Source organism: Chinchilla lanigera, unplaced genomic scaffold (genome assembly GCF_000276665.1).
Source record: "Chinchilla lanigera isolate Chin_1 unplaced genomic scaffold, ChiLan1.0 scaffold00023, whole genome shotgun sequence".
NCBI classification, from domain to species: domain Eukaryota; kingdom Metazoa; phylum Chordata; class Mammalia; order Rodentia; family Chinchillidae; genus Chinchilla; species Chinchilla lanigera.
Genome location: NW_004955424.1, coordinates 19453209 through 19517641, shown reverse-complemented (window position 1 = coordinate 19517641; position 64433 = coordinate 19453209). Strand labels below are relative to the sequence as shown.

The window sequence follows — 64433 nt, the reverse complement described above, 5'->3', positions numbered from 1 at the left end:
AGGCAGGAGGATCATTGCAAGTTCAAGGCCAGCCTGGGCTACAAAATGAGCTCAAGGCCAGCCTGAACTGCATAGTGAGACCCTGTCTCAAAAAGACAAAAAAAAAGAAAAGTGAATAGTGAAGTGGTAAGGGCAGAAGTGGCTCTGCAAAACAGACTTGGGCTGAACAGAAAACCAATAAAAGCAAAAATAAAAGTACACCCTGATCTAGAAGACACAGAATGGGATACTGTGAAGAGTCACAACAGTGGGCTTCCTGTGGCATCTGTGTCCTTGTATGTCGTCCTCATCTCATGGGAAACCTTGAGAAGTCCTACAGATGAGGTCGTGGGAAATATCTGGCACTGTCCTGAGATTGACTGGTCCTGCTTCTTTTCCCAGCCAGCTTCGCCATGCCCCACCTCCTATATCAAAGCTATGAGGGAACAAGCTTGAAAACAAGAGCCACTCACCGAATACAGCAGAGTAGAAAAATGGAGAGAACGTAGGTCCTTGATTATGTCATGGAACCTCTGAGCTAAACCCAGGACTCTCTTCACCTCCAGACTTTTTGCTAAGAGGACACTAATAACAACTCTCATCTTAAAGCAATCTGCAATGGGTGTTCTATTTCTCTCATGGTAAAAATGATCCTCACTGGTACATATTCAACTTCCCAAATGAAAGACGTCTTTCAAGGCTAACTCATTCTGCAAATGTTCTTGATATAATCATTTCCCCCAGAAATTTGGTTCATTCTCCTACCTTATGCCTCAGATTTAGGTAAAATCTGGGATTCCAGCAAGTTCCTGCCAAGTTTAAAGCCTGGAAACATCACTTGGAGATGCAGGATTAGCAACCCTTTGGTGGTGATATCTGCCTCCAACCTTGGGCTTCATGAGGATTCAACAGATGAAAGGAAACGTGCCCAGTGGCATTAAGCAGGAAGGCACAAAACAGCACAAAGAAGGGCGGCTGATGAGTAAGCAGCATGCTGAAACTTGAGACAGTGAAGCCAAGAGTTTGTTTATTTATGGGTTGATTTGCCTATTCAAAAATTGCCAGATTAGAAAATCTTAAAAGCAAAGAAAAAATGAGTCAAGGATGCTTATATAACTTTCCTTTTTAAATCAACAGGGAACAAGTCAACTGTCAAAAAGAATGAGCCAGGTTAATTTTTTAAACATATTAAAGCTGGGAATGGTGGTGCACACCTGTAACACGAGCTACTCAGGAACTGCGCAGGGGCTCACAAGTGGAGGCCAGCCCAGGCAACTTAGCAGGACTCTTTGTCAAAAAATAAAAAGGCCTATGGAGGTGTGGCTCAGGAGTGGAGCACTTGGTTAGCGCGTGCAAGGCCTTCAGTTCAATCCCCAGTACCAAAAAAAAAAAATTAATGGAATGACCCCAAACAAAGGTATTCTATGAACCCCCAAATAAATCACATATAAGTGTTTATATATATAAACATAGGAAGATATGCAAGCTATACTAAGTGAAAAAAATTGCAAAAATATCTGTAAATGCAGAGATAAGCAATGGTCCATATTTTCCAGGCCCAAAGAGATTCCTGGCATATGGGACTTTCAGTTTTAAGATCTGGAAAGCTCCATGCCAAGGGGGATGAAATGATCACTGTAAAACACTCCTTAGTTCCTTTCCTTGATTTTGCTGAGGATTGAGTATGATTTTAGTAAGCAAACTTTTTTTTCTCTTTTTCCTTAGTATTGTTTTTCTGTTCCCTCTTTTGCAACAGTGACAGTGCATGTTCTCAAAAATACAGGAAGGTCCAGAAATAAATAGTAATTTAAAGTTCCTGCTATATTAAAGAAAAAAATCACATGGCCCTCTCAATATTTGAGCTGCTGGCAATGAAAACTGTAGTTTTATTTTGTTCTTTTTTTAATCTCATAGAAATAAATATGACACTTTAATATGTAAATATAGTAATTAGCTAATGCTGTTATTTATATATCTTAAGTTATAGCTGTGTCACTGGAAATATTTAAAGGTACTTTCTTCACATTGCCTGGGTTAATGCTTTCTAAGGTTTATATACATCAGATGTATATTTTTGGTTGGCATAAGCTACTATTGTAATTTTTTTGTTCATAAGGAATTTTCTGATGGAATGGTAACTTCTCAAGTATTGCCAATAAATATATTTTTGTGTTTAAAAAAATGATCAATGTAGGTAATGAGATTCCATTTCTATGATAATAACAAAATATAGATTCTGTCAATGAAGATGTATTTAACTGCAAAACACAGGGAACCCTCATCTACTTAAGCAATGAGGATGTTTGCCATCACACCCTTGTAAGAAGCCTAGATTCAACAAGTCAGCTTGGTTTGACTCACTCCCACATAGAAGATGACGCTGTGGTTCTTGGTGGACAATTCAAATAATGCAACCACTAGCAGAGGAAGAGAGGCTACCTCTCTCTGGGGGTGGGACAGCTTTCCTACAGCCCCCAGCCAAATTTGTTCTTGAATCTCATTGGCCAGAACAGGATCATGTGACCTTTCCTAAACCAACCTGTGACACTGTTAACGGCAAAAACTCGGGCTGTATTCCACAAGAGATCAAAGAGAACAAAGTTTTTAATTTAGACCAGTCACCTCTCATCCGGACTTGCAAGTACAGGAAGTGGGCCTGTCTTTGTTCCCAGGTTATATACATTTTTGGTTTCCATGGTAACAGAAAGGAATGTTATAGCCCTGGCCACATGTTGTTTTCCCTGTGCCACGTAAGCGAGTCAGGCTCCGATCATGAGCCCAACCACAATGATATATACTTTCTGTACTGTGTTTTATATATCCCCCTTTAGATAACCACACATTTCCTTTATGGTTACAATGTTTACCTAGGGCCAGGAGACAGAACTGCCCAGGCAGGGTCACGGAGGGTCACCTAGGTCTAGGCGCCCCCTTATCTTGGGGAGACATTCCTGGGCAGTGTTGATCTAGAGAATTAGCTCTTACGCTGTCCTGGGAGGCTTCCCAAGGCACCATGTAGGCTTTTACCAAAACTATTTTCTCTAAAATAATATGCTAAGATTCATTGCCCCCTACAACACAAGAAATAGCTTGAGTTTCCTGACCAAAATGGGATTGTTTTGAAAGAACAGGAGTGTACATCGTCTTCTCCTCCTTCTTCATTTTATTTTTTGTCGTTGTCATTTTGTTTTTTTGAAACAGAGTCTCACTTTCTAGTCCAGCTGCCCTCAAACTCAATGATCCTCCTGTCTCAGCCACCTAAATGCTAGGCTTACAGATATGGTGGCCATTGCACCTATGTACACATTTTTATATATTAAAAATATATGTCCATTGCAGACCTGCAAGAATATAAACCAGGCCAACTGTTTTCAGTGAAAGTAAATGTGTGCTAATTAGGATATAAATGCTTGTGATTTTAAGAAAATATTTTACAATAAACTTCTACTACTTTTATAAGTAACAGGCTTTATTTTCACACTTAGAAGTGAAGACATGTACGATTTAGGGGAGGAAAAAAGAATTAATTTTACTCAGGATGGGAACCAGTGTTGATACAAGAGTGAAATCTTCGAGATTATGGCAGACAGAGGCCATCAGCTACAAACAAAAGCTCTACTGAGATAAAGAAAGATTTTGCAAGGTGTCTTTTTTGTTTTAGGGTCAGATCATGTGTTGTTAAAAATGATATGAAAATGCCAAAACAATGAAGAAGATACTAACATGATTCAGATGAATATGTTGTCATTATTATTTTTAGATATCTTATCCAGGAAGTGTAGAATGTGTTACTATTTATTCTTTTCGAACTTGGAAGTAAAAACTAGTAGTCCTAAGTAGGATGCAGTAGGTTTGGAACTGAACTACATAAATAGACATTTAAATTTAAAATTAATTTTCTTTTATCTAAGAGTGAATGTGTTTAAAACCTCGAAGTAAGTTTTAGGTTTTCTTACTGTAAAATATAGCTGTCACTTGGAAGAGTTTATTCCTGTGACATAGGACAGAGTTTCCTTAACCATACTCAGAAGAAATTTAATATGTGTTCCACAAAAATAATTGATGCCAATTCTGTTTTTCCTACCAATAATTATTATCTAAAAGAAGATATGTCAAAAAAGGCTCAATTCAATAAATATCACCATTTTAATCATTTAATACTCTATCTTTATCAGAAAGAGCTGAGACAGTTCCTGCAGGCAGAGGTGGCATTTTTCAGCAGAGTGGCCACAGCCCCGGACCACTGCCGACACCGCCCGCTCTCCCGCCTCCCTGACCGCGGCAACCACAGCTCTGTGCCGGATTCCCAAGGCACCACAGTAACAAGACTCGCGCTGTGCAGCTCCCTGCCATTGGACGTAAGGGGACAGTCACTAACTGCTTTCAGAAGGGTGTTCTTTTCCTTCTGTGTACCCTTTGCCTTTTCTCTTCTCCTCCCTCCTCCTGCCTGAGACACAGACTTGGTACCTGGAGGGATAGCAGCCAACTTGTGACCATAAGGACAAAAGCTGCATGCTAAGGACAGTGACAGGGATCTGAGGAAACTGGGGTCCTTAAAGACATCAGTGAGTCACCACAGCAGCCCTGGCCTGCTGACCTCGAAATTGTTTGCTATGGCAAAACAAATGTCCTAATTACATACGCCACTGTTGTCAGGTTCCACTGATAAGCGGGAAAGGCGATCCGAATGTACACCTGTGCACAACATCTGTCAACTGATTGCCACCTGTCACGTAGTTTCAGCACATATCCGTGATATTAAGCAGCACCTATGGAATATTAAATGACTATACAACACTAGCTGGCTTTCCTTAGCTGCATGGCTGAGATAAGAAAGCTTTAGGCCGCTGTGTTTTTCTTGCACCGCCGGCCCACCCTCATGCTGTAGGGCATGCTTTGTCTTCTACTTTTACTTAGCCCAAAGTCACTCTGCAGAGCCTGTTTCTTTTCCTACCTTCAATAAAATTTTGCTACTGTTTAAAAAAAGAAAAGGAAGCTTTAAATAAAGAGAAGGGGAAATTAATTAATTAAGAAAAGGGTCTTAGGGTCCAAAACGATATCTGAGCCAACCATAAATGTACAGCACTTTAAAATGAAGGTAGCCAGGCATGGTGGCACATGCCTATAATCCCAGCACTCAGGAGGCTGAGGCAGGAGGATCATCACGAGTTTGAGGCCATCTTGGGCTCCATGGTGAGTTCAAGGCCAGCCTGGACTACACAGCAAGACTCTGTCTCTAAATAAATAAATAAATAAAATGAAGATGAGCAATCTGAACTTTAACTTTGTAAAGAAAAAAAATCTAGATGTAAACTGCCCAAGATGAAACAATGTACATATTTAGAATAACTTAATTTAATTAAAAGGCACAAACATCACGAGATGTACAACTCCAATTCTTCCCATTTCAACAGTATAACTGGGAAAATATAGACCCCAGGCTCTGCCTGATAACCTCTCTGCTCTATGGTGCCATTTCCAACATAAAGACAGGTGATTTTAAAACATGCTAAATATTTGAAACATAAATATACAAAAGATACCAAGTATATTCTAGAAAATTTAAAATAAATACATAAAAAACCACAAAATATATTAAAACTATTTTTAAAGCCCTGTCAGTTCATTATTTCATCTTGGGCAACTTATAGCTGAAAGTTTTATGTGAAATAAAAGGTTTTACTTTAATTATTTCCCTTAAAGAAATTCATTTGTACGACCCCCTTCCCCCTGCTTCTTTAACACAAGCTTTCGTATTGTATACCTGTGTCTGCTGATGTCCCATCAACATTTTTTATTATTTTTAGTGTATTCCATGGTCAAGGTTAAGTAACTGTGGGAAATACCATCCTAAACTGGGAGACTTCTAGTCTAGACCAAAAAATGTTTTTAGCACAGCTCAAAAATATGGTTAGTATGTAGTAGGAAATCCAAGCTAATATTCATAAGGAAAACCTATTCTTTATCACTCCATTTGTCCTTCTGTTCTGGTTTTTTTTTTTAATTCATAAAAAAATCAGATTATGAAAGTAGGTCACGTTCATTGAGAAAAATTCAGACAATGTAGTTGTGGCTAAAGCCCTTCCCTGCTGGGCTGTAACCGCCTAAAAGGGTAAGCAGTGCCTGCCTGTTTGATCTGCCTCAGTCTCTTCAATTCCTGACTCTGCACACAGTAGCAGTACCCACCCCACCTCCTTAGAGATCAAGGTGCTGCACTGAGATCTCCCCTATGCAGTGTTAACAACAAACTTTTAAATTTTGGAATATTCGTGGATTTGCATAAAATTTGTCAAAATAATACAGTTCTCACATGGCCATGTCCACTTTCCTCTGTTGTTGACAGCTTATGATAGTTTGGTACATCTGCCACAGTTCATAAGCCAGTGCCCATATATTAGTAGTAGTAACTAAATTCCACACTTTATTCAGATTTCCTTAGTTCTTACTAATAGCCTTTTCTGTTCCAGCATCCTATCCAGGCTAACACTCTCTTTACAGCTGTCCTGCCTTCTTAGGCTCGTCTTACCTGAGACAGTTTCTCAGACTTTTCTTGTATTTGATGACTTTTACAGGTTTAGGTAGAGATTATATGTTATGTGGGATGCTCTTCCACTGGGATTTTTCTGCTGTTTCAATCATGACTAGACAAGAATTACAGGCTTGGGGGAGGAAAACAATAGAAGTGGCTTGCCATTCATGCCAGGTTGTATAAAGTTTGTACTATCACCATGACTCATTATTATTTGCGTTGCCCTTGCCTCCTGTGTAGATTTAGTCATTTCTTGTATACAGCTAAATGAGGCCCCTCTACTTTTCATGTCAAGATAAGGATCTGGCAAGGCCAAGAAATGTTACTCATTAGTAGAGTGCATGCTTAGCGTGCTTAAGGCCCTGAGTTTAATACCCAGCACCAAAAAGAACAGTAATAGTAATAATAATTAAATAAAGATCTGATTTTAGTTCATAATAGTCAGTGTCCCCAGTTAGCATGGACTTGGGCAGTCTAAACACAGAGATGATTAAAGAGAAAGCCATGTGACCTTCACACTGGCCAGAGGCACAGGAGGAGGGTGTAGGGAGAGAGGAGTCAGGAGAACCTGCCCACTTTGGCCTCCTGCCAAACCCAGAAGGGATGTTTGCCAAGGCCTAGCGTCAGCTGCCAAGCCGACTAAGTGCCTGGTCCCCTTCCTGCTGACTAGCGATGACTTTTCATGGCTTCATGGCGTAGCTTAGAGCGCTGCACTCCCTCTGGCCCGCACACGCCTTCCTGCCGGTAGTGACTCACTCCCCAGCCTGCAGCAGCAGCAACAGCAAGGGTCCAGGAAGGCTGGGCCAGAATACAAGGGAAGGAAAAAGAAAAGTAAGAATCAGATCTGAAAAAGTTCCCAGAAAATGTCTAACCTTCTCCCCATGACATGGCAAGATTTTGCTTGGATTCTTCCTTGTCATAAAACGAATTCAAATTCTCTCTCCTTGGATGAAATTCGGATTGGTATACATGCTGCCGAAGGGCCAGGGATATAGCTCAGCGGCATAAGTGCTTGCCAGGCAAGCCTGAGGTCATGAGTTTGATTCCCAGTACCAAAAAAAAAAAAAAAAAGTGCTGCCAAAGGGAGTACAGAATTAGGACTTCGAATAGTTTCCTTTTTCTTTATTAGCCAGTTTACAATCCTGAAATAGATCACACAAATAATGATAAAAGTGTACTGTATAATTATTATTTTAGTTAACATTTATTAAGTAGTTTGCAGTGTATCAGGAACTGTGCTAATTATTTTATGTCTCTAGCTCATTTGATTCTCCACATCCCTATGAAGCTGTTGGCCACCTTTTATGAAATATAAAATGAGGCACAGAAAACTGAAGCACCTTGCCCAAGGTCACGTAACTTGTAGCAGGATAGATGTAGATATAGTTAGATAGATACATGCAGACTCCTCACTCCAGGCAGACGCACATTCAACCAACCTCCACACAATACTACTACGTCACTGAACAGAACACTAAAGCAAACTGCAGCGCCAGTCACACTACCTCATACTGCTGTGCCAGTCAACAAACCACTATTCTCTACTGCTACACCACTCAAACATTAACCACACCATGGCTACACTGTTCAACAAACCACCACACCATACAGCTACTCATCAACCAACCAGTACAGCCAATACACTCCCCACAGGGCCACACAGTGCAGTAAACCACTACACCATACTGCTGTGCTGTTAACAAAGCTCTGAATCATATATCATATATCACACAGCACCCCTCACACCTATGTGGGAGCGGATATCCACAGTGTCCCCAGCAACTTGCAAAGGGCTGAGATAGAAACATGAATGAGATAGGGTCCCAGCAAAAAGGATCTCACTAATGTTTCCCTGATCCCCAGAAATGCAGAGGACCCACAAGTTGCCATATGGCCAGAAGTGGACTCAGTTGCTGGGCAAGCTTATTGTGTAGAAGAGGCTCCCACTAGGATAAGGAACTTCAGCCTTTAGAGACTTTGAGAATAAAAGAAATGGCACAGAACATGGTCATGATCCAAAATAGCCAACAATATTCTGTCCAAGCCCCTCAGAAAAGACATCCATCCATCAGGATGAAGGGTAGGCCAGTCAGAACAGCAATAGCTACAGACATCAGGAGGCTGGACATTAGCCATGAGATGGCCTTCACAGATAGAGGTGCCCAAGGACCCCTGCACTACCACAGGGTCACCAAGGCACCTGTTCTACACCATCATGAGGAAACCAGAGGGAGAAGGACCATTGGGTGGGTTTTCAGCATCCGTGGAATGCTATTACAGATAGACAAGAACGCTGGATACCCACATCTCCACTAATATTGAATTAGCTTATAAACCTATACACCTAATTCTTTTCTAAAGATGGTAAAATGCATTGATTTGATTTATTTATTAATAAATCTAGTAATTTCTTTTGTTAAAATAAAAACTGCACATTTTCACTGCTTATTTATTTGCAATAAGTTTATATAACTGATGGAGTAATTTCCCCCTAAACATTTTATGCATTTTAAAACTTGATTAATTAAATTCCTTTAGCAATTCCAAAACACAGAGACACATATAACATAACTGAATTCTTCTAAGAACTTCAAATACCAAAAGCAGACTTAAAAATCTAGCAAGTAAAATCTTCCTAATTATTCAAGCGGCTCATACACCTAGGAAAGCAGATTGATAAATTGATAAATTTAACAAATATGCCAGTTTATTTTGATCTCTTAAAGCATCCCAAAGAAACTGCCTGAGCAGCGCAAGAATTTAAAAGCTTGTTATTGTACTTAGATAAGCACAATTTACAGTAAGTTGTCAATGTTATTGATTCATTACTTTATCCTGAAGTTACAAGTTACCCGTGTAACCAAGGGGGACAGCACTGTCATCTTGGGTTTGTTTTAGCAACTGAGTTTATGAACACCAGACAATAAAGCTCCCCGGGGCTCAGTCTTTGAATTTGCGGCCATCTCTACATTCATTTTCTGGCTATTACATCCCATCCCGTGGCTTTAAACACCACCTCTGTACTGACAACTCCCCACTGTATATCCCCTGCTCCATTAAATGTCAGCATGGACCATCCATAGATCTGTCCTCTCTTTCCCAGGCACAGAGTCGAATTTTACTTTCTCACGCCCTTGAGATTAACTGTGGCTGTGTGACTGACTGGTCAAGGAATTGTGAGTGGAAGCTATGGGCTACATCAAAGTGCATCTTGTTGCTGGTATGAGACTCCAGCTCTTCCTCTTGCTATAGCAATCGTCTGGGCAGCAGAGCCTCTCTTAGTCTATATCGCAGAGAGGAATAAAATGATACAGAGCCCTATGCATCAGAAACATTTGAGTCAGTGCAGCGAGACTTTGCAGTTGTGTTTCTGCAGCCCAACCCCACCCATCCTCACAGACCTCTCCCCTCCACTCTAGAAACAGACCTCAGGTGTCAGCTCCACACTGCCGCCCTCAGATGGCAGGGCAGACATTTCAGACCTACAGATTCTGAGCTGAATTTTTTTTTCTTTTTTTTTTTTTTTTTTGGTACTGGGAATCGAACTCAGCACCTTGTGCTTCCCAGGCAGGTGCTTGTGCCGCTGAGCTACATCTGCAGCCCTCAGCTGAATTTCTTACCTGTCCCCAAGCCCCTGCTCCACTCAGCCTCTCTCATTTTAGCCCAAATGTCATTTCCATCCTTCTAATTGTTCAAGCCCAAAACACTGTTATTCTCATCCTTAGCCTTTTTCTCTCATGTTCTGTATCAATTCTTTGGCAAATCTCTATGGCTCTGCCTTCCAAATATATCTGGAAGTGAACCCCGTTTCAAGGTCTCCCTGCCACCACCCCAACCGCACTCACCATCCTCTCTCACCTGGATAATCATAGTAGCTCCCCGCCCAGCACCCATGTCTAGCCGTTTCCCCTTGCAGTCTTGTTCTTTCCTAACCAGCCACACAGGCCCAAAACTCTCCACTGTGCTCACAGCAAAAGCCAGGACCTACCAAGTCCTCACCACAGTACATTCCTCTGCCCTTTCTTCATTTCACTGTAGCTACGCTGGCCTCCTTGCTGTTCCTTGAACACATCCAGCACTATTTCAGGCTAGCTACTCTCGTGCCTGGAACAGTCTTCCCCCAGATACCTGTGCGCTTCAGCCCTCACCTCCTCCAAGTTTTGGCTCAAGTCTTTCTTTCACAGTGAAATCTATTCCAATTCTAAATTTAAAAAAGCAGACTTCCCATTTCAGGCCCTTTCTTTCTTCATAGCATGTATCTTTCTCTGACCTATGACATGAGCTATTTCTTTATTAGGTTTATTGCATACTGATGTCTGTTAGCTAAAACATAAACTCTATAAATAGAGGCATCTTTGTGTATTTTTCTCATTTTGCATCCCAGGTGCCTTCAAGAGTTCAAGTAATGGGTACTTAATAAATATTTATTAAAATCATTTGTTGAAATAATGGATACAGGAATTATTATTTGATTTTTTTGTTTATTTGTTTTTTCTTCTGGTACCAGGAATCAAACCCATGACCTTGTGCTTGCCAGGCAGGCACTTTGCCACTGAGCTAAACCCCAACCCCAAGGAATTATTATTTGAGACTGGGACACAGAATAAGTTTGTCCCAACTAAGTATTTGTTGGGTTAAACTGAATTGTAACTGCCTGGTTTCTAGTGATGGTACTTAGTTTATTAGCATAGAGAGCATTTTCTGCAAACCTTATTGGAAATTTATAATTGCCTTTTCTTAGTGTATCATATTTTGAGTATTTTCAGGCACTCATGCTTTTGCTAAGCTTTTTTTTCTTTTTAAATGCTGAAGTTGCCACAATTTGGCCAATGGGAATCCCACAAATCTCTGCTTTCTCACGGTAAGATTTTTCTAACCCATTTGTCATTTCTCTGCCCCGAACATGGAGACAGAGAGTGTGCTGCTGCCCAGGAGGCCTTATTTGATTCACAAAAGAATATTAAAGAGCTGTGCAAGCTGCTATCAGAATCCACGTCAGGGGGAGGAACAACACCACGGGAACAATTTATTAACAGAGAGCAGTATCTTTTTAAGAAGTTTCATTAGTCAGAGTCCACTGGGGAAAACTAAATTTCCAACAGAAGAGAATTAACACAGGTAAATGATTACAAAAGTGTTAGATGTCTGGGATGTGAGGAGTAAAACAACAAACAACAATACTGAGGCAACCAAAGATTAATAACTAACCAAAGCAACTACCACCTCTGGGACTGGGGTGCAAAAAGGAAGAGGAAGCACAACTAGAACCAGGATTCGAGGGCACAGACACAAAGGCAGACTCTCAGGAGCACCGAATCGGTGATTTAAAGGTGATAAGTAGAGGTAGAGCAAATAGCATTGCTTAGTGGCATCACTTCCAACATTGGGCCAACAATTATGTTAAGTATAGGTTGGCTTTTTTGTTTTTGATTTTTTTTTTTTTAGTACCAGGAATCAAACTCACGAGGCATGCTCACCAGGCAGGCACGGTGCTGCTATGTTAAGTACAAAGTTTGAAACAAAGCAGCTTTTCCACAGCAATCGAAACTTAGAAACCCAGTGCCTATTGAATTTTGCTGAGTGTGTAAAACATAAAATTCCCCTTACGGATATCATATAAGGCACTGACAATCAGACAGGACACGGGAAGATCTGTTGTGCAGCCCAGCTCCGGGCACTGTAGGACATCTTGTGTCCCAGGCTTATCCCCTCTAAAGCCAGTAGCCGCCCTCAGTCACGAGGACAGCCAAGCCCCCAGACATTTCCTCCGTGCCCCCTAGGAGGGAGTACCGCCCGTGTTAAGAACGGCTGTCCGCAGCAAGTAGCCTGCATGCCTGTGTCAGTAAAGCCTCCCCACAGAAATGCTGTTACTCAGACAGTCCTGAGAAAGTGCCTTGCACACTTGCTAGGTGAGCTAACTAGTTAGCGCCACAATTGGAAATCCACTGCTTTGTTTGTGCCAGGGCCACACCTCCCACAAGCTGCTCCAGGCAGCAGCTCAGCACAAGAGATACTAAGGCAAATCCCTTCCTGCGAGGCTGCAGGCTTCTTGCTCAGCTAACTTGACTGGAGGATCTGCCAACAGTTTTGCTGTCCTTTCTTTCCAGGGCCTGACAGGCCACGATGTTTTCCCTCTACCTTCTTTCCCTCTGTGCCTCACTGGGGGAGAAAGGGCATGCGAGGGACAGACTGGCATGGCCTTCTGACGGCTCTTGGGCCTGCAGTTCCTTTCCTCTCTACTTTCTCTCCCCTATGTATTTCCCCTGCTACAATTCTCGTGCATTTTATCCCATTTTGACATCTGCTTCTTCCAGAACTTGGACTAGCCCAGGGACAAAGAGCCACAAACCTCTATCGCCTACAACAAGGTTTATTGTTCTTGCTTCAAGCATTGGGGGCAGGAGGTAGACAGCTCTGTTGCTCCCATATCTGGGGGTGGGCTTGCTGGTATTTGACCTAGGAGGGCTTGCATTATGATGAGTGGGGACTCACCTACACTCCACGTGTCCCCAGGGGAGCCCAGGTACGGGCTCATAGCAGTGGCACAGGCACGCGGGACAGGCCTAATGTGTAGGCTCATTGCAAACCTCTACTTGACTCAGGTCAGCTTCAACATGGCCACAGAAAATCACGTGGCTGAGCCCAGGTTCAGAGCTGGAAGACCCTAAAAAGTAACTTGACAAAGGGTCAGGACACAGAATGGTGAAGAACTAGAAGCTTTCTATAACCTAGCATAGCGCTTGTGCATTTCTTTTTTACATGAAGCCCCACTCTTTCTCAATTTTTAAAAACTTACAACCACCTTTGCAATTTTCTATAATCATATCACTGTACCATCACTTTTGAGTAGTGAGGAAGTCTGAAATTTACCAAAGCTGAGTTTTACCAAAATACTTTCAGTTATCCACTATTTAAACTTGGAAAGACTTCTGTTATAGTCACTGGTGAATTAAAGCCACTTTTCTCTCCCCGCAGTGACCCAAGGCCCGACTGCCTGTGACAAAGATTAGATCAGTTACAGACAGCAAAGGATTTACATTTTATGGGTGCATCAGAAAGACTTACTAGATCTTACTAGATCTTCCAATCCCTTCCACACAAAAGCACAGAAAATGAGGACATAATTATTTTTAAAATAAATTCATGTGGGTTCATAGTTATCCCTTGGACAGTATCAGTTACCTGCAGACCAGCAGTCTTCCTTAAGAAGGAACAGAATCTGTTGTGTTCCACATCAGTAGCCAGGAATTACATCGACTCCTGGGCCCACCTGTGACTGTGGGCACCATGTACAGGCATCATTTGTCATGCGTGACCTCGCAGAAAGTGGAGAATCATGGTGAGTTGGCCTTTCTGCAACCCTCTATAAGGCGCATTTCTCTGCTAAGCATATTCAGCTCTGCAGTGGCACAAAATCAAATATAAAGGCTTTTGCCCCACCATTTTAAACAAAATTTTGTTTTATAATTTTGAAAATGTTTAATCCCCAGAAAAGCTTCCAGAACAAAATAATGAACCACCACATACTCATCTAGTTTCACAGGCTATTGACATCTTGGATCTGTCACCACAGCACGCTCTGTATACCGACACGTATCCCTCCCTTGCCAAGGCCCCCGAGAGTGGCGTGCAGACGCCGTGACACTTGACCCCTCAATGCTTCACTATGGTCTCAAGAATGAGGCCATTAACCAGGCACCACGGTGCATTCCTGTAATCACATCTACTCAGGAGGTGAAGCAGGATTGCAAGTTCAAGGTTACCCTGGGAAAGTTAGCAAAACTCAGTTTCAAAATAAAATTTTTTAAAAAGTAGGCTGGTTGGGAATGTAGCTTAGTATAAAGTGTTTGCCTAACATGGACAATTGGTTCGATACCCAGTACTCATAAATAAATAAATAAATAAAGCCGTTATTCTACTCTTCAGAACACCACTGCCTTATCTTAAAAACTCCGCATTAAATGCAACATATAGTACATAGAGTTCCTAATTTTCTCACAATTATGCATTAGCTTTCTTTCAGTCCAGATTCCACTGCACTTGGATGTTTTATCTCATTAAACTATTAACTGGAAGAATTAAAAATATATAAATGTTTAGGTCTTATTTCAGAGTTATAAAACATTTCTAAGGTGGAGTACCTCCTTCTCCTTCTCTTTCCTCTGGTATTGGGAATTGAACTCAGAACCTCACCACACTTGCCAGGCACTGAGCCAGTGAGCTAAATCCCTGGCCCCACTTTTTTTTCTTTTTCTTAGGCCCAACAAAATAAACTTCTGTGAGATCTGTTACTCATTCTAATATCCATTTCTCCTGCACACTACCTCTCCTTCCAGTCTCACCCACTTGTCTCCTCTTAGCACGGCACTTAGAAAGGAGGACTTGATTACCACGCTTTGCAGAGATAGCCTTGGACCTTACCTTTAACCTCTTTTTCACTCTCCATTCTATTAGATCAGCGGTCTTATAAATCTTTCTTGATTGAACATTGGGGTAAAGAGGACAGAAGGATTGGCTTATTGACATGTAGGTTCCCAGTCACTGCTCCAGGCCCCAAAATAGGCATTTTTAACCAGTGACTCACATAATTCATACCCTTTTTTCATTTCTTTTCTTTCATTTTTTAAAAAAATTATTAGTACATATTTGCAGTAACTGATTATATTCATTGTGAGGAGTTGGTACTTACAGATAACTCATCTCAATTCTTTTCACTCTCTCATTATCCAAGTCTATAAAGTTTTCGAAATCCTTTATCTGTGTTAACACTATGAGCCTTGTAAAGCAGTTGCTCTTTCTAAGCAACCCTGTAAACATCTGGTTGTACTGTTGAATTACACTTTATTCATAGAAAACACTGTCCGTGGAACCAGATACCAAACTACTTTGCGTTCCCATGGCTTAATTCATCTCTTTAGATGGCCCTATTTGATCAGTCTTTTCTAAGAAGAAACATCAACTAAAATAGTTTAGCCAATCTCTAAAACCAGAGGAGCAAACAGTTTGTAAATATAGCCTCCCACTCTATAGGTTGTTCTGCACTCTTGACTGTTTTGGTATAGCTGTTTAGTAGCTGTTTAGTTTGAAGTAATCTCATTTGTCTATTTTTGCTTTTTTTTTTTTTTTTGGCCTGTCCTTTTGAGGCACATCCAGAAAATCACTGCCCAAATCAATGTCAATGATCTTTCCCCCATTTTCTTCTCCTAGTTTTACAGTTTCAGGTCTTACTTTTTTGTTTGTTTTGAGACAGAGTCTCACTATGTAGTGCAGGCTGCCCTTGAACTCACTGTGTAGCCCAGGCTGACCTCAAACTCCAAGTGATTCTCCTACCTCAGCCTTTGGAGTGCTGGGATTATAGGCGTGCACCACCATGCCTGACATAGGGTGAGGGATACATTCTTAAATGTGTGGGACTTAAGGCTGGGGATATGGCTCAGCCGTGCAAGCGCCTGCCTGGCAAACGCAAGGTCCTGAGTTCAAGTCCCAGTACCAAAAAACAAAAATCTGTGGGACTCAGCAAAAGCTTTTGAACAAGAATTGTCCTCCAATATCATTTTTTATGCTCTAGGAACATCGGCTCTGGTTTTTAATTGGGTGTGCCTGTGCATTACATTTCCTAACGCCGGGTGCGGTGGCCCAGGCCTGTAATCCCAGCGTTTGGGAGTTTAGATAATAAACCAGGTAAGTTTAGGTAACAGAGAAAATGTAAGGAAATATGAACTGAGCCAGAGTGTAGCAGTGCAAACGGGTGGGCTGGCTGGATGTGCTAACTATTATGAAAGCCGTGTCTATGGGACTTGGCAACTGATCAAATGAGAAGACACCCGAGGGAAGAATCAAAGGTCACTGAAATTTCACAGAGGTGCCGGGGTCACCAATGATGTTGCTAGCAGAAATGGGGGGAGGGGGGTCAGATGGCTGAGCAGGCTTGAGGGAAGCAACCATACATTCGGTTTTGCATCTGCTGAGTTAAGATGCCTGCAGGGATATCCAACTGTAAAGCAGATGTAAAGCAGGCAGCTGGAAAGTCAGTTCTGGAGGACAGTTTGATACTTTTTGCATAAAAGGGGCAGTCAAAACAAACGCGGGGGCTGATGGGAAAACAGCGTGTGCGGGAACTGCCCTTTCTTCCGTGCACACGGACATAATCTGCATCCTGAGAAGCCAGATAAAAAATATGTACAGCTCTTCACTCAAGGCATTCGCCTCCTTCCCACCCAAAACCCTTACAAGTTCTAGCCAACAGCTGACTGGCTGTAAGCAAAGAACGCCTTGTCTCAAAATCTGGACAGTTTCGGAAGTTCCTTACGAAGGCATCTTGATTTGCACAAGTATCTGTCATGACACGTTTTACGATGGCAGCTGTTCCGCAAATAATCAATAATAAAATGCCTTTCTCCTTAATTTAGGTTAGCTACACGTGAGGAGGCTTACAACAGCAGAATGAGAATGCAAAAGCGGAAAGATAAAATATACAAATAAAGTTAGCACAGTAAAACGACTCTGCAGAGGTGTTTCCTCTATGTCTTCTACGGCTAGAACAGATATTAAATAAAAGATGAAATTGAAATCAATGAAACATGAAGAATAAGGAAACACTTCCCAGGCTGGCCAAACCTTGCCCGAGCTGTGTTTGCACAAGGACTGGCACGGGGAGATGAAGAGGTTAAAATCCGGTGGCTTGGGTTTCAGCTAAGGTTACGTGGCAGAGACGCAAACGCAACGGTGGCGTGAGACCTGCGTTTCTTTCAGGAGTTTTGCATGTGCAGCCCGCGTACTGCAGCCAGCGCCGCGGCCCAGGGCACCAGCCCGAGCACCCTGGCGGGCGCAGTGCGCAACCGCAGCACGGGGCTAGGCGCCCCCGCGAGGCCCCTTCAGTTGCGCGAAAGCTTTTCTAGAGCGTCGCCGAGGGTGCGCGACTTCGCGCCCGTCCCTCGCCCACCATCCACACGCACACCCTTCTTTGTCTCCCGGCCGCGGCCTGCGCAGGGAAGGCAGCACGCGCGCTCTGCCGACGGAAACCCCGCAAGGCCTCTGGAGGGAAGGATTTCGCGCAGGAGGACGCGAAGGGAGGACTGTCCCGGAGTCCCCTCGCCAGAGAACTCTCCGGTGGGGGGACGCGGGCCACGAGGAGAACCCCGCGCCCTCCCCAGCCCCGCCAGACAAAGAACGCCGCGGCGTTCCACGTTCTCCAGGCCCAGAGATCCCGAACGTCCACAGCCCGGCTCGTCCTGCCAGACGCCGGCAGGTGCCAGCAAGCCCGGCGGTCCGCTCCAGCCGCGCCCCCGCGGTCGACTGGAGTCGGGTAGCGCCGGCGCGGCCCACGGCGGCTGCTGGCACCGGGATTGGCCCACGCCTCCCCGCCCGCCGGTGGGACAGACCCCCCGACCCGCCGCTCCCCCACCCGAGCGGGACGAGGGGCGGGGCGAGGGGGGGCGCGCGCGGCGGCGGCTCCTGCCCTGTGATTGGTCGGCGCCGTTAGGGGCGTGGCGGCGGGCGGGCGGGCGGTGCGGATTCAGGCGCTTCCGGCCCACGCCCACCTTCCCTGAGTCCTCCCGCGCGGCTACCGGGTTGCATCATCTCAGCAGCCTGTGGCAGAGAAGGCTGGCTGCAGCGCGGACCATTGTGCCCTGGCCTGGGACCCACCAGTCACGCCTCTCCGCACCCTTCTCGCACTGTCCAGAAGACCCCCGGGGACCGGCTCCCCGAACCTGCGGGGCGTAGCTGGGAGACATCGTTAGCTCCACCAGATCTGTTCACCGGGAACCTGTCTGTCTCAGAGCCCAAGTCTCCGACCTCCTGCTGCTTGCAGCGCTGGGCAGCGCCATGGAGAAGAGCAGCGAGACCAACGGCTACCTCGACGGCGTCCAGGCGGGGCCTGCAGGGGGACCCGGCGCACCGGGGACCGCGGCGGGACGCGCGCGGCGCTGCGCCGGCTTCCTGCGGCGCCACGCGATGGTGCTGCTCACCGTGTCCGGGGTGCTGGCGGGCGCGGGCCTGGGCGCGGCGCTGCGCGAATTCAAGCTGAGCCGCACGCAGGTCACTTACCTGGCTTTCCCCGGCGAGATGCTGCTCCGCATGCTGCGCATGATCATCCTGCCGCTGGTGGTCTGCAGCCTGGTGTCGGGGGCCGCCTCTCTCGACGCCAGCTCCCTCGGGCGTCTGGGTGGCATCGCCGTCGCCTACTTTGGTCTCACCACCTTGAGTGCCTCGGCGCTCGCCGTCGCCTTAGCGTTCATCATCAAGCCAGGGTCTGGTGCGCAGACCCTGCAGTCCAGCGACCTGGGGCTGGAGGAGTCGGGGCCTCCGCCGGTCCCCAAAGAAACAGTGGACTCTTTCCTCGATCTGGTCAGGTAATGCTCTCCACTTTACAAAAGTGCAATGGGAAAGATTAGCTTTCTGTTGTCCTCCAGTTCATGCACATACACTCATACAGCGTAAGATTTAACTGGCTGCTGGTAGCCCTTAACATTTTTACTATCAAAGTAACGTCTGGAGTCTTTGCGTGCTGACTACATGTTTGCAAACAGCTGGAGCGCACCAGTGGGTCTCGCGGAGCAGGGACATCAGTCTTACCGTTAGGTGGGTGTGTGTTAGGGCGGAAGGCTATCCTACCTGTACTTTACTCCCTATACTCTCAGGTCTGCGCTTATCGTAAAGAAAAAAATTCCATTACGACCCGGGTATCTTCATCCCATTTTCTCCCCACAGTGCCCAAAAGTCCTGGGAACATGGATTAAATTTCGCCTAATTCAACCTTTGGGCTTTGAAGGAAGCTGGTAATTTTCTGAAGGGTTGTCCATGGACCTATGGATGGTAAGGGTGGCATTAGTTATGTGGGCTCGTTGGCCATTAACAGCCTCTCTTGGGGACTTGGGATAGATTGCTGTCTACCCCGGTCAGGACCGCGGCGGGTATTGTAAGTTTCCAAGGAGCTTTGTTTGTGGAAAGGCTGAGTTCCCGAGGGTGGGGAGACCACCTTCACTTGGCTTGACTTGCTCGTTTCATCCTGTGAGGTGATATAATGTAGTTTCCAAAGCCTCACCTCTTTTGGCTTCTCTGTTAATCCAAAGTTCACAGCTGGAGAAACAGCAGCCTGCAGGCATTTAGTGATCTAACCAGGTTCAGTTGAGTGAGGAGTCCAGCTGGCTCCCCCTCCAGGTTTCTGCTAATTCTGGATTTTGAGCCTTCAAGGTATGTTGTCTTGAGTTATTGAGCCAAAACTCATCATTACTGAGTCTATGAAAAGCAGCAAACTCTGGGCAGACTGACTTGCCTTCCTGCTGTTTCCATTTCTCCATCTGGAAAATGTGATGACTGTCTGCCATTTAAGAGGTTGTTTATCTAAAGCAACAACAAAAATCCAGGACATCTGTATTAAAAAAGAAAAAAGCCAGGGGTGGTGGTGCATGCCTATAATCTCAGTGCCTGGGAGGCTGAGGCAGGAGGATTGCTGTGAGTTTGAAGCCAGCCTGGGTTATGTAAGTGAGTTCAAAACTAGCCTGTGCTACATAGCAAGACCCTGTCTCAAAACAAACAACCTGATGAGAAAGACCAAAAGTTCTTGCCAAAAGGGCAGTAAGGGTAGCCTGTAGCTTCTGTTCTCTGGCAACTTGATATTTACAGTTTGTAGAGATTTTTAAAGTTTGAGGGCTTTTAGTGGGTATTGAAGCAAAAGCATCTTTGGCTTCTTACTTTCAGGCATCAGTCAAGTCATACAGGGAGAAAAGATAACTATGCGGTTCAAGAATTCCTTTTTTTTTTTTTTCCAGGAAATCTGTGTCCCAAGAAAGGAGTGTGTGTTGTTCAGCTCTGGTACACTGATGATGCTAATTCATAGGAAGCCTCAGTAGTGTTCTAAGAGAGGGACAGCAGCCAAAAAATGGGACCTGGGGCTGAAGCAGAGACAGATGCCTTGGACCACCAGCCCCAGGAAGGACTTCTGTTTCCTGGTTTTAGATCAAGCTCCTGAAGTGAACAGTGAGCCAGTGAGTGTCGCAGCTTAGCAGTCAGTGCAGATATACCTTCTCAGGGACTCCGGCCACACCTCCATGGGAGAGCTACCAGAGGCCATGTCATAGCTTGTTAGGATAGGTAGTGTTTCGTTTGCTTCCAGCAGGACAGGTTGTATGATCCTGCTTTACAGCTGAGGAAACGAGGCATAGAGAGATTAAGTGATTTGCTCAGGGTCACAGTAGTTTATCAAAGGAGGGATTAGGAGGACTATGGGTCTCCTGCCCTGAAAATTCAGGGCTATTTCTCGTATTTTCTTTTGCCCCAGGGCAGCATGTTATAGTAATGATGTCTCATTCCTGGTCTAATGTCACTATCTCAGAGATATTTACTTTGGGCCAAAAGAGGAGCCAGGGAAGCTACAGCTGGGTCCAGGAAGATGTCCATTTCCTCCAACCACTAGCTGAGGCTGAACCTCTTGTGTGAAGAAAAGTGTGCATGTACTGTACCTGCTCAGGCTGGGTTGCATGAAACTATGCCACCTGGAAATGCTTCCTTGTCTGGGAATTCTTTGGGGCAATATTTTAAAATTGCTTCCTTCAAAACTTCATGGATGCCAAATACATGTAACTCTGGGCATGCTCTTTGGCCTGTCGGCATGTGAATGGGACAGGGTGTGGATGGACCGAGATTGCTTTGAAGATTATATGAGTTAATGCCTGAGCGCCTGCAGGCCCTTTTGCCTGGTAACACCTGGAAGAATGGGGAAGTCTCTGATGGTTTGACATAGTTGCCACCAAAGCCTTATGTTCAAGTCTATGCCTTTCCTTGTGGCGGAATGTCCCACAATTCCCACACGGTTCTTCTGCTGTGCTTTCTAGTTTATCTTTTAAAGACAAAAAACTACAGGTCAGACACAGATGAAGCTAGTAGGTGTTCATTGTGTGTGGTTTTGTTTAATTAAGAATGTGATTTCTGAGTGGTTTCCTGTCTCAACACAATGGATGCTAAATAACAGTGCAGAACAAGGACCTGGGGTGAGGAGCCGCTGAGGAGCAATGGCACAGAGCAGGTGGCAGGTGGGAGAATCAGTTTCCTCCTGAGCGGCCCAGAGCTCCAGGCTCAAGAACCCAGAACAGCTGGGCGTGATGGCGCACACCTGTAATCCCAGCACTCGGGAGGCTGAGTCAGGAGGATCATTACAAGTTCAAGACCAGCCTGGGCTACAAAGTGAGCTCATGGCCAGCCTGAATTGCATAGCGAGACCCTGTCTCAAAAAGACCAAAAAACCAGGACTTTCAGAACTCTGTGTGACCACACTGATTGGCTTCTGACTTCCTATCCAAATTGAAATGGTTTAGGCATCAAAGAGAACAGGTTATCAGGAAACTAGCCATTGTAGGACTTCTTGATCCTTAGCAGTCCCCACCGACCTTCCAGTTTCTTTTGCCCCTGCTCCACATGCTGATGGTCTCATTTTATTTCAGTTGTAAATTGAAGGACTGAGACAGTTGGCTTCTAACATGCATCCCTTTGGGCTCTAAAGTTCGTAGTTTTCAGATGAAGAACTAGAGTCTTAACTGCATAGGAAGCAGGTAAAGACAATTGCTGGTCCAGGGCTCCCGCCCACACTCGCAGCCAGAATGGCTTGGGCTGCTATCTTGCCTGTTGCCCAGTGGCCGCCAGGTCCATGGCAGGCCTCTTTGGGATTTTATCTGTTGCGTGGTTTTCTAGCCCCCCCTCCACCCCTGCCCCATGCGCATTTTCTCAGTAGCAGACAGTGTTTGCTTTCCCGTCACGGGAAGAGGAAGGATGGACTGATCGGTACCAGTGTGATGACGCCTCTCAAGCCACAGAAAACATGTTTCTTGCCTAGGTGCAGAGAAACCAATTGGAGACTGGGATCCGGTATTAACTAGCTATTGCACAATCAGAGGACGGAATTGTGAATCGGTTCTTTGAAATGCTGACTGTGGCAGTTTACTGTGCCTCTAACTCTTTCCCATAGGCAAGAATCTGAGTTAACAAAGGTTTCTCGCCCTAACTGGACACTGAAGAGGAAAAAAAAATAACTGTGTAATTTAAAAAGGAAAAAAAAAGCTTTTAACCCTTGGCCATTCCCTCTACCACTGAGGAGAATAACTGAATAAGACCGATAAGAGCAGACAGCTGGGGTCACGATTAAGAACAAGCACTAAAGTCAGCCACCTGGGTTTAAATCCCAGCTGTACCACTTACTAGCTCTACACAGACAAGTCTTTTAGCCTCTTTGCGCCTCAGTTGCCTTATCTGTTGTGAAATGAGGTTAATAATAACACCTACTACCTTCAGCTACGTTGAGGTTATGTGAGTTAATGCTTGAGTGCCTTGTGCATCCCAGCCTCTCGTGGACAGATGAGGGCTACTTGGTGCAGAAAATGAGGACAGTTCTTGCCTTCATTTCCCCAAAAGTCCATGAGCCCAGCTCTAGTGTTTCTGGCTGGAATCTGAAATTAGATGGAGGCATTGAAGAGAAGGTTCACAAACAGAAATGCACCCTCATTGTCATCGTATCATGAGCCCACAGCATGCAGCCCCCCTTGGGCTCCAGCTTTGTAGAGGCACCAAGATCTGAAGGGAGAGATCCCTGTTAAGTGGCTCCAAAACAATAAACACTAGAGCAAATAAATATTTATCAGGTATATGTGTATGGTGCCATATCCTGTCCTGGAGTCTTTGAAGTTTCTGTAGAACAGAGCGTTTGAACTTAAAGAGAAGGAAATAACTTCTGGAACAAAAGTATACCTAAGCGAAAGTAAACTATTTCACATGCTTCTCATATAGAGCAGGGAATTGCCTACCACCCTTGATAAAGCATCAGAGAAACACAGGGTACCAGATGTATAAAGAAGGGATGTTTTTGAAGTCTTTCATGCTGAGCTGCAGAAGTGTTCACGGTAACCCCGACAGCCGTTTTGTGTTTGCCCATTCAGCCTTGCATCACACCTGTTAGATTTCTGTTTATTTTTTGGTTTGTTTTTTTTTTTTGCTTTTTGTGTTTTTGAGACAGGGTATCGCTATGCAGTTCAGGCTAGCGTGAGCTCACTTTGTAGCCCATGCTGCTCTCCAACTCACAACGATCCTCCTGCCTCAGCCTCCTGAGTGCTGGGATTACAGACATGGGCCACCACGCCTGGCCTATTTCTGTTTATTTTAAGTAATATATCTAAAAATTCTTATGACAGTAGAAAAGCTTTTCCAGACATTCTGTCCCAATTTGGTCTGTCTGGGTTTTCTGGATTTAGTTGGCATTTTTACACATTTTTTTTTAATTTGGTAGAACTCATCTTAATTGGTGTATGAAGGGTAGAAACACCTTTTACATTGTGGTATCCACCAACATGTACTCTACCCCATGTACACCAATTAAGATGAGTTTCCACTAAATAATATTTTATGTGTGATACCTGCTGATATTTTCCATCCTGTATAATGTATTTCATCTTTTCTAAAATCCTAGTTAGAGCCATGTGGGGTGGTACAGGCTTGTAATCCCTGCACTGTGAGAGGTTGAGGCAGGAGGATTACAAGTTAGAGCCCAGTCGGGGCAATTTAGCAAGACCCTGTCTCAAAATTGAAAGGAAAAAAAATAACAAATTTCAATAAATTGATTTTGTGGCCTATTCATGTTTGAGAGACATGGGTCTAACACATCTGGCACTTTGTAATTCATGTAAATCTCTCGGGTCAAACAACAGAAAGGAAAAATGAGTGAACCAGAGTAAGACAACGAGCTGTGAGTTAGAAACACCGTGACGCTTAACGCCCAGGGAGATGGCATCAATGTAGGAAGACCACTCAGTCCTCACCACCAGGGTCTGGGCCTCAGAACAGCTTATCTGTGCTGTTCAATAGGATGGACACTAGCCACAGGCGGCTATGCAAGTGTAATTAGTTTAAATGTAAATTTAAAACTCAGTTTCTCAGTATCACTGGCCCCATTTCAAGTGCTCAGCGGCCACGTGGCTCCCACAGGGCAGCAGGAACGCACACAGTTCTGCAGGATGGTGCTGGTCTAGATGGAGGCTTGGGAGATGGGTCACCTTCAGGGCAGGCCCTGGGGCCCCTGTGTGCTGATGAGGGATCACCTGTAGAATCCCTCCTGCTCAGTCTTCCTTATTTTGGAAGCCTGTGATGTTACGGCGTGAACAGGAGCAGCTGGGAAGTGTCTGAAGACAGAGCTCCGAGGAACAGAGCTGCTTACTTGTTCATCAGCAGCTGATCCCGGGAAAGGCTGGAGTTCACCACAGAGCTGTGTTGAAAGCCCCACGACAGAGGCTGAGAGGGGAGAGGGCCAGGGAAGCGCCGCGCCCCACTGGCGGGAGCTTCTGGTCCGTGGCAGCCAATGAAAGGAAGGTGTCTGTGGGTGCCCGCGCTGGGGACTGCTGTCTGAGAGCTGCGCTGTCGTCAAGGAGACTGCGGGCGTCCCATGAGTGTGTGTAGTTGTTGGTTGTAGACTCTCCTTTGCAGTTTGCACTGTTACCTTTTTATACTTTTTAAGCAGTTTTGAGATAGGCTTTACATATAGTAAAAGGTATTTAGCTGTATGGTTCAGTGAGTTTTGAGAAATGGGTAACTCATATGACCATCAGCACACCCCACGTGCCAGACCTTATCTTCCCCGACCATCTTCTCAGCCAGCTCCCTTCCCCAGCCCTGGCCTTGGGTGACTAATGGGCTTTTATTGCCACCAGTTAGATTTTCTAGAGTTTCATGTCAGTGGGATAATTCAGTATGTCCTTGTCTTTGCTCCTTTTGTGTAGCACTGTGCTATCTATGGTGTTGTGTATATCAGTGGTTGGTTCCTTTTTATTGCCGTGTGATATTCCGCTATATGAATGAAGCAAAAACCTAAAAAGAAAACAAATCTCCCAGTCCAGATATACCTTAAGCAGTTCCCCCTCAGTCTTCCCCTCCCCCATGGCTGCTGTTCTCTGTTCTATAACAAATCAAGTTAGAGACTTTGTTCCTGTAAGTAAGATTTTATGATCCCTCGCTTCTATAAGATCCTGAGTTTTTTTTCCACCAAGATGTGCTAAGCCGCCAGGCATGGTGGCGCACACCTGTAATCCCAGCACTTGGGAGGCTGAGGCAGGAGGATTGCTGCAAGTTTGAGGCCAGCTCGGGCTACAAAATGAGTTCAAGGCCAGCCAGAACTGCATAGTGAAACCCTGTTTCAAACACATGCGCGTGCGCGCGCGCACACACACACACACAAAGATATGCTGAGTTATAAAACGGTCACTTGATCAACTGCCTTTGTCCTGCTTCTGGAAACCCATTTGCCCGCTCACTGATTTTGCCCACTAGGTAGGTAGACTGCCTCTTTGACCACATGTATAAAACTGAGTCCTTTCCATTGTTCAGGACTCAGTCTTTGGATACGAATCCACTGATCCAGTGTGCACCTAAATAAATCTGTTTCACCCATTGGTCCCTCCCGTCTCTTAAATTCTGCAACACTGACATCTCACAATCTGTTTCTCCATTCATCTGTCACGGTCATTTGGGGTTTCAGGCTATTATGAATAATGCTGTTATATACGTATGGGTCCTTCTTGCAGACTTATATTTTCATTTCTCTTGGGTAAATCGGAGTAGAACTGCTGGGTCCTCTGGTAAAGGTATGTTTGACTTTCTCAGGAACTGCCAATAAACTGCGTTCTTAGGAACTTGATGTTTTTGGCAGGAGTTCCCATATCATCTGTACGCCTCACTTTCAGTTGGATCTCATATATGGCCTACAAGCAAGTTCTGAATTAGAGGCCATCCTGGGTGAAATGGGCCTGGGTTATCACTCAGGATAAAGAGACCAGGTGGGACTGGAGGATTTAAAGAAGTACTGTTGTGGTCTTTGGAAGAGTCCTTTTCCAGACTGTGAGAAAGGCTGCGCTTGCAACGATGGAGAAATCAGCTGATGCCCAAAGGATGGGAGGTATTTGCAGAGGAAATGATTCCCTTGGGGAAGGTGGAGGTTTTCTACCTTGGCCATTTCCTTGACTTTCATGTCCTCACTGAGAGCGAACTCTCCAGCCAGCTCAGTCTGGGAACTCCTTAGAGTTGTCAAGTGGTGGACATAGACCAGGGAGACTTTGAAGGGCTCTTTCTGCTTATGATTAGACCAGCAAAGAGAAATGAGATCCCAAACCTAGCCCACAAGACATAGGTAAGAGAGTTACTTTCACCTATATACCAAAGACTACCCAATGCCAGTATGTTAAGTAAATATACCCTTGATAAGAATCAAATTTCTGATCACAATTTTGCAACAGTTAATTCATCCAGAGATCACCTTTTCTATCTTAATGCACATGTGTCTTTGCTGGAATTCTCTACTTATGCTAAAAGCAATTCAGATTTCCTAGGCAAGTAAGCTTGGGAAGTGCTGTGTTGCAGCCTGTAATTGCTGATCACCCTGTGAGGGCTCTGTGAGTGTTCTAATGAAGTATGTTTGCATCTCATCAACTTTGTTGGCTGGTGTACTAGTTATCTATTGCTGCGTAACAAATGACCACAAATATAGCAGCTTAAAATCCCAGGCATTTACTATCCCAGAGATTGGGAATCTTGGCATTCAGCTTCAGAGTCTCTTACAGAGCTGAAACTAAGGTGCTGGCCAGAACTAGGGTCTCATCCAAAGGCTTGACTAGAGAAGGATTTGTTTCTGAGGTAGTTGGCAGAATTCAGTTCTTTGAAGATTGGATGGGGAGCCTTGGAACATAGTTTCTTGTCATGTGGGTTTTTCCATCATAGCTGCTACTGTATCAAAGTGTACAAGCCCAGCAGACAGGAGACTCAGCCAGCAAGATGGAAGCTACAGTTGAAGGTAATGGATCATGGAATGGACATCCTGTTGCCTTGGCTACATTGTGTTGATTAGAAGTAAATCGTAGATCCTACCCCCAGTCAAGGAGAGGATATACATAAAGCTGTGTTGATCAAGAGGTCATCAGATCTGCCAGCTGCTGGGTTACACTGCCTACCTCTGAAGCTCAAGGAACTCCACATAGTCACCTCAGGGTTCCTGTGCTGGGGAACAATCCAACCACAAAAGAAGTGATCAGCGGACAGTGTGGCACAAACTATGAAAGATGATCCTGGATCTTTTGTTTTAGACTTACTCTTCTTATGGAAAGTGGATAGAGCAAATGGTCTGTCAGCTGGAGTATAATTTCTTTTATATCAAGATGAGCATCCCACACAGAACCTGGCCCAAAGGGACCCCTCAATAAAAACTGTACAAGCTGAGCATGGTGGTGCACACTTGGAACCCGACAACTCTGAAGGCTGAAGCAGGAGGATTGCAAGTTCAAGCCCAGAATGGGTGTCTTACTATTTCTTGTTGCTGAGACAAAATACCTGGCACCCAAAGTTAAAGGAGGGAAGATTTATTTAGCTCACAGTTTGTAGAGATTTAAGTCTGTAATCGGCTGGCTCCAAGGCAGGATGACATGGCAGAGAGGCATCTCAGAGGAAAAACAGTTCATGGCAGGCAGAAGGTAGCAAAACATGGGACACCCATAGCTCTTCCTATCCCTTATATCATATCCAGGCTACTTTGGGCAGGTATTACTCACTCCCTTAATCCTAGTGCCCTTGATCCTAGCATTGCACCATGAATCAATCCCAGCATCACGTACTAGAGCCAGCCACCTCTGTAAAAGCCCCACCTATGACTGCATGAGGCTTTGAGGGGATACAAGCCATAACACTGGGCAACTTAACAAGATTCTCTCTCAAAAACAAAAAAGCTGAAAATGTAGCTCAGTGTGAAAACTTTTGAGTGCATTTCCCAGTACTGCAGAAAAAGAAAAGTATGGATAGATTTTGGACTTAATTCTATTGCCCTTCTTTTATGACAGTATTTTATATCCCTCAATCTAAATGAAATGCCAATTTACTTTCAGGAAATATTTTAAAATATTATAACAACTAGTACAAAAGATAAAAGGAGAATAATTATAATAAAAACATTTCAATATGTATATAGTCTTTTAAAAAAGGGGTTGAAAGCTTGCTCTTGAATTCAGAACCACTGCAAATGAGTAATTGTAAATGCAGACTGCCACCTAAAACTGGAGTGTGGAATTAAGGACTCAGATCCCACAGTTTGCCACTGGCAATGTGATTTTCCAGGAAGATGAGCAATTCTTGGAACTTTCTGAACAACAAAAACAAAATCATCGTTCAGTAATTTGTGCAGTAGTTGCATTCCTGGAAAATTCAGTGCATGTTTAAATTGTGCATGGGAAGAAAACCTGGTTTTGGAGTTAGTCCAGGGGTGAGGTTTTTATGTGTAGATTCATCATGTAAGTCTTTGGAAACCATAAGCGCCTTGAGACCATAATTATACGGGATTTTACTCCACTTTTCAGGACAAATGTCTGGGGCCTGTATACTCCAGAAATGGCTCTTACTCATTACGACAACAGAATCCCTGGAATTTTGCTTGCAGGCAGGTCCACTTGCCACTGCAAAGCGCTGCAGTGGGCCTTCACCTGGAGGGAGGTGAAAGGAGCCCAGCACGGTTGGATGGGACACAGCCTAGCCTGAAGTGCAAGGAACATCATGAGACAGAGGGCGATGTGTGCTTGGGCGGGGCTGCAGCTCAGCGGCAGAGCGCGTGCCTAGCATACGGAAGGCCCTGGGTTCCATCCTTAGCACTGGGGGAAAGGATGGTGCGCTCAGAAGTAGCTACTATGGGGGACCAGCTGAGGCCAGTTGGGGTGATGAGGTGAAGCAAAGGACTACAGTATGTGCTTGGGTGTGGAAGGAGAGAGAACGTGTTAGGCTGTCAGGAATGGATGTCTCAGAGCACTTTCACACTGAATTTTTTTATACTATAAGTTTATCCATTCAACATCCATTTCTCACTTTGATGTTTTTCTTTCATGTTGAATTTTAAGAGTAGTGACACAATTCTTTTTTCCCAACAGAAACCTGTTTCCCTCAAATCTTGTGGTTGCAGCATTCCGTACGGTAAGTTTTTGTTTTGTTTTGTTTTTGTTTTTGTTTTCCGGTACCAGGGATCAAACTCACGACCTTGTGCTTGCCGGCTGAGCTAAATCCTCAGCCCTCCGTACGCTAAGTTTTAATACTTTGCCTGATACATGAAACTTTGATGGGGAAGAAGTATAAATCACTGTTACCTAGTTAAGTAGACTAGGGAGGGACCATGTGGTTAACAAAACTGGGTAATTTTTTTTCAAAACTGGATAATTAGCCAGGTGTGGTGGCACATGCCTGTTATCCCAGCACTTGGGAGGCTGAGGTAGGAGGATGATTGCGAGTTCGAGGTCAGCCTCGGCTACAAAGTCAGTTCAAAGCCAGCCTGAACTGCACAGTGAGACCCTGTCTCAAAAAGACCAAAAAATAAAAAAATAAAAACTGGATGACTGTCCTAAGCTTTTATTAATAGGCACCTGGAATTAAAAATAATAAAAGAATAAACAGCTTGGCGTGGTGGCACATGCCTGTAATCCCCAGCACTCGGGAGGCAGAGGCAGGAGGATTGCTGTGAATTTGAGGCCAGCCTGAACTGCATAGTAGTTCAAAAATAAAAAAAATTGTAGGGGCTGGGGATTTAGCTCAGCGGCAAAAGCGCCTGCCTGGCAAGCGCAAGGTCGTGAGTTCGGTTCCCGGTACCGGAGAAAAATGAAAAAAAAAAAAAAAAAAAAAAAAAAAAAAAAAAAAATTGTAAAAACTTTTTTAAATGTCCCACTAGTTTCAGAATCTTTTTATATCACTTAGGCACTTAGGAAATACCCTCAAATCACATTTTGGTGATGTCAAATATTGTAGAATTTTTTAAAATAACATTTCTATTTTTTATTTTATTATAAAGTCATATGTGCTCATTACAAAAACTAAGAATACAAAAAAAGGAAACAAAAATCATCCATAGCCTCTACCTAGAGCTAACTACCCATTAATATTTTGCTGTACATCTTTCAGATACGGTTTTTCCACGTGTGTACATGTTACAAAAATAAGTATGTGACATGTATTGTTAGTATGTACAAACATTATGCATACTACTTTATAACTTGCTCTTTTCTTATTTTTTTGTCTTTTTGAGACAGGGTCTCACTATGCAATTCAGGCTGGTCTTTAACTCACTTTGTAGCCCAGGCTGGCCTTGAACTCGCAACGATCCTCCTGCCTCAGCCTCCTGAGTGCTGAGATTACAGGCGTGCACCTCCACACCTGGCATAACTTGCTCTTTTAAAAACAGTATATATTATAAGTATTTCCCACATAGGTAAACATCCTGTGTAGTGTTAATGGCTGGAGAATATCTACTATAAGACCATAACATAATTTCCCTCCAACTCCCGTTGGTGGACAGGTTATTTCCAGTTTTCTCATTTTTAGCAATATGGCAAAATAGACACCTGTGGCCATTCTTTGCACAGAGAAGGAATATAAAAGGGGAGATGCTGTAATCTGATTGCTTTTACAAGCAAAGATTTTGCCCTATTTACAACCCCTTTTTCTTTTTCTTTTCAATCTGCATTATGTGCAGGGGTGACGTTATATATAATATGAGGGAGAAGAAAAATGGATTTATGAGGCGTTCGGTCCCCAACACAGAGGGGATGTGAGTTTTGTTTCCCTGCCACCTTTGGCCATGGGATAAGTCAAGCAGAGTAAAGGCAGAGCTCCTGAGAGGCAGGCACAGAGCAGGCCCAGGTCTGTACTTCCAAACAAGCTACCCCTGAAGGTTCTGGAAGCAAGTGCCCTTAGTAGGGCAAGGAAGGTCTGGGCTCTAGTAGATCCCACTCCACAGTGTAGGCTGCCACAGCCAATACCTGTGAGTACTGTGTAGAGGTGTGTGAAGTCAGCCAAACTGTTGAACAGTGCTAGAGAGAAATCTCACTCCTGCTAAGTGAGTCTCCTGGGAAACTTAGCCAGCAGACACCATCTTGCCTCACATTTCTTGCTTTGGTGGGTGGAGGCTCAAGCCAGATTAGAAACAGGTACTGAGGAGCACAGTTCAAATAACTCCTGGAACAAGGTGGGACGTGGATAAATAAGTGGAAATAAAATGATGCATTGCAAAGTGAGCTTTGGCATTAGGGAAGTAGTGCCAGATTTCTTCAAGTAACATGAAGTAGATCAACTGTTGGAAATAGTCAAACTATCAGGAAATTGAGCGTAGTATCTCCCAACCATTGCTCAGGAACAGATGGAAATCCTCATTTCCTTGGGTCCCTAAATAACCCAGAGGCTTCTTGAAGGCTGTGCTGTCTTGGTCTTAATGTAACTTTCATACAGTCTCAAAGGTCTTTGAGAATTCCCAAGCCAGTCAAGGGAAGCATGCCCAGAACACTTAGTGTGAGTAACAATATTTAGTGTGAGTAACAGAGATCAGCTATGCCCTCCTTCAGGGTAGGTCCTGTCCTGGGCACTAACGGTGGTTTTTCTTCCTCTCCATCACAGTATGCTACCAATTATACAGTGACCCGCAACAACAGCTTTGGAAATGTGACCAAGGAAAAGGTAAGTTGCTCTAGAAGACTGCTTGCAGAAGTCTTTATAAAGCAAATATTTCTTAAGGGACATTTATGTTGTGCCTTGTTCTCAGCGAGGTGCAACTTTAGGGTTAGAGTGGATTGTTTAAAGCCTACATGTTGGGCTTGCTTCTTCGGTAACAATTGGTAAAGTTCAGAAGAAATAGAGTTTTCCTTGAGTGTATATCAACTTGACATTCTCGAAAAGTCCAATATATATTACAAATTCAGGGGGGAAATGTATTCATCTGTAAAACGGAGTTAGCTCTGGCTCAGATCCTTATAACAAGATGTTCCCCGTGTGGGTGTCCAGGGGGGTGCTCAGAAAACTTCCAGTGTAGGAGAGCCTGGGCTCCATTGTCTGAACCTGTGGCATTCTTAGCGCCCTGGGACTGCTTCCCAGTGAGACACCACAATCATGGTGAAAACCGCAGGACCTGCACATCCTCACAGCCATGCCACCACCGCCCCGTTGACAACTGTTGATTTAATCAGTGGTCACTGGTTTTAAGAGGTCAGAGTGTGTGTGGAGTCCAGCTGGGCCTCTCTGCTAACCCTGGTTTTCATAGCTTGGCTCACTGAGATATGGATGTTGGCTAGGCCTGTTCTCTAAGTAGGTGGCTTTACCATTCTGTGCTGCTTGACAGTTCAGGCTCTCCGCTTTGACATCATCTGAGCCTAGGACAGCCCACTCAGGGAGGGTTTATTATCCCTGCTACTAATTCTTTGAAATGGTGGTCTCCCAAGGTTGGTTGGTTGGTTTGTTTATTTATTTATCTATTTATTGTCTTTTTGAGACAGGGTCTCACTATACAGTTCAGGCTGGCCTTGAGGTCACTTTGTAACCCAGGCTGGTCTCAAACTCCCAACGATCTGCCTCAACCTCCCAAGTGCTGGGATTACAGGCATACGCCACCATGCCTGGCAATCCCCCCTGCTTTTTTTTGAGACAGGATTTTACTATACAGTTCGGGTTGACCTTGAACTCGCAACAATCCTCCTGCCTCTGCCTCCCAAGTGCAAGTGCTGGGATTACAGGCATGCTCCATGACACCCAGCTTTCTCCCTTTTTTAATCTGCTTCCAGAATTACCTAGGTAAAATTTGGACCTGTTGACTTTCTGTATCTTCAACACCATCTCCCCTTAAATTTTCTATCTTTGTGTTTATAAAGTCACTAAGGGTTAAAGAAAATGAGTCTTTTCTTATCCTAGATGCAGCATTCAGTCTGATGGAGATGCCAAGTGAATACCCCTGAATTCTCAGTATCTGTTAATCCCAGGCTGTTCTCTCTCCTCCGGTCCTGCAGATCCCCTATGGTACCGAGATTGAAGGGATGAACATTTTAGGGCTGGTCCTTTTTGCCCTCTTGTTAGGCGTGGCCCTGAAGAAACTGGGCTCTGAAGGAGAAGAGCTCATCCGTTTCTTCAATTCCCTCAACGAGGCGACAATGGTGCTGGTGTCATGGATTATGTGGTGAGTGTCACCCCATTACCTCTACTCTCTTTTTCCTGACATTCAGAGCGGGACCTGATTTCGCCACTCTAGGTTATCCTTTTGGCCTCCTTGACCCACCGCTCTGAATGTGGTTGCTGTCTCCACAGGCCAGGCGTGGGGTGGGGGAAGTGGAGATGATTTCTCCTCTTGTCCAGAATCTCTAGGAATCAGGTGTGGACCCTAGTTACTAGTTACTTCCTTGGTGCACACCCTGACTCCATGGGTGGTCCTATCCCTGTCGTCTCTTTATGGGCTCCACCATCAGCCCGGGTCAGTCCGTACCCAGAGTATATGCAGCACCCTTATCATCTTGTAAAGCAATGAATTCCATCAATTTGCTCTCTGCTGCATAAAGGAAAATTCATTTATCTTAAAATGATAGACTTCAGACTTCAAAGAGACCCTCACAAACTGGCAGTGTAGCACAGGGGTTCCTTTGCCTAGCACATGTTAGGTACTGGGTTTGATTGCCGGCACCAAAAAAATATAGAGCCCCCCCCCACTGTAGCATTTCACAGCATGGAGGATAAGCCCATCGTCAACCTGTGCATGTACAAACTTGGAATGGTCTTTTTTCACTAAGCTTTTTAATTTATAAACATTTCTTTGTGTAATATCAATGAAAGGATGACATTTTAGTAAATAGCATTAGATTGATTCCTGATGAAAAAGTAAAAATTTGACTAGGTGCTTCAAAACAGCTCCCCAGAGCATAGCTCAGTGGCACGGCACCTGCCTGGCAAGCTCAAGGTCCTGAGTTCGACTGCGGGTACCAAAAAAAAAACACAGCCCCCCAGAAATCATACCATTTCTACTACTCATCCATTGAGAGAGTTTCCTGGTATTTCACAAGGGAACTCAGCCCTCTGTGGCTTTTACCTTCTACCCATTAGATGGTAGGAACAAGCTTGTGTTTCTCACACAAAGCACTTTCCTCATCATCAGCCCTTGAGAACCCAGAACTTCTCTCTCCCGGATGGCCGTGGGGAAAACTAGAATAACTTCAGGAGAAGTTTGAAACTGAGTGACAGGCCCAGCAAGCCTGCTCAGTGGTGTGTTTCTTTTTAGACTGAAAATTCCAGAGCCTGACTCCGGCACTGCAAATATGCCACGTCATATGACCGTTGTTCTGGGGAAAAACTGGTATGTTCGGACAGGAAAAAGTTTTTTCATCCAATGTCAAGTTCTTTTCTTGGCTTATATTTTGAGTCCAAAATTCTTCCAAAGTTTTGACTGAAGACAACCCTGTGCAAGAAAATCCTGTTCCCAGGTCTAGACAGTTTGTTTTCAATATGGAAACCAGTGTAGTGCTTGCTTCAGTTTGATACCTATATAAGGAGGTATTCAGCGAGGTAAATCTTGCTCAGTTTCTAACTGCAGATGGTAGTACCATACCACTAAAATACCAAGAAGTGCAATTCCTGAATTCCACTTCTTGGTGTTTCTACCCAGAAAGACAGGTATGTGGGCACAAAGAGGCATGTATGCAGTGGTATTTGTACTGATGAAAACCTAGGAACAATTCAGATGTCCACCAACAAGACAATGGCAAAATACCTGATGGTATTTTCATTCTATAGGAAGATTTTTAAATAGTGAAGTAACAGTGGAAACAACCCCAGTGTCCATCAGTTGATGAATGACTAATCAAATGTGGCATACTTATACAATGGAATAGTAGTCAGCCTTAAGAAGGAAATTCTGACACATGCTACAACATGGGTAAAACTTGAGAACATTATGCTAAGTGAAAGGAAGCAGTCACAAAAGGACAAATGATGTATGATTCTACTTTTGTGTACCTAGAGTAATCAAATTCATAGAGACAGAAAGAACAGTAGCTACCAGGAGCTGGGGGAGGGGGAGGGGAGGGGTTACTATTGAATCCACTCAGTTTCATTTTGGGGATGAGGAAAAGGTCCTGGAGGTGGATGATGGTGGTGATCGCACAACAGGGGAAATCTGTTAAAGGCCACTCTGCTGTACCCTTAAAAACAGTGGGGATGGTGAATTTTACATTATGTGTATCTCACCACACTACAAAAGGCCAGAGGTAGTGGTGCACATCTATAATCCCAGCTACTTGGCAGGCTGAGGCAGAAGGATCACAAGTTCAAAGCCAACCTGGGCAAATTAGCAAGGCCCTGTCTCAAAATAAAAATAAAAAGGCCTGAGGAGTATAGCTCAGTGGTAGAGTGTCCCTGGTTTTGATCCCTGGTACTGCATAAAAAGAAGAAAAGGACTGAGGTAGGTTTCTAAGTATTGACCTGAAAAGATCTCAAAGTCATAATGTAGAATGAAAAGTAAACATGAGATTTAAATACATTCCTGTCTCAGTGCATGGGAAGCAGGAGCGGTATCTGAGAGGGGTCTGGCTTAATGATGGTGTCGAAGGAGAATTTGGGTCTAATCTGTAATGTTTTCATTTTCTGAAAGGAATGTGTATTTATATATCCCTATGGGATTTAAAGTTAATAACATTGTTTAAAATAGCTCTAGAAGGGAAACTCAAAAAAACAGTGGCATTGGCTCTGCACTGGCTGCCTGGGGGACACTCACAAGAGACTTCACACTGTCCACTTTTGTGCCCTTTGAAATTCTGTGCCCTATGTGACATTAGTACCTATGTATTTCAAACTTACAAAGTCAATAGCAAATTCTTCCTGAGTTGATATTCAATTCAAAACAACTGACTTTTGTTCTTCTGTAGCTCTCATAATTCATTCCTCCCCGTCCTGCCTTTAAAAAGCCTTCCACATTCTGGGAGTGCTCCCAGAGGGTCATTGTTAGTGGCTTCTTCCCACGGGGTCATGTTTTCTAAACTACAATGAATATAAAACTACAGAAGTCCCAGCTTCGGCTCAATCTGTGCCTCAGCCATTCTGTGAAGTCAGTGTTAGCCCTCTGTGTTTGTAAGTTCTCAGGACAAGCCTGAGCAAAACCAAAAGTCAAAGCTCACAATCCTGGGGACTTTGATCTTGAGTTCCTGGCCCGTCTGCTAGGGGGCCTGCATGGTTAGTGGCACCCATCTGTTGAGGAAAGAAATCTCATTCTGGTTCTGATTGCTTTACCCATACAAGTCATCTTTATTTCACGCAGTCTCATAAGCTGTAAAATGGGGATGGTCCACCTCCATCTTTTTCTGTGTTCAGGGCTAGCCACGGGAGAGATGGAGACAGCCTAGCTGAAAATCCTTACCTTCTGTAGTGGGAAGGGCCAGCATCCCCAGCCCCTCCAACCCGCCTTCCTGACAGTTACCCTGTGTTTCCGCTTTAGGTACGTACCTGTGGGAATCATGTTCCTGGTTGGAAGCAAGATCGTGGAAATGAAGAACATCATCGCGCTGGTGACCAGCCTCGGGAAATACATCTTCGCATCCATACTGGGCCATGTTATTCATGGAATAATTGTTCTGCCACTTATTTATTTTGTTTTCACACGAAAAAACCCATTCCGATTCCTCCTGGGCCTTCTCACACCATTTGCAACGGCGTTTGCCACCTGCTCCAGGTGAGTGGGCTTGGCCGCTCCCAGCCACATCAGCCTGGGACTCCGTGAGCCCTGTGGGAAATGCATAGCCACTTCTGTGTCCTCTTGGGAACATTCTGCTCTGAGGCAGTGTGTGCTTCTTGAGAAAACTAGAACAGGTAAATCCAAGCAAATAATATAACAGGTAAAATCACGAAGTCATATCTGAATACTTTGAGAGTTGACAAAATAATATAATTATGTTAGAAACTTTAAAATTGTTCTGGTTTCCCCTCTTAGTTCAAGGGAAGAAAGCCAGAAACAAGGATGGTGCTGATGGCTCTGTTCCCGATGAGTCATGGGTTAGCCTGGCTGGGGCAGCCATTCTCATGGTTGTTTGCTGGTTTTTTTGCATTTCTAGCTCAGCGACCCTTCCTTCTATGATCAAGTGCATTGAAGAAAACAACGGTGTAGACAAGAAGATCAGCAGGTTTATTCTTCCCATCGGGGCCACTGTGAACATGGACGGGGCGGCCATCTTCCAGTGTGTGGCTGCTGTGTTCATCGCCCAGCTCAACAGCGTGGAGCTGAATGCAGGGCAGATTTTCACGATTCTGTAAGCTCATTACTCTTGTTCATCATCTTTGGACTTAACGTCAACCTTGAGGTTTTTCTTTGATTGAAAAGCCAAGGGCCCATAATTTGGTGTCTCGTTTATAAAATGAGGGCAGTAGGGCTTCGCTGTAGTCCTCCCTTCACATCCTGGGGCTTTGATTCTAGGGTCACCACCTTCCCCCAATAGATACCGAACCCAGGATCCTCAAATCCCCCACACAAAATGGGGCAGTTCTTCCGTATGACCTACTCACATTGCCCACATACTTTAAATCATCTCCAGATTACTTGCAATACATAATACAGTGGAAAGACTGTGTAAATAGCTAGTGTGCTATACTGTTTAGGGAATAATGCTAAGAAAAATGTCTGTACGTGTTTAGCAGAGACACCATTTTGACCCATGGCTGGTTGAATTCGTGAATGCAGAAGCTGAGGATGTGGAGAGCTGTGCTTGGAAAGCAGATTGTCTCTTCAGCTCGCAGAACCTGCAGTGGTGTGGTTTTTCAGTTTCTTAGCCATGGCTGCTATGTTCTGTATTTCTCTAGGCCCCCTCTATGCTCCATGGTGATGACTGACATTCTCTGCCATCCCCAGGGTGACTGCCACAGCATCCAGTGTTGGAGCAGCAGGCGTGCCAGCTGGAGGGGTCCTCACCATCGCCATTATCCTGGAAGCCATTGGCCTGCCCACCCATGACCTCTCTCTGATCCTGGCTGTGGACTGGATTGTGTAAGTAGCTAATCCTAAGGACATGGTTGTCTTTGCTACTTTTTTCTCACTGCTGAGACAAAATACCCAACACTCAAAGGAAGAAAGCTTTATTTAGCTCACAGTTTTTAGAGGTTCCAGTCCATAATCAGCTGGATCCAAGGCAGGGTGGCATCACAGAGGGGCATCACAGAGGAGAAACAGTTCATGGTAGGCAGAAGGCAGCCATGGCAGGCAATGACCCTCTTTCTCTCCCTTATATCTTACCCAGGAACACCCAGGGTGGGGCACCCTTAGTCCTACCCAGAACTATGCCAAACCAATCAGTGGACTAATTTAGTAATCACACACCCTTGATACCAGTATCACATCCTTAATCCCAGCATCACACACTCTAGATCCAGCTGCCTCTAAAAAGCCCTACCTGTGACTGCATGAGGCTTTGGGGACATCTAGATACAAACCACAACAAGAATAATAATAACAACAACAATAATAATAGTAGTAGTAATAATAATAATAAAGAACGCCTTATTGGATTTCCTAGGAGCTTGACACTCCACTAGGAATGTGGCATGTGGAGAAATTTAAAATACACTCCCTGCCTTGTGAAGAAGCCTACAGTTGAACTGGCAAGGCCAGAGTTAGCACTAGGAGAAGTTAAACATAGTAAGGGTCAAATGCCCATGAACATCTATCACTGACCATGACATGACACTACTGGTAACTAGCTCATAGCATCCGGTAAAGTGGGATCCAGTGCCAGGCCTTTAGCACAGCCCAGGGGCACAAGGCCCTATGGAGTTGGCGGCTGAAGGGGAGCCAGAAGTAGTAGGAGCAGTGGTCCTTTAGGAGTGGTGTCCCTGGCCTGGAAGCATCTGAGGAGCGCTTTCTGTGAGGACAGAAGGGGAGCCCTACTAGTGTAAGTAGCATAGACTCCAGTTGGGCTCACAGAGAAAGAGTCGGGAAAGGCAGGGATCTGGACCAGGGCTCCTGTAAAGACACAAAGCAGGCAGGTGTGCGTATAATTCCAGTACTCATGAGGCTGAGGCAGGAGGATCACCATGAGTTCGAGTCCAGCCTGGGCTACAGAGTGAACTCAATGCCAGCCTGAACTACAGAGCAAGAACCTGTCTCAAAAAGCAAAATAATTAAGACACAAAGGGATTTCTAGATACTGATTCCTTGAGTCTAGCAGTACCTTTGGCAGGTGTAAGTAACACCTGCTGTGTAGAGAAAGTCAGCAGAGGTGCTGATGAGATGGCAGAGGCCGTGGGAGAAAATGAGGCTTGGAGCCCAGGCAGCTGGGTTCAAATCATGGCCTCGTGATGTAGTTGCTGCCTATTGTGAGCTCTTCTGTGCCTTGATCTGCTCATCTGTGAAATGGGAATCATGGCAGAAGCTGCACAGTAGTGGTGAGGCTTAAGTGAGTCAGCTCTGCACTGTGCACAGAGTGCTGGGTGCATGGGAAAGCCCTCACTCCACAGCAGTGAAGAAAGACCTTCCTGCCAGGCTAGTCACAGCCAGGCATGCGGGAACCTGAACACAAGTGCTTGGCATGGGTGTTGGGCTAATTGCAGCAAGGAAGCTCAAGAAAGGACAGTGCTGTTTTCTGTGAGATGATGTTTGCTACGGCCACGGAATGCACGTGAGGACTGGTCCATAGCCAGGAGTGAGCAGAGTGTGGTGGTACACACCTGTCATTTTAGCACTCAGGAGGCTGAGGCAGGAGAATCACAAGTTGAAAGCCAGCCTGGGCAATTTAGTGACATCCTACTTCAAAAAAAAAAGGAAAGAAAGAAGAAGAAAAAGTTTAGCAGTGAAGCAGCACTAAAATGAAAACGAGGATAACACCAAGGGGACATAAACCCTATCTGCCCTGTTCTCCCAATTACATGCACTCTTATATAATGGTGCCCATTACACATAAAATACATGCATAGAAAGATGACTAGAAGGAAGCAGATCAGTGTCAACACCAATTTGTGCAGAGGTGTAGAGTACAGGTGACTTTGCTTCCTTTTTTTATTTTATTTTTTTGAGACAGGGTCTTGCTGTGTAGTTCAGGCTGGCCTTGAACTCACAATGTAATACAAGCTGGCCTCTAACTCCAAGGCAATCCTCCTGCTTCAGCCTCCTGAGTTCTGGGATTTTAGCTGTGTGCCACCATGCCTGGCTCAACTTCCTTTTTTCCAAATTTTCTATAGTGAGGGACTGTTACATGTACAAGAATAAAAAATGACTTGAGCAAGGTGCACAGTTACTCAGGAGGCTGAGGTAAGAGCATTGCAAGTCTGAGGCCAGCCTGGGCAACTTAGCAAGGCCTGTTTCTAAATTTTAAAAAATTTTGCCAAACATGGTGGCACACGCCTGGAGGTTCAATTCTCAGTACCAAAAAATAAAGAGCAGACACAATAAGGCTTGGGATATAACTTAATGATCGAGAGCTTGCCTACATAGTGTGCAGAAGGCCCTGAGTTCAGTCTTCTGGGCCACCAAAAAAAAAGTGCAAAAAGTAGAAAATGTTCAAAGAAAATCAATTTAGAGCAAGTCCCTTAGCAGCGTGCCCTCTAGGACACAAGGCCCCTTCCATTCAGTTTCCTGGTGGTGACATCCAGCCTCCCTGCGACAGGGCCAGCTCCTCGCTGTCTCCCGCTGGGGTGCTGGCTGTGACACCTCCCTTTTCTTTGCCCACCAGGGACCGGACCACCACGGTGGTGAACGTAGAAGGGGACGCCCTGGGCGCGGGCATTCTCCACCATCTCAACCAGAAGGCCATGAAGAGAGGAGAACAGGAACTGAGCGAGGTGAAAGTGGAAGCTGTCCCCAACTGCAAGTCCGAGGAGGAGACGTCGCCTCTGGTGACACACCAGAACCCCTCCTCCACTGCAACCAGTGTCCAAGAAGTGGAGTCCAAGGAGTCGGTGCTGTGAGGGGGCTGGGCCACAGGCTGGCACCCGCCCCATTACACTCGGGCGCCGCCCTCACAGATTTCTAGTCTCCCGAGCAGTGCTTTGGCCCAGTCACCAGTCTGAGGATGACCTCTCCACACAGGCATTGGGCTCCCCAGCGGGAACTGGTTGCCGAGGACCAGGACACTGACATTTGGCTTGATCCAGTCCAGGTGCAGCTGCTGGTGCGCCAGGGCTGTTTGGAAAACTCCCTCTCGAGCTGCCAGGCTTGAGGAGTCCTGGGCCTCCCAGGCCCTGTGGATAAACTTGGGAAAACGCAGGCATCTTATTCTTCATTGGCCCTGCTCAGCTCTGCACTGGGGACTGCCGAGCACACCAAGGAGGGTCGCAGTCATCTGGCACGTTTCCTCGTGAACAACAGTAATTGGAGAAATTCCCACAGTCTTAGCGTCCGCTGAGACTCGGGGGTTAAAAGAGTGGCGCTGCTCCTAGGAGTGCGAGGCTTCTGAGGGACCCAGGCGCTGCGCAGTGTCGGTTAGAACTACCCCAGGTGTGGCGGCACTGAGGCGCCTCAGGTCAGGAGCATAAGGAAACAATTTAAATTCTGAGGTCTAAGGCAGGAGAGGGAGAGGGGCTGGGGAGTGAGGGCTCCCTAATCAAGGACAAGACACATAGTCGTCCCTTTCCCACCTCAGCCCTGGGCACCTTTAGGCTTCTGAGGCCTGGGTCTCTCACAAGGCTTCAGCTTTATCTCCATCCACTCTGATTTGGCAGCAGCCAGCGCCTCTGGGGACGTGTGATCATCCCATGACAGTTTGTCTTTGACATTCGAGTGGACCCTCCCAAAAGTGCTCCTGGCAGCAAAACAAACCCACCCCTTACAATAAATGCACACACTGAGGTGGGGCGCCCCTGATCCCAGTCCCCAGGCCTTTGGCCGACGTGGCCCCTTGCCGGCCAGTACGTCAAAGTTTAAAATTCCCAGCAAAATGGTCCATGTTCCTCCTGTTACCTGGTGCCTCAGTTCTCACTAGGGGAGGGCTCTGAGCAGATGGAAGAATCTGCTGCTTCACTGTGGCTGTTGGTGTAACGGTGTGTCCTGCACCAAGTCCTGGGGCCTCACTGTACCCTTGAGGCTAACATCACCTGTCTCTTACCTACCTCAAAGGGATCTGGTGAGTCAAACCATGAAAATGATCATTTTGCTTCTTAGGTACCAAACGCTAACCCCTGTATGAGCATCTGACCTTCCCAAGAACTAGGTGACAGCCTTCTCCAGGAGACTGCATCCTTCCGGTGACAGCAGTCTTCCTGAGCAGGGCTCTGTGCTTTCATGCATTAGAGGGTTTATCACGCTGTTCTCTGCGTTATCGGACAGCACCAATGCAGCCTCTTCCTGATGCCCCTCGCATCTAACGGGTTAGCCACGCACCTTGTACTACATTTCGGTTCCCTGACCTCACTGTGGTCCCCGGCCACAGGCAGCCTCCGCCGCGCCACTCACCCCGTCATTCTCATTTGCCCTGTTGTGCATATCCCACGGGCCCTACATTTGAAATGCAGTCCTGTGCCCACGTGGAAGGGGTAGGAAAAGCCACGGGGCACAGAGCTGTCCCAGCCAGTGGGCAGGCCCAGCTCTCCTAAACAAGCTAAGCCACTCCAGTATCCCGCGAAGCCGGAAGGGACCAGGAACTGAGCAGAGAGAGGCAGGGACACGGGCGCCTGGCTAGAGCTTGTTGCCAGTATCCATCCGATTTGAAAGGGGGAACAATCACATGGATTCCAAACTGTAAATGGACATGTGCTATTTTTCGGGCTTCAGTGAATCTTTTCTTTCATGTGTAGTACGACTATGTGTATATACACGTGTGGGTGTGTGGGTGTGTGTGTATCATTTTAGCTCCAATTCAAGCCAGTCTGAGTTTGGATGGAGAAGCCCTGAACTGTAAGTTGTATGCTTTTGGCGTTCTGACTTTCTCATTTCTGAAGAGGACTCGTACAAAGCGAGGCGATTGGAGCTGGCCAGTGGGGCCCATTGGTTGAACACATATGCCACCATGCCACCATGGTCTGCAAAAGATGCTTCTGTGTGACCTGCTGACGGCCCCCGGGAGGCCAGCAGAGGAGTCTCCTGTTTCTCCATTCACAGAGGGGTCAGTGGACCGGGATAAGGGCTGGGGAAAAGGCCACTGCACAGCGTCTGAAAGTCTCCCTCGCCATTTTCTTTCCAACGTGTTGTCATAATGCCATTCAAACGCTGTTCATTGCTATTTTGTACATGTGACACTTGCCTTAAAATGTAGCACAGGCCTCAAAAATGAATATAGTGTTTCTACTGGCCCCTCTGTCCTGGACTCCTCTCTTGTGTCTCAAGGTACACTGAGTGGGGAGCACTGCTCTTCTGGGGGACAGCCTGGGGTGGCCAGTGGGCTTTTTCTTACCCTTACTCCCAAGGAAGGCTAGGCTGGCTTCTGTGGCCGCCAGCTTGTAACTGGTGACCCTCAAGCTGTCTTGCAAACAGTGCGCAGTTTCACCGCAGAGCTCCGCAAAGCTGCCTTGTCAAACCAACTAAGCCGGCAGATCTTCACTGCACCTCTGCGGGAAGCCAAGCACGGGGAGAAGGAAGAATGCCTGGGGAGTTGAGTGGCTGGGCAGGTCCCTGAGGTGGGCGGTGGCTCAGGCCTCCGCTGTGGTCACCACCACACCCAGCCCATTATTTTATGTAATCTGTTGTCACTGGCACCACATTCCAGCACAGTTAGGGGCTCTGGAAGCCTCTTCAGATAGTTCTCCTGCAAGCTCGTACTAGAAGCCGTAGTTTCCACACTCAGGCTCTGAAGAAACAGCTCCTGTTCTGACCCGAACACTTCCAGCTCCTCTCATGTGAAAATCACTAATCACCTCCTGGGCAGGACACAAAGAATGAGGAGCGCACGCACAGATCAGAGGCCCGCTGGGGTAGCTGTCATAACCCCGTGGAGAGTGAGGCGCTGCCCTGGGGACCAGAGGAGCTGCTCAAAGGCGCTTTCACTTGTTTCCATGAACACTGTAAATCAGGCAGCCAGGAGCGTGGACCACCCATTCCAGTGTGGGCCCTGCCATTTGCTGTGTGACCCTGGACAGGACAACCTCTCTGTGCCTCAGTGTCCTCAAAAAACAGGGAAAATAACTATACAATGACATACTAATCTGTTAGGAAGATCCGATGGGCTTAATGTATGTTCAGTGTTTGCAAAGCACCTGGCCCATGAAATGTGCTGTGTCAGTGTCTGCTTTCTAGCCGGAAAGGTTCCCGCCAGCCTGTGTCACTCTGCGCCTACACCTGCCTGCCCATCAGGCAGCACGCAGGGTGCTTGATCCTTTTGCCCCTGGAAGAGGCGGGGGAACCTGCCTCAGCTCGCAGGCCATCTGCTTATCTGCACCTACCTACTGCAGGAATGTTTCTGCTTAGCATTCAGTTCTTAAAATACGTCAAGGACTGCCTCAAAGGAACTGGGCCTTGCAATAATTGTTACGAAGCACTTGGATGTCACCTGTTCACAAAAGAACCACCCTATTCACGACTGCAGCTGTACAGTTCCAAGTGACAACCAGGATGCAGACCACTCCGGTGACACGCTGCCTCCCAGACAGTGTGCTCTCCCAGCCCTACCCATCACTGCCCGCCATCCCACAGCCCTCGCCCTGCAGACCCTTGGCCTGGGCTCCCAGTGAGAAAGCACAGGGTGAAAGGGAAAATACACAGTCATTCACAGTAAAATTCCCCTTCTCAAAGGGAGACAGTCATGGATCCTCACAAGTTTTACACCTTTTCAGATAGTTGGAACTCGGTGTCCTAAAACTTTCTCAAACCTGCATTATTTGTCTTAGGAGATATACCAACTCACTTGCTGTTGCTAATAATACAGTACCACAGGCTGTGTAAGTTCAAAAGAAAAGTTTTGGCTCAGGTTCCGGAGGTCCAGGTTAGAGCCCAGCTCCGGATATACACTCAGGGTTCTGAGGTGGTGCAGGGTATCACACGACAGAAACAGGCCCTGAGTGCCTTCCAGTGTCCCTCCTACTCATAAAGTCTCCAGGATGCAGTCGTGGGGGCTCCACCCTGACACCCTACCCAACACTAATCACCTCCTCACGCCGCAGCAGGGTTATTTCCACCCTCTTCATTCTTCCCCGTGGGGATTAAATGTCAAAACATAAAACCTTGGGAAATGCACTTAACCTCCATCCAAACCTTAGCAAGAGCCATACACAGAAAAACGTTGGGCTGGATTTTTAGCAGATATAAAATTGTTTGAGCCAGACATGGTGGCACATGTTTGTAATTCCAGTACTCAGGAGGCTGAGACAGGAGGGTGTAGAGTTTGAGGCTAGCCTGAGCAACCCAACAAGATCCTCTCTCAAAACAAAACAAAAAGATTATCTGGAGTAAGACATGAGACTGAGATGACCTTGGGATTCTTAGAGTGGTTTGTAATACAAAAACTTGTCCAGGACTGAGGGTACAGTTGTACCCAAGCTCTACATTTAGGAGAAAAGGAAAACCATGCAAAAATATCAGAAATATTCTTTCTTTAAAAAAAAAAAAAAAATAGCTTCAGGGGTGTTCTGAGGTCAAAAAAGATTCAGTATTTCTTAACTTTTTTAAATTACTGGAATGTAATCCACATACCATAAAATTCGCCCTTGTAAGGTACATTATTCGGTGGTTTTTAGTATATTCTCAGAGTGGTGTGACCATCCCAACAAATTAATTCCAGATTTTCATCACCCAACAAAGATACCCAGGACCACTGGCAACAATTAATCTACTTTCTGCCTCCATGGATGTACCTATTCTGGACTTCTCATATACTGGGGTTATAACATCTTTTTTCTTTTATAGATGCTCCCAAAAAAAGAGAATTGATGTTCAAAATGTGACCACTGCCCGTCTTCCCACTGTAAGCCATAATCTCCATACACCAAAAGGAGGCCCTATAAGAGATCCTCTAAATCACCAAACACAAGTTCAAACATGTTAGCTTGCTCTATATCTATTCAGAAGGATTTTTTTCATCATGGATTAGACACACACACACACACACACACACACACACACACACACACACACACACAATTTCTTAATGGATTAAGCAGAACACTTACTTAGCGTTCACCCAGACATGAAGAACCCATGAAAGTTGATGTGTCTGTACAACATTCTAAGTTAAACTGTAGTCTGGACCCAAGCAACTCACTGCTACCACTGGCAGAGCTGCCGCACTGTGTAGCCCAAGGGTACAGACTGTGTTATATTCTTGTGAAGGACACTCTCAGAGGCTCTGCAGAGCTCAGTCTTCATGGTTGTACCCAGCAGCCCTGAGCTGTGGAGGTGAGCTGCAGTTAGGATTTGACTCACACTCAAACATAAAGCATATCCTGTAAAAATGGTATCTTTTCCTGTCAATCAGTGTTTGCTAATGAGCCGCAGAAACGATAAGCGTCTTAGAGCTTACGAGCGGCACAAACACCCTCAGTCAACCTCAGCAGTCACATTGAGTCTCCCGGTAACAAGGCATCCACGTTTGTTGCTAGGCATTTTGTAGCAGCGATGTATTTTATATCCCTGCTCCTAGGAGCACTTAGCTTGGCTGGCTAGATTGCTCATAGGACTTCCTCAGCTCCAGCCAAGAATCTCTGGAAGGGCTGCTGTCATGACGGAGGATGGTCCTAGATCTCACGAATGAAAGACCACTTCTCTGTGTTTCCAGAAACACAGCACCTCGGGACTGAGAGCGGCCAGATGCCAAAGTGCGGAGTCATCTGTGATAGTTTCCATTTCTTCCGAGTCAAAACCCAACAGAGCTGATCTCCAGGGTTAGAAGTCCGCGGAGCAGCCCCCATTACGTAGGGAAGGGGGAAAGGAAGCCTCTGGGAAGTGCTCACGATGTTCTATTTCTTTTGCTGGATGAGTGTGTGCTTTGTGACAATTCATTATATTGAATACATTACATTCTGCGTGCTTTTCTTTTTTATGGAACCGGGAAGTGAACTCAAGACCTTGCACTTGCCAGGCAGGCACCATGCTGCTGAGCTACATCCTCAGCTCCGATTATGTACTTTTGTGTAAGTGGAAAAAAAAGGAGACCAGTTAGGACTGGTGAGAAGACTGAACTTTATAGTAGTTTCCCATCACTGCAAATAATCATGCCTTTCCTTGGGTGTCTTGTGACCTATGGAAAATCTTCTCTGCTAATTGCACCTTAGGGACCTAGAGCAGGGATGAGCTGACTATGGCCCACAAGCCAAAAGCAGCCCGCTGCCTGGTTTCGTATGGCCCACTGACATTGTTCCAACACACCAGCAGATGAGCCATAGTGACCAATCTTGGCCACCACCAACCCCTGCACCAGGGCCAACATCCACGAGGTACAGAACTCAACACTTTTATGGGCCTAAAAAAGTATTTTAATTCATTTTAAAATCAAGATAGAGAATAGCCAATCCATCTTTATACCAACACAGTTGGAAGGACCGTGAACTCAAACATACCAAGAATCCATAATTATGTGTATCTCTGCTTAGTGGCTGTGTCTGCCCCTGGCCAGGGCCAGGTAGGTCACCATCTACGGGTTGGAAACTTTGCTGTTGCCAACTGCCAGGGACTGCCTCATGAAGTCTCAGTCCAGGAATCAGCAACTTGGTATATTTCCCTGCCACTGGCAGTGGCCCAGGTTAAGCCCCTCTCCCCCGTGCAAGTAGCTCTTTGTCCTGAGAATGTATCCAGCTGATGGCAAGTGGGCGTCAGGCATGTGCACTACTAGGGATGGCCCACCACAGGCAAATGGGGCAGGGTGGGACGGGACAGGAGTTTTCTCTTTTGTTAGAGAAGAACCTACGTGATATCCCTGATTTTACTTCTCCCAGAAAGCCCAAGTAATTTATTACCTGGCTTTTTATGAGAAAAGCTTGTCAACTGCTACTCTAAGGAAATATTTCCCCATTCTCTGACCCATTTGCCACTGTTATCATTTGGTGGAATCTGGAAATCCAGGTATGCTGTGACTATGCTGTAATGTTCAACTCGGTAAAGAAGTCTCTGCCATCCCAATTGTAGGACAGTGATGGTTCTGAATAGGAGCAATGGCCTGGGCTTTGTTGGCTGCTGGGATTGTCTAATCATAAGATAGACAAAGGCACATTCTAAGGGAATCCCCAAGATGGACCCCAATGGTGCCTGTCTGCTAACATTCATGCCATGGACTCCTATCCACACCAAATAGGCCTGACCTGTTGTAAACAATGGGATATTGTGAAGCAAGGGTATGTGGCTTTCCACGTTGTCATAAAAGACATCGGGGCTTCTGTCTAATGTGTGTGTCTCACAGGTCATTCTAGAGGAAGCAAGACACCATGGTGGGATGACACTTAAGCAGTCTTATGAAAAGGTGAGGAGGTGCTGGAGTCTGTTTTCAAGAGTAAGCACCACTTGCAAGCCATGAGTGTACACCATCTTAGAGATTCTCTGGGCCCAGTCATGTCTTCAGATGACCACAGCCTGTAGTCATTATCATTTGCATTGTGAAGAGTGATAAATATAAGATTGTATTTCATTTTTTTTCTTGAATTGAAATCAGATGTTCTTTTGTAGAGTCCTCTTTCATCCAGTTCTATATAAGCTGATTATAGATTTGGGGTTTCTCTTTTCAGAAGGTTAAAGGTCCTTTTAATACATTAGTCAGAATAGAACAGGTCTTTGACATAATAAGCTTGTCCCTGGCAAACTTGTATTTCTGATAAGAACAGATACTACACTTGATCTTAGCCAAAAGGCCGAGAAGCGATCAAACTTGTGTTCCTAATTCTAAAATCAATTGTGATTTTAAATATTGATAGAGGATAATAAACTAATGTTTCATGCTGACTATTAATGTTTCACTTAAACACCCAGATAATGTTTCCATTGGCAGAGAATGCCTGGGAAAGATTTGAGGCTCCAAACAAAGATCCCAGTACCTTATGGGGTGGCCTATTCCTGAAACTTTTTTTATACCACTTATCTTATAATATAATAGGCAAAATACCTGTGGAATACATGAAAGGAATGAGAAATGGATGAAAAATTGGTCCCTTCCAGGTGGCTGGAATCTAATAGCAGAAATGTATAGATGATTTTTCTGTTATTTTTTTTATTTCCTCTTGTGTTGGGGGGATTTTTGTTTGTTTTGTTTTTTGTTTTTTTGTTGTTGTTGCTTTTTCTTCTGGTACCAGGAATCGAACTCATGACCTTGCGCCTGCCAGGCAGGCGCTGTGCCGCTGAGCTAAATCCCCAGCCCCGGGACTTTTGTTTGTTTTTGTTTTTGTGGCAGGGTCTCAGGATGTAGCATAGGCTTGCCTTCAATTCACTTATGTAGCCTAGGTGGGCCTTGAACTTGTGATCCTCCTGCCTCAGCCTCCCAAGTGCTGGGATGACAGATGTGCACCACCCCGCCCAGCTATGATATCTGTTTTGTTCTCAACAAAATGAACCAAGCTTCTTCTACAACAGGAGGCACTGAAACTGGCAGCATTCTGCTGAGTCTTAGGATGGCTGGATGCCCATTCACCACCTTGCTGGCTCCCCAGGGAGAAGCCCTTGTTGAACTACGCCAGGCCCCACACCCCTACACACAGCAGCCTCTTCTTCACTAAGTTGCTAGTTGAGAAATTGTCCCGGAAGCCCTGATCTGAGCAATATCCACTTCACTAATAGACACTCAAAGGTAGACACCTGACCTACAACAAAATACCCAAGGTGCACATCTTCATGGGGTTTTAGGAAAGAAAAACAACCGTGAATGGAAGAATTTACTTCCCCACAAGTTCAGCTTTGCATCAGAACCCAAATCCAAGCCATCTCCAAAAGGGACAGCTGGGAACAAGAGCACACCTATATTTTCAGTAAACCTGAGGCCTGGTGGGAACATGAGAATTGCCACAGCTCCCCAACATCACTTTATAAAAATGGGAGGCAGAATGAACTTACAGCTTAATGGGGAAGTTTAAAGATCGGTAGAGACCTAAATAACATCATATACCCACTCCTCACTTCTAATGTTACGTGAAGCATTAGGCTTCACGTAAAAGCCCTTCTGCTTCCCAGCAGGCAACAGAGCGAGGGGCTGCACCCTGGCACTAACTCTGCACTAACTGTGTGCCAACCACTCACCTCCACGCTCCTCATCTGTACATGAGGGGTGGGTCCCTGGGTTCTACGCCTCTTCTGCTCCTCTGCTGATGGAATGTGAAAGAGAATCAGAAAGGTAGATTTTCCAAGAAGAAAAGCAGAACAGGACTAAAAGTCAAAAGTAGCATTTTCCTTGCCAGTGGTTCTCAGTCCTGGCTGCATGTTAGACTCCTCTGCGGGCTTTGAAAAATCTCCATGCCCAGCCCGTACCAAAACCAAATAACCAAAATGGCTTGTGGTGGGACCCAAGCACCAGTATTTTCCAAGCTGCTCAGGGATTCCAGGATGCAGCTGAGGTTGAGAATCGCTGGGCCAGCAGCACCAGGTGTGGACCTAAGATTTCTGCATTTAACAAGCTTAGCGTGTGAATGTGTGAGAACCACAGGCAGAGAACCAGCAGCATCTCCGGGCACCCCTGCTTCCCAGTGTTTGCTGGAAAACTGCACCCCAGGTAATTCCCCAAGAGCCTCTAACTGGAGTAGCCATCGATGACCTCACTTGAGGAGAATCTGCTCTTCTCTGCACTCTGGCTGCCAAGGACGGGATCTTGCCCTGGACAAGACTCCAGTGCTACTCATACCCTGGTTTTTATTATGTGCACAATTACGGAATCATCATTTTTACTTTTCATCTCATTGGTTCCCTAGGGTTCCATTAAGAATCAGAGTCCCCAGCCTGGATTTGCCCAGAAGCACCCAAATTATGTCAGGACAAGCAATCTTTGAATAAAACCCTACAGTTGCTGCTAACTAGAAAGCCCCCTCTGGTTCCTTGGTCTTTAAACCTCAAAGGATGCCTGTGAAGACAGGAGAAATAGCCATGTTCACAGGGATAAAGAAGGTAGAGGAGAAAGCTCTATCCAGGGGTTCCCAACCCTGATGTCTCACTGGAATCAACCAAGCTTAAAAAGTGTCGGTGCCCCACACGTAAAGATTCTGATTCCATTGCTGTAGGCTGGGCCCTGGATATTGGCGTTTCACAAAACTTCCAGGTGACCCCAATGCTCTGCCTCCACTGCAGACCATGGATTTGGCCACTGTGCGGCCCTTCTTAGCCCAGCACCTTCTCTCACTGTCTAGTTAGTGCCATTTGCATGAAGCAGCTCCAGGTGACTTTTGACTTCCCTATGTTCACATTTCCTGCCATCGGCCCTTCTGCACAAAAAGTGTGCTATACAAAGCTGACAGTGGTGTTCACATGAGAAATTAGAGTACTGACGAGCGATTTACTGTGTTTTTACAAAACCCATGAACCAGTAACATTAGCGAGCGTGAATGCAGGCTTTCCGCTTCTGAGAGCTCTGCAGCAGTGGGTCCTATTGTAAGCTCGGATCAATGCCCACTTGTGCTTTGTTCTTCTGTTCTGAGTCATGCAGGTTGCTGTGTTTACTTCCCCATGGTGTTTGTGTTCTCATGGTAATGGCTGTTTAAAAAAACATGCAAATGACAGTGCTCAAAGCGCCACAAAAGTGCTGGGGAAGGTATGTGTCTGGTCTAAATGAACACCTCCAAAAGCGGGATGAGGAGACTAGGGGTAAAATTCAGCAATCAAAAACAGTCCAGGAAACCATCAGGCTGACACACATCAGGGCAAAAGGAAGCAGAAAACAAAACCGGAATAAACCAGGCACTTTTTAATGCTAGCTACTCAGGAGACTGAGGCCAGAGGGTGGAGAGTTCAAGGGCAGCCTAGGCAACTTAGCAAGAAATTTTTAAAAAATCTTCAAAGGACTAAAGATGTAGCTCAATGGTTAAACACATGCCTGGCATACATGAAGCCCTGAGTTTGATCCCCATGCAGAAACAGAACTGAACTAGAACTAGAAGGCAGTGTAATGGGAAACTTGGCACAACTGGAAAAAAATGTAGAGAGAATGAAGTGAAAACACACTGTCTTGGTGTCAAGTTGAGTGTCTCCGACTTACATAGAGTACTCTCCTGGGAAAGGTTTCAAACTGCAGACAACAGAACCCGCTAATGACCAAAAGCAGAAAGGCACTGATTACAGGGTATTGTCAAGGAACACAGAGAACTTCTGGGAAAGGTAGGAAATCAGTGGGTTATGATAGTCAGGAACGATGCAGCTAAGAGTGCTGAGTTCTGGCCAGGCATAGCAGTGCACACACCTGTAATCCCAGCACTCAGGAGGCTGAGGCAGGAAGATCACCATGAGTTCAAGGCCAGCCTACCCTACATAGCGAGACTGTTAAAAAAAAAAAAAAGAAAAAAAAAGAAAAAAAAGAAGGAAAGAGTTCTGAGTTCTGGAAGAGCCATTCTAATATCAGTTCCATTGCTGCCACTGCCCACACTGTGACATTAGGAACCAGGCACCGGGACCGCCCACAGAGCCACTCCCATGGGCTCTCACAGGGTAGCCCATGTTCCACCTTCCCGGTGCACTTGGTATCACACAGGAGCTGCTGCTGCCTGACAGCACGGCAAGGCAGTCCTGGGAGAGCGGTTTCCAGGTTCCAGCCTTTCTAACTCTGAGACACTTGATGGGGATGAATATGTCTTGACAATGGGCCAACCTGCCGAGCCGCCATTATCGTATTCACAGGCCACATTCCCTGGGCTTTGTCTGGCCTCCCATTCTTGCTTGTTCTGTGACAAATGCAGCCGTTTGTGAATGAATAAGTGAGTACTTCAAAACCTCTCACAGTGCTGCTGCTTCCCAGGCAGTGGATCTATTTCTGGGCTGTCACCATCTTGCTGAGCAATATTTGTTTTACAGCTCTTTAAGTAGTATTTTCTCATCCCCCTCATTTCCCCCTCCCTTTGTCCTCTCTCTGAAATAAATGGAAAACAGACATGAAAGTAATGATATTTGTAATGAGAACCATACGTACCATAAATTTAATAAACCTGAAAAAAAAGATTAAAATTACCAGTAGTATCCAATGCAGTTGGTCTATAATTTTAATGAGATTCTCAAAGGGAAAGAAAAGATCTGTTCAGGTTACAAAGAAGGTGCTTCAACTGCTAAGACCATGTTACCTGCGAATACTGCAGTGGATGAAGCGTCCCTGGGAATTTTACAGTCTGCCTTACCTTTCTGGGAGTGGAAGCCCGCTTACAATATGGAAGGCTGTTTTAACCTTTGTGCCTTCTCTCCTGGATGCCTTTGCAGGCACTAAGCTTTGCTCTACAGCAAGGGGAGCAGAGAGCAGCTGTGGAGGTGGGGAGGGAGGACACAGCCTGGTCCTCTCATGTGGCTGCCCTGGGCCCCTCCCCAGCACAGACCCCTTTGCCGTCATCTGTGGCCCAGCTCAGGACTCAGCACCACGTGAGGCGCCACAGCCCAGGAAGGCAGCATCCTCGGCCCTTGGTGCTTCGTCCTGAGTCTCATTCCCTCTGATGCTGGCCCCCTGTTTGGCTGAGAGTGGGGTGAAGACACTGAGATGGGGCAGCTGGAAGCTGAAGGGAAAGTTCCTCTTCTTTCACCGCAGTGACAGGGGTTTGGAGATGCCCAGGTGAGAGGCTGATCGGCACCTACAGAGAGCTCATGCCCGCAGGGCACTGTGGCTACTGGGGGTGGGTGTCTGTCCTGTGGACAGCTCCTTCTCTGGAGACTACAGTGAAGTCTTTCATTTTCTGATATAACGTCTTAGACTTACAAACCCGCGTTCCTGTGTCATTTCAATCTGAGTGACAGCAGTGACCTCCAACAGAGCAGAGTTACACTGCCAAAGAAAACACCAACACACCCCAAGAGGCAGCTGGCCTGTTCGGAACGAATCTTACAGCTAGATCTGCTTTTATTTTAAGAGAAATGGCTTGGAAGTGCTCCAAATAATGAAAGATATTTTAATCAGGAGCCCGTGGAGTAATTACTGGAACTAGGGGGCCACCCTGTGGTTGTGTCAAAAAAACGAGGTCCACACTCAGCCTATCCTTAATTCCAGACACAGAAATATCACTCTCGTCTACCCTTTATCAAATACCGTTTATCAACTTGCTACTTTCTCCTGCTGTACAAACTGGCAGCAATGATGCGTGGCTGCGAACAGATTTTAATATATAACAGAGCCTAACTCCCACTTGGCTGCCAGATTCCTGACGACCGCAGCCATCTGGAACTCAGGTATGAAGTCCCAAACCATGCTCAAGAATTGTCAAAAATTAAGGTTTAAGAACTAACAAGTTTAATTATTTGTGTCCTCTGGCAACCACCCAGCCTTCCCCCATTGGATCTAATTTAGTGACTGGTTATGGAGTGCGTACTGCCCGAGGGCAGCTGACAGGCTGTGACTATGGACACAGAAGGGAGAGCAGAGGACAGACCAGCTCCACAGCAGGCCCAGGAAGCAGATGCGCTGACTGCAGCAAGAGGGAGGGACCACGAAGAGCTCCGTCTAGGAAAGAACAAAAGTCTCTGCCCTTTCGAACTAGCAACAATAACACCAGATAATTAAATAGCCCCCTCAGCTGGATGACAGCAGAACAATCCCTGAGGTTCCGAACTGTGACTGACTGACAAAATTTTAAAAAGCAAAAAGCAGAAGTGAAGATGTTAGTAACTTTGTTTTCTTTGTCACACAATTATAGAAGACAGAGAATTAGCATTTAATGTAAAGGGGTCAGTTTTAGTTGTCTAAATGATAAATTAAATCCAGACTATCTCATGTCTATCAAAATTAAGAGGATGTCATTATGAACATGCTTGGAAAGTTCTATCAAGGAAGAACTTGAAAAGGGAACCTTGACTGACCAAACAGACGCTAGCTTTGGATCTTGTTATATTAATATTACTGGGAGATGAGGGATTGGGAATAATTGCTAACTTTTTTTTCTCCTTTCAATTCTCTCCATCTCCTCCATTTCCTCTTTCTTTTAAAAGTCTTCTTCCTTGAGGCAGAAGGATTGCTGAGAGTTTGAAGCCAACCTGGGCTACAAAGTGAGCTCAAGGCCAGGCTGGACTGCATAGCAAGATGCTGTCTCAAAAAAAGGTGTTCCTCTTCTTTTATTTTATTGGGAAAGTTGAAAAGTACACACCAAAGTAAGCAAAAGAGCAAAGGTTTATGTATTTGTTACCCAACAATCAATTCCACTTAATCCAGACTCATCCACAACCCTCTCCTGTATTATTTTGAAGTAAATGTCAGCCATCAAAAATTTTATCCATATATATCTACCATGTATTTCTAATAGTCAAGGACTTTTTAAAAAAATCCCCAAATTCCATGATACCTTTAAAAATTAATGCTAATAATAATTAATGAAAATTCTTTACTACAATCAAACTTCTACTCAGAGTTGAAATTTCCAATTGCTTAAGAAGTCAAAACTTAGTGGATGTGGTGGCACACATCTGTGATCCCAGCACTTGGGAGGCTGAGGCAGGAGGATCGCTTTGAGTTTGAGGCCAGCCTGGGCTACACAGTGAGACCCTATCTCAAAAACAAAAACCAAAAAACTCCTGACTGCACAATGTGAGCTCCAGTGCTGGCTCCCATGGTCTGGGGCTTTCTTCAGAGTGCAGCCAGGCTCTGCGCTACCACTGCCACAGCCCTCGGGCAGAATTGGCCCAGCTATTCTAGTATGTGGAGGCGGGGGGAGAAAACTGTAGATTAACTATACAAATGACTAGGAAAGTTGCAGTAAATGAGAAATCAAAGCAGGCATAATGTCACGGAAGTCATCTAGGGATTGCCAATGATTTGGGCACAGAACCCAGGATATGCTGGTTTACTCCATCTCTTCCTATTTTCTTCTGTGTGGTTTATATAGCAGACTTTCTGCCATCAGCGGCTGCTGGCCTTACAGCAGGGCAGGTGGAACAGGTTCTTGAGACAGGAGAACGGCCAGTGGCTAGGAGCAGAGGCCTTTCAATGCTCGTACTCTAGTTACTTCTGTGCTTATGTTTTCCTTTCTTTTAGACTAGTAGCAAATTCAGTCAATCCCTAGCATTCTCATTCCTGTATACCTCCCACCATCCAGCTTTGCCAGTGGACAAGGTGTTTCCTGCCTCATGGGGAGATCTTGCTGGAATCCGCCATTAGGAGCCAGAGACCTGATTCCCACCACCGCTCCATTCTCCCTTCACGGCTCATGATTCAGGCCCTCAACTGAGGTGTTGTTCTACATCCCTCTCTTTTCACCTCCTCTCTCCCCCATCTCATCGCCCCACCCACCGGCAGTTCGTGAGACTCTGCCCCCAAAGTGACTGGGACATGTGGTGGAGCTTCCTCTCCAGGGCTGCTGCCTGCCGTCTGTCACCCAGATGGCACCTTCCAAACGAATCCCTATGTCCAGAGTGATCCAAGACAGACATCAGATTCAGCCTCACCCCTGCACCTCCCTGTACCCAAAAGGAGACCCTAACCCTGCCCTGGGAAGCCCCGCCTGCCTCTCCCACCCCATCCCAGGGTTCTTCCCTTTCCCATCGCGCCAGTCCCACCCGCCTCACTTGGGACCCTCCACACCTAGAACGTCCCCTTTCTCAAGCCCCAGCATGTCAGGATGCCTGGAACTCCTGCCCTCTCCCTTTACTTTCAGCTCTTTCTCTTTCCAGCCTCAATAAGTGTTTCTTCCTCAGAAAACCCTTTCCTGGCCACATAGTCTAAAATGGGTTCCCACATTTTTCTTGCTCAGCCCCTCAGGTGATTCCACCACTTACGATGAAATATAATTACATTTCATCTCTACATGTGCACCGTCTCCACGATGGCAGCAAAAGCTCCATGAGCGCAAGAGCCATACTTACCTTGGTGGGGGGCTGGGGATTTAGCTCAACAGCACAGCGCCTGCCTGGCAAGCTCAAGGTCATGAGTTCGATTCCCAGTACTAGAAAAAAAAAAAAAAAAAAACCATACTTACCTTGGTGGGGGGCTGGGGATTTAGCTCAGCGGCATAGCGCCTGCCTGGCAAGCTCAAGGTCATGAGTTCGATTCCCAGTACTAGAAAAAAACAAACAAAAAAAAAACATACTTACCTTGGTGGCTGTTATGTGTGTTCAGGTGGGGAAATAAGGACCAGCTTTAAAGAAACAGATGGCAGCTGGGGGCCTGTGCTGCCTTCTGTCTCCCTTCCATTCAGGACTCTACACCTTGATTTTGCTCAGTACCGGGGAAGTTTCTTATCAGTTCAGGTGAACCCGTCCTCTCCTGTTCCCATCTGCGCCACCCCACCACTGTCCCTATCACCTCCACAACCAGTGAGTCATACAGTGGAGGCCAAAGAGGAAAGATGTTTGCTGGGCTTGTGGACAAGAAGCTTTCTCTCCTATTAATACCATGGAAGCAAACCTCTTCTCTGGAAGCTGTGGTGTGAGGTGTGTGCTCCAGGACCTCTGCATCATTCAAGGTCCCAGCAGGAAACAGAAGACACAGTCAAAATGGGCAATTAGAAGAGTAGTTAATAAATGGGCTACTCACCAGGCATGGTGGCACACACCTGTAATCCCAGCACTCGGGAGGCTGAGGCAGGAGGATTGTTGTGAGTTTGAGGCCAGCCTGAGCTACAAAGTGAGCTCAAGGCCAGCCTGACCTGCATAGTGAGACCCTGTCTCAAAAAGACTAAATAAATAAATAAATAAATAAATAAATAAATAAATGGGCCGCTTATGAAGATAGCATAAAGGTACAGGGAAAACTCAAGGAATAGGGAAGCATCTTACAGCCATTACCACCCTCAGCCTGCAGGGATGGCTTCTGGGATGGAGGGGTAGAGGGAGGCCTGTGGGGATGGCATCTTGCAGGAGAGGGGGGAAGGCAGCCGTGGTGTGCCCATGAGACATAGATGGAGCAAATACCCCAACTGATCATAGCAAACTAAAAGGCTTCTGTACAGCAAAAGCAAGCTCCAGCGTGAAAAGTGAACTACAAAATGGGGGGAAAAAAAACTTTGCCAGCTATTTTCCAACAGAGACTAATATCTAGACTAATGTCTAGAATAAAGAACTCAAAAAATTCTCTTATATGAGAAACCCAAATTATAAATAAAGAGCAAAATAAAAGATAGATAAGAGATAGGAGGACAGACTTTTTCTTTTTTGTTTCTTGCAGCTGCTAACTCGTGGTATGTTTTATTTTGCATTTTCAGTTCTCCAGTGCCTCACTAATGACTCTAAGTAAAATTCTCAGTTGAAATAATTAATGTGACTTGTGTCTCCTGGAAGGCCCAGTTGATGTCCACCTCCATCCAGTCTAAGTGAGAATCTCTACTGTCTTTTTATAAGACAATAATGCTATCAGATCAGGGCCCCACTCTCTGAGCTCTAAATACAGCCACACTGGAGGGGTTAGGACTCAATAGGGGAGAGAGAGACAGGGGTGGTGGGACACATATTTCAGGCCACAACAGTGTAATGTAGTGGTTAGGAATGCGGGTTACATATCCAGATGGTTTCAGTACAAAGCCTGGCTCCATCACTTCACCAGTTGTGTGGCCTTCTGCAAATTACTTAACCTCTATGTACATCAGTTTCCTCATCCGTGGAAGAGGGACGATAAAAGCACAGGAACACCAGTAACAGTACTTGATAATAATAAAACTGTTGCTTGGATTAAATGACTTAGTAACATGTAAATTGTTCACCACTGCCTAATACATAGTAAATACCATTAAGTGTTAGCCATAATGTAGTGATATTTAATTAGAAATTTTAACTGAAGCATGTAAAAGCAATAGATTTTGGATACTAATGTGAGTTGTGGGTTAGATTGCTCTGCAGGATTTCTAAGTAGAGGATCAAGATCTGTGAGACAAATTACCCAGTTTGAGGGTGTAAAAGAGGTGACTGTTGCAGAGAAGAAAGTTGTCGAGGGGTTGTAGAGAAAAAAGAAAGGGGTGCGCTACTCATTGAACTATGGCCTCTCCGCTTCATGATTTTGGTTTAGGGATACCACAAATCACATCTCTTCTTTGCCAACAGGGGGCGACGGAGGGGGACGACCGGGCCAGAGCGGGAAGACAGGTTTTCTCTTTCCCACCTCCTGTTCCTTTCCCCATCACCAGAGCAACACTTCTCTGTGGCAGCAGCCACTGTGGACTGCAGTTCAGTTTTCCCACCTGCTTGCCCCCAGCCCTCAGGGATGTTATTGTTTCTTGCAGCTGCTAACTCCATGATACATTATGTTTTGTTTTGTTTTGCATTTTCAGTTCTCCAGTGCCTAGCTAATGACTCTAAGTAAAATTCTCAGTTGAAATAATTAACGTGATTTCTGTCTCCTGGAAGGCCCGGTCGATGTCCACCTCCATCCAGCCCAAGTGAGAGGGTGCTAAGACTTGGTAGATGGTCATGGATTTGACGAGGCACTGCACTGGGCCAGCAGACCAAACCAAACCAATGTAGTTTATCATAACTACGCTTTGGCTGGTTGCAGTAGCCGGTTAACAGATTGGACTGTGAACTAGTTAAACCATAATCTATGGACTAGTTCACTGAGGAGCTATAGCCAAGGAGGTCATTTTCTATGCCTCGCTCCCATTTTTCTGCAAGTGCTGTCTGATCATGTTGTTAGGAATTCCCAGCACCTTTTCTAGTTCTGGGAGCTGCCCAATCTGAGTCATGTTTTGCTTTGGTTTAGCTCAAATAAACTCCACTAAGTTTAACTGGTCTAAGGAATCTTTCTTTTCAGGTGGGCATCAACCAGAGAGCCCCTGGAGAAGTGATAAGTACCCCCTACAGTTCCAGGAGCAGAGCAGAAGTGCATCTTGCCCCCACTCAAAAATTCAGAGTCAAGAGGTGGGCTGATGAGCTGCACTGAGAGGGGAAGGAAGAGTTGTGCCACACTGGGATAGGTCTACACTCCCAGTTTCTCAGGACATGGAGACTCATGGACCAATTTGAGCCATACTTGGGAAGGGAAGGGTCAGACTGAACCAATGGGATTGTTTTAACTAACCACCAATAGGACCACCTACAGGAGCAATGGAATCTCAGGTGGAGGGTGAAGGGTATCCTCAGGTGCCATGGAGGGAGCAGAGAAACACCTCGGGTACAAGTTAAGGGAATGCAAATGGAACCAGAAGTGTGTTATGGGAATGCTGGCATGTGTATTGGGAACTGCTCAGACTGAGTCAAAGCTCGGGGGATGTAAAGACACTGCCAGACAGCTCTGAGGACACAACCCATTGTCAGTGAAGGTGCACAATGGGCACAATTACATAATCACGACTTAGCAGTGGACAACTACACATGTGCCAAGGAGGGCAGCACATAAGAATGCAAATAGGTGATAACATGTATAAGAATTATACAATGAAGATATAGGTGGCTCTTGTGCTGTGCTCTGCTCCATGCTGCTTGCCTTTGCTGCTGTCTTGCACAGGTGTCTTCTTTTCCTGGGGACCTCATCTATGAAAATCTCCCTTGGGCCCTCAGTGGGCCAGCAATGTGCCACAGTGACAAAGAATGAGACCATGGGTGGAGGAGGCAAGATGCAAGCAAATTTACTTAAAAGATACAAAGGCAAGAAAGTAAGGCTCTCACTAGCCAGAAAAGGGTTCTGGATATCCACGAATGCTCTTTGTCTAGGGGGTTTTTAAGGGTTTACAGGGAGTCTGAGGTTTGTTGTAAACAATATAATCTCTACCCTATAGGAGGCTACATATTTTTTAGGGTCAAATCTGCAGTGTCCATGCAGGGCCTATGTACCCTCGAGCCAATGGCCTGCCTGATCATGCTCTGAGGAGGTCCCAGCCAGCCCAAGGACACCTGGCAGAAGTTTTGTAAGATCCGTGGAGGGCTGTGACTCAGCAGACTCCATTCTGGGCTTTCCTGGCTCCATTTGGGGGCCACTGTCCTTACTACCTAATAGAATCTTTATCTCCTGTCTCATTGATTCCTGTTATATTAGGGTTCTCAAAAGAGAACCCCACGAGACAATCCACTGTCAACACCGCCAGACCTGGAGAACATGAAGCCATCTTACTATGTCATCAGTCAGGTGGAGACGCTCCTGGCCCTCTCCCTCCCTCTCCCATCTCCTCGGGGTTCAATCCTGAGGGATCCAAAAAAAAAAAAAAAGGTCAGAAAGTTGGAGATAAGGAGATAGACTGTAGCCAGATCAGGAAATAGACCACCCCTTCTCCCACACCCCCACATCTCAGAGAAGACCCTTCTAGGGAAAGAGGAGGAGGCTTAAAATCACTTTTTGACTTCTGGTTACTTAGGATATGATAAGAGCTAAATTGAGACCCTCTGTGACTGAAAGTGATGACCTCTTTTTACTTAAAAGTGACTCTCAAATAAATAAATAAATCTATCTTGCTCATTTCAACACAGGTAAAGGGGAAGAATTACCAAAACCCAAGCACTTGGGAGGTAGGATGATCATGAGCTTGAGGCAACCTGGACTAACTAGTGAGGCCCTGTTTCAAGTAAACAACAAAAAAGTTGCCCTCAAGTCCTGCTTGTTCAACATGGAATCAGATTTGTAATGTAGTGAGACTGGGAGATAGGCTCGGCTTGGACTGGCTGGGAACAGAGGCGTGTTGGGAGGCCAGAGTCTAGGCAGAACCGAACCACCTCACTCAAAGAGTGTGGACAGAATAAAAGGGCACAGGCACCATGAAGAGCTCTCTGCCATGGCTCTCTACATAGTAGCCTGCCCTGTGTTCCTCAGGGTGTACTTTTATTTTTTCCTTTCTTTTGTTTGGCCCAAGCTCGCTCTGCACAGCCATTTTCTCCCCTACCCTTCACTTTTAATTTTTCCAGTTTTAAATAAATGTGAAACTTTGTACCTTTTTTGCTTGTTTCATTATCAGGTTAAAAACCCTTAGTTACTGCAGGCTAATCAGGCCTGCAATCTCCCAAACAAGTGGAAGGCAAAGGCTTAAATAAGACAACTGAAATGATTTCAGGGAACCCAGGAGGTTCCCAAGCCTCTTACAGAAATGGAGATTCTGAGGTTTTAGACTTTTCTGGGCAGCTAGTATTTATTAGGTTTTCAAACAAAGGAGGAGGATACTGAAGAAAATGCGGGCATTTTGCAGGACCTCGGGAAATATTTCCCCCAAGTAGTAAATTATGCCAATCAGGAGAACTACCTTGTCTTTAGGCTGGCATTTATTGTAGGAGTGTAGTGCCTGCACCTGCTGTCTCCTTTTAGTTAACTGGGGTTGGAGCCAAACATCCTCAGCTGTGGCCTTATCTTGTCCTTTGAGATGTCACAGCTTCACAGGCCAATATAGTGACTGACAGAGCTTCACTTACTGAGTCCACTGACCATCCCCAGACAAGGTGCCTACGCTTTGGACAACTCACAAGTAAACATGGAAAGCCAATTGGTTAATACTAAATCCTGCTCAGAGCTACTTTGTAGTGGTCTCCATCAGCTCAATTCTTTGTTTGAAAAAAAAAAAAACATCTGGAATCTACTGCTAGGAGACATGAGCACTCCAAAACCCAGTGTTTATTTGGTGAGCTACATTTAGAAGCAGACTACCCAGTAACAACAACAGTATAATTCCTGTTAATAAGTCATCTTATTTGCTCTAGCTACGAGAGGGCTACTGTCTCCCCAACACACTCTGCAGAGATCTGTTCTTTCTTTTTTTTTAAACATGTCAATGTCTTCATTTAAAAAACCAGACAGGGAGTAAGAAAGCACTTTGGTTCAAGGCCCTTGGAAATTTCTTGATTTCTGGTAAACATTCTCTTTTTACTAAGTGCATTCTCAGAGATAGAAAAGTACTTGCAGATCTTAGGAAACTCAATTTTGCAGTTACACTGGTCCTGATTTACAGGAGACACTTGGGATCCTGTCTTCTAAATATGCCATCCTAGAAGGAAACTCTCCTGGTCACGTCCAGGCCTAAATCTCTGCGGTGGGTGGGGAAGGAGAAACTGACTGTCCTCCAACCAAGTTGCAGCCCCTGCCTCGCAAGTCAGGGCTTTTGGAAGGTGCAGTCTAGCACACAGCAGACACTTGGCTAAGATTCTATGGATCGATACAACACGTCTAACCCAATCAAAAGCTCTTAATAAACTTTTCCTACTCTTAACCTCCTTTGTGTCTTGGAATTTATTCTTCAACATTCAGGGTACATGAACTTGATACATCTGACATCTAGCAGGTTGGGAGTTATACTTTTCTTATATCAGCGTGACTTTCCAAATGACGCTGGACTCTGTCTCTTCCTTTCTCCACTGCTATAATCTCATCTTGGTCCTTCCTCTTATGTAGATGAAGTATTATGTCTCTGACAGGCTTTCAGTCCCTCCCTCACCCTGCCCCACTGAAGAGAGTATTCTAGTTTTAAAATCCAAATTCAGAAGTCAAAATTCATCCAGAGAACTGTTTTTTTATGGGTGGGAGAGAGGAGACAGGGTCTCACTAACAGCCCAGGCTAGCCTCAAACTCAAGATCCTCCTGCCTCACCCTCCTAAGTGCTGGGATTACATGCCTGAGCCATTATACCCAGACTGAGAGCATTTAAGACTTAAGCCATATGTATTAAAAGCCTTAAAAAGCTTTTGTCCTTTTAATCAGTAATTCTACTTCTGGGAATCTATTTTCAAAAAAGAATCCTCTATATAAAAAAGTTACAACGTACAAAAACAGGCAGGCAACACTACTGATGCAGTACACTCTATCCAGCCCCTATAACTTTTGAAAATTCCATCCTTGGGGTTGGAGATGCAGCTCAGGGTCAGAATACCTGACTAGTATGTGTGAGGTCTTGGGTTCAACCCCCAACATTAGGAAAAAAACATTATGGAACAAATTACTTAAATCAACCTAATTTCAACTCCAAAACAACAGGATTTCTTTTCTTTTTTAACATCAAGCAGTCCTCAGGATGTCCTCAGAAAATCCTGCAGGTGTAGATCACCACTGGTCACTGCCAAGCCCCTAAGGGTCCCAGCTTACCTGGTTTCCTCAGTTCCAGTAGCCCCTTAGCGTTAGTGCCTCCCTCAGGATACGGATATTTGGTGGGGCTGGGGTCTGTGGGAAAGAGAGGTCCAGAGGTCTGGTTGACGGCCGTGGCAGAGGAGCGAGTCTGAGCACACTCGGACTCGTCATGTCCTCAGCACACCGAGTCGCCCTGCCTAGGCTGTCCC

General features: G+C 45.5%; 2 protein-coding genes and 1 long non-coding RNA gene across 3 annotated transcripts in view; 1 reads left to right on the top strand and 2 right to left on the bottom strand.

The window, feature by feature from the left end:
• Nucleotides 1-18049: 18049 nt before the first annotated feature.
• Slc1a4 (solute carrier family 1 (glutamate/neutral amino acid transporter), member 4) lies at nucleotides 18050-43560 on the top strand. The gene is made up of 8 exons (XM_005385695.2): nucleotides 18050-18861; nucleotides 29437-29479; nucleotides 31943-32002; nucleotides 33322-33488; nucleotides 36786-37019; nucleotides 37399-37593; nucleotides 38190-38324; nucleotides 41002-43560. The coding sequence occupies exons 1-8, from the start codon at nucleotides 18335-18337 to the stop codon at nucleotides 41234-41236; spliced, it is 1596 nt and encodes a 531-aa protein (XP_005385752.1). The 5' UTR covers nucleotides 18050-18334; the 3' UTR covers nucleotides 41237-43560.
• A 10990-nt stretch (nucleotides 43561-54550) lies between these two features.
• Nucleotides 54551-57128, bottom strand: LOC106148595. The gene is made up of 2 exons (XR_001234187.1): nucleotides 56557-57128; nucleotides 54551-54777 (listed from the first exon to the last, which is right to left on the bottom strand). It is a non-coding gene; the product is annotated as an uncharacterized LOC106148595 (long non-coding RNA).
• Nucleotides 57129-58403: 1275 nt separating this feature from the next.
• The window catches only part of LOC106148572, a 12375-nt gene continuing 6345 nt past the window's right edge, over nucleotides 58404-64433 (bottom strand). The window contains exons 4-5 of the mRNA XM_013514591.1: nucleotides 64243-64317; nucleotides 58404-61368 (exon numbers count right to left, since the gene is read on the bottom strand). Coding sequence (XP_013370045.1) covers nucleotides 61307-61368; nucleotides 64243-64317 — 137 coding nt within the window. The 3' untranslated portion in view covers nucleotides 58404-61306. The remainder of the gene's footprint in view (nucleotides 61369-64242; nucleotides 64318-64433) is intronic.

Coding starts and splice junctions, on each gene's coding strand:
- Slc1a4 (XM_005385695.2), top strand. CDS start 18,335: ATGGAGAAGAGCAGCGAGACCAACGGCTACCTCGACGGCGTCCAGGCG. Junction 29,480..31,942: donor TGGTTGCAGCATTCCGTACG/GTAAGTTTTTGT, acceptor TCTCCATCACAG/TATGCTACCAATTATACAGT. Junction 38,325..41,001: donor CTGGCTGTGGACTGGATTGT/GTAAGTAGCTAA, acceptor TTTGCCCACCAG/GGACCGGACCACCACGGTGG.